Source organism: Nomascus leucogenys, chromosome 13, assembly GCF_006542625.1.
Source record: "Nomascus leucogenys isolate Asia chromosome 13, Asia_NLE_v1, whole genome shotgun sequence".
Classification (NCBI taxonomy): Eukaryota; Metazoa; Chordata; class Mammalia; order Primates; family Hylobatidae; genus Nomascus; species Nomascus leucogenys.
The window spans coordinates 73,032,927-73,105,015 of record NC_044393.1 but is presented as its reverse complement, the minus strand read 5'-3'; the positions used below and the strand labels follow the sequence as shown (position 1 = coordinate 73,105,015).

The window sequence follows — 72,089 nt, the reverse complement described above, 5'->3', positions numbered from 1 at the left end:
AAGAGGAAACCAGAAACCCCCAGGTAGTTCTGTTTAAGAGCCAGGTTTGGGGAATACCATGCTCATATCTATAATCTTTTCTTGGATATGATGGAACAAATTATTTTGACAAAGAAATAATTATTACTGTATTTCATAGATTCCAAGACACTTTTTATGCATTTTAATATTTTCTAAATGGGGAAATATTTTACAATTGGTAATGTTAACAGTTTAATTGACAGCATCTTCTTTTGCTGTGCTTAAAATGATGGTTCATCTTACAGTTGATGGCATATTTGATACAATGACATATGGTTGGTACAAGTTGTCAATTAATCTCACTATGTTTTATAGTCACAAACTTATCTTTAACCTTTAATCACGTGGCAGATAAATACATGCCTTCAGTCACAAGGTGGAATTAGTTGAGAATGCTTAGGAGAAACCACACATTTCCTTAGGACTGCTAGAAAAATCAGCAATCATCTTTATGTTGCAAGAAAAGCCAAGAATATCTAGGTCTTTTTGGTAACAAAAATTGAGGGGGAAAAAAAGAAGACTTATTAGGAGTTATAGGCAATTCTAAGCTCTCAGCTTAATGTGGCCAAGAGAAAGCTTTTAGGAGTAATAACTCACCTGTAATCTCAGCACTTTGGGAGGCTGAGGCAGGCAGATCACAAGGTCAGGAGTTCGAGACAAGCCTGGCCAACATGGTGAAACCCCGTCTCTACTAAAAATACAAAAATTAGCAGGGTGTGGTGGCAGGCACCTTTAATCCCAGCTACTTGGGAGGCTGAGGCAGGATAATCACTTGAAACCAGAAGGCAGAGGTTGCAGTGAGCCGAGATTGCATCACGGCACTCCAGCCTGGGCGACAGAGGGAGACACCATCTCAAAAAAATATTATTAATCAATTACAGAGAATGACACTGCATTGGTACATAGGAGCCTTTTATTTCCTTGCTTTCAGGAAAGCTTCCTTGAGGTGGAGGTAAAGCTGGAAATGAAACTAATAAATAGGGGTCAGACTGTGATCCATGCCAGCACATAGGGGTAGGCTGCATCATGAACCATGTGTGACATAGTCATAGCAGGAAAAGAATTCAGGACTACCGATCTGGCCCAATTAATTATAAAAAAGAAGAAAATGAAGAAGACTTGCAAAGCTGTTTTGTTTCCTGCTCAGGAAGAGGAACCCAGGAGCATGGCTCTGAGTCCAGTGTTCTTCACATTATGTTACATCTCTTGACATCTAAGCAGAGTGTACAATTTCCATGAACCTTAGAAGTCAACACTTTAAAAAATATGTTTAAATTATTTCAATAATCTATGAAACTTAAGTATCTTCCAGATACATGATGCTAACTACATTTTGGTGACTAGGCTGCTTCTTTTTTCTTTATAAAGAAGTCCAGAATTTTTCAACAAAAACATGCTTTATCTTGGGAAAAATATTTGACCTTAAGCATTTATCCATTTTATTTCTTGACAAGTATTCAAAAAGAAACAAAAGCAAAACAAAACTCAATAAAAGTCACTTTCTCAAGACCATAGTCAGACCTTGCTGTCACCTTGGTTTAAGAATCATTAAAATTTAAGACTGGTTAGTCTGTATTAGCAGAAAATAAAAACTTTAGAGAAATCTTTTACCATAGATTTCAGATACTTACATAAGCAAAAAGATACAGTATAAGTGATGAAAAAGAACATTTTTCTCAGCTTTTACTTCCTGTGGTTAGTGTTATTTAAAACCAGTTGATTAAGATGATACTGAAGAACAATGGTCTTATCAGTAAGTGGCACTGGTTAGATTGGATATCCATATAGGAAAATAAATTAATTTTGACCCCATCTTCCATGATAAAAAAAAATCTGGGTATATTCCAGATGTAAACATGAGAGGTAAAACAATAAAGCTTCTTGAGAATAGCATAGTGATATGGTTTGGCTGTGTCCCCACCCAAATCTCATCTTGAATTCCCATGTTTTGTGGAAAGGACCTAATTGAGTCCCTTCACAATTGAGTAAGGGGGCAGTAATTGAGTCATGAGGGCAGGTGGGAGGTAATTGAGTCATGGGGGCAGGTCTTTCCTGTGCTGTTCTTGTGGTAGTGAATAAGTCACAATGAGATCTGATGGTTTTATAAGGAGGAGTTTCCCTGCATAAGGTCTCTCTCTCTCTTTGCCTGCTACCATCCATGTAAGATGTGACTTGCTCCTCCTTGCCTTCCACCATGATTGTGAGGCCTCCTCAGCCATGTGGAACTGTAAATCCATTAAATCTCTTTCTTTTGTAAATTGCCCAGTCTCAGGTATGTCTTTATCAGAAACATGAAAATGGACTAATACACATAGTTATCTTCTAGATAGTATTAATGGCTTTGGTTTAAACAAAGATTTCTTAAGCAGGACATAAATATACTGTCCTTACAGAAAAACGCTGTTAAATCAGGCAACACTGACATTAAGAACTTCTCTCTTTCTTTTTAGGAAAAAAGAGGGGGATCTTCCTGTGTTGCCTAGGCTGATCTTAAACTCCTGGCCTTAAGTGATCCTCCTGCCTCAGACCCCAAGTAGCTGGAATACAAGCACGTAGCACTGCATGTGGCAGAACTTTTGTTCTTTAGCATAGACTGTTAAGAGATAAACAGGCAAGCTGCCAGAATGGGAGAAAATGTTGACTAGACATTTAAGTTGGACTACTGTTGCTATAGGCATTCTTGAACCTCTTCTTTGGTGCACATTCTATACATTTCTCTTAGGTATAACCTAGGAATGGCTTATTATATAAATCACATATATGTGTGTGTGTGTGTATTTGTATGCAATCAAATATTAAACAGCAGTGAAGATGAACAAATACCATCAAAACAGCATGAATGAACCTCACAAAAATAATGTCGAAGGGGGAACGGCAGGCACAAAAGGGTGTATACTATTATGATTTTATTTATATAAATTTATAAAACAAAAAATCTAAGGTAATAGAAGTCAGACAGTGATTACCTTTGATGGGGAGGGTGACAACTGGGAAAGAATACAAAAAGATTTCAATGTAAAACTGCTTGACACTACAGATGTGTAATCTGTATACTTTATGTATGCTATACTTCAATAAGACTATTGTTATAAAAAGAATAAAATAAAAACATTATAGTAATAATCATGAATTGTAGAACTGATTGTGAATTAATAGAGTTGTGAACTGGAAATGATGCAAAATAATCAATAAATTTTAGCTAAAACAATTACTGAAGGTGACTCTACACATTTCTGGTGACAGAGGATATTTATTAGTAATTAATCTTATACCAGATAAAATTTGTTTTATTTTGAAGTAATTAATGTTTATGAGGTGGTATTTTTAATTTTTTAAATTTATTATTATTATTTTTCTTTTTTGAGATAGGGTCTCATTCTATCACCCAGGCTGGAGTGCAGTGGTGCAATCATGGATCACTGCAACCTTGACCTCCCAGGCTCAAGTGATCCTCCCACCTCAGCCTCCTGAATAGCTGGGACCACAAGTGTGTGCCACCATACCTGGCCAATTTTTTTTTATTTTTTCTGAAGATTGAGTCTTGCCATGTTGCCCAGGCTAGTCTCAAACTTCTGGGCTTAAGTGATCCTCCCACCTTGGCCTCACAAAGTGCTGGTATTACAGGTATGAGCCACTGCACCTGGCCTATCATTCTTATTTTTATTTAGTTTGCTTCTATAACATAAATTAATCTGGAGCAATTTGATGAATTGCAAATTTTCTTCAGAGTTGCTTTTTTCCTGGTTAATTCTCTAATATTAGGCTTTCAATAGAAATTACATTCTGTAGTTTTCTCTGATCATAAAGATAAAAAATTCAGTAGTTCATATGTTTAACAGACTATGGAACCTTTTAATCTCATTTTTCTAGGGAATACATACTTGCTATGTCTGTGTATTTCTGTCCTTGCAAAATTTATATGTTGAAATCCTAATCCCTAAGGTGAAAGTGGGCTTTTGGGGCACTTCTCTCATGAACAGAATTAATGTTTTTATAAAAGAGCTCCCAGAGAGCTGCCTTGCCCCCTTCTTCCATGTCCTCCATGTGAGGACACAACTAGAAGGTGCTGTCTATGAACCAAAAGAGGACTCTCTCCAGGATAGCATAGTGATACGGTTCGGCTGTGTCCCCACCCAAATCTCAAAGCACCTTGATCTTGGACTTCCCAGCCTCCAAAACTGAGACATAAATTTCTGTTGTTTAAAAGCTATGCCAATTTATGGTATGTTGTTACAGCAGCCTGAATAGACCAAAACAGCACTACTATATCTACTTGATTTTGACAGACAGAGAAAGAAAACAAAAATCTTCAAAATAGAAGTACTAGAGGCATGGAGACCAGGTAGGAGGCTGTGGCAGTCAGCCAGGCCAGATAGCATGGTGACTCACACTAGGTTAGCAGCAGCGGAGGTGGTGAGAAGTGGTCAGATTCTGGACATATTTTGAAGGCAGAGCCAACAGTGCTTCTGATAAATTGAACATGTGGTGTCAGAGAGATGTCAGGAGTGACTACAAGGACTCAGGCCTGAGCAATCAGAGGAGTTGCCATCAACTATGTGGGGAGAACAAGTATGGGAATAGAAGGAGGATCAGGACATCAGGGCTCCAGAAAGCCTACAAGGAACCTAGCTTTGTGGAATGCTCTATTGATCTCAGACCAAAGAAGGGATCGATGAATAAATTATCAAATTAGAAATGATCACTGAGAAAGACACACATCTGTCATCAAGACTGTTCCTCCTGTGGAGTAATTTTCTCAGGGGTTAGAATGTGGTTAGCAGCTTCCTAAATATGGATGACATCCTCATCAAAATTTAGAAGGTGGGTTGCACCTTTTTCTACCCTCTGGAGACTGAGGCCTAAGGAGAATGAGTATCTTATCTAATTATAGTCAATAGTAATTTCCAGGTATCCTACTAATCCTAGAATAAACACATCTTTGATCTTTAAACACTTATTGTTTATCAAATGGGAATAGCAAGCTAGACACAGGAAATTTGATTTGAAAAAATTCTTAGCAATGATAAAGCAGAAGTTATACATAAACTAAGTTGGAAATTATCAGTTGCGATATTCCCAGTAATAATAATAAATTCAGCAATTAGTAATTCAGCAATAATCATTAGTATTATGAAATACTTCTTCTATGCAAGGCATCACACTAAGTTCTTTTATGCTTTATCTCATGTAAACTTCATCACAATTTCCTGATTTTACAGATGAAAAAACCTTAGAAATGGGTTCACAGCTCAGAAGTGTGCATCCAGATCTTAAATATACATCTGTCTGATTCCGCAAATCCATGCTAGCTAGTTACACTGCAAGAATAAGTTTAACAATTCAGAATTAGGTATGTATCTATCTCTTCTTCTCATATTGCTTCATTTTGATATATATCTTCATTGGACGGACTTAGGAGTTTCCATAAACACATCTTAAAATAGAAAGCGTTAATTTGAGTTGGCATGGTCACTTTTCCAGTATCATGTGACAGCTACTAAAGGGCTGCTTTATCTTGAGCAGAGCCTCCTCATGACAGAATAGGGTAGAGGAGGGGGACTTTCTGGGAGACCTTGAGGTCCTATTCCAGCAAGTGACATTCTTTCATTCTTAACTTATTTTCTCATCTATTATTCATTATCTTAACTTGTCCTTACAATAATTACATGTGTTAGACTTTTATTAGCAATCTCATGTTAGTGAAGAAAATTGTTGCCATAAATATTGAGGTGATTTGCCTAGAGTCTGAGAGCATGTTGGTTCCATCTCCGGAACTAGAACAGTTAGATTTATTTTTTAAGTGAGCTGTGCATTATTTTTCTCCTTAAAAGCAAATTTATTAAGTTTTATTTTATATGTAATAAAATTCATCCATTCTAAATGTATAATTCAATAAGTTTTGTTACATGTGTATGGCTGTGTGACCATCACTACAATTAAGAAACAAAACAGCTCCTTCTTACCCTCTATAGTCAATTTCCCCTCCTGACTCCCAGCACCTGGAAACCACTCATCCACTTTCTGTCACTAGAGTTATGTCTTTTCTAGAATTTCATATAAATACAATCCCATATTCTATAATTTTTTGTGTCTGCCTTCCTTTGATTGCCATAATGCTTTGGATATTTACCCATATTATTACATGTATCAGAAGTTTGTTCTTTCTTATTGCTGAAGAGTATTCCCTTGTGTGGATGTACCACAACTTGCTTATACATTCATCAGTTAATGGACATCTGGGTTGTTTAGAGTTGTTTGCTGTTATGCATAAAGCATAACATAACATAAATTAATATGAACATTCACAACAAGTCTTTGTGGGGACATGTTTTTTGACTTTTTCCTTAGTAAATGCCTAGGAGTGGAAAGGCTGGATTGTATGGTAGATATAATGTTTAACTTCATAAGAAACTGCCAGGTTTCTAAAGTGGTGGTAGCATTTTAAATTCCCACCAACAGTGTGTGAGAGTTCTGGTTGTTCTATACTTTCACCATCATTTTGTATTTTGGCCATTATGGACAAGTAACTTAATGCCCTCTAGGCCTGGTTTCCTCATCTTTAAATTGCAGCTGATAATAGTACCAACCTCATAGGATGGTTGTGAGGATTAAATAAGTTAAATATATTCATATGTCACACCACTGCATTTCAGTCAACGAAAGACTGCAAATATGAGAAGGTTCCATAAAATTATAATGGAGCATATATAGAAACCTGATATATGGCACTTGATATTGGCATTGCAGACCAAGGTGTGGAAAAGACTGATATTCAGAAGTGGTGTTGGAACATTTGGTTTTTTATATTAAAAAAATGTAAATACTAATATGAGCCGGGTGCAAAGGCTCATACCTGTAATCTTAGAGCTTTGGAAGGTGGAGGCAAAAAGATCCCTTGAGGCCAGGGGTTTAAGACCCATCTGGTCGAAAGAGCAAGTCCCTGTCTCTACAAAAAAGTAAAGAACAATCAGCCAGGCGTGGTGGCACACACCTGTATTCCTAGCTACTTGGGAGGCTAAGGCAGGAGGATCACTTGAGCCCAGGAGTTCGAGACTTCAGTGAGCTATGACTGTGCCACTGCACACCAACCTGGGTGACATAGCAAGACCTTGTCTCTAAATAAGTAAAAGCAAATATACATACCATCTAGGTTTGTGTAAGTACACCCTATGAAGTTCACACAATGACAAAATCTCCTAATGATGCATTTCTCAAAATGTATTCCTGTTGTTGAGTGACTCATGACTGTATGTGCTACATTTAGAACAATGTCTGGGGCTTGGTAAATGTTTAATAAAGATTAGCTTTTTTTTGTTGTTGTTGTTGTTACTGTTATTATTATCTTAATTCAAAAAGGAGTTGAAAACTTTTGCTATGTGGTCACACTGTAAATAATCTTCCTAGAGATGTGAGACTTGTTGCAACTGTTTTATAACACTAGTGGGGAGAGTGTAATAAAGAACGGTTTGGGAGCATGTCCACTTCTTCCATCCCCACATACCACAGATACCAAATCCATTGGCAACAAGCAAGATGGTGGTTTACATGTTTTCCATATGAAGAAGGGGGAAACTCATTTAACGATTCACACACAAAGGCAATACAATATTGGGATTGGAGTTTAAGATAAAAGACAGAGAAGGAGGAGAAAACCACTTCAAGACAGATGCTCCAAGGACAAGAGAGGAAGGAAGACTTAGGGAGTAGAAGCAAGTCAGTCAGTCATGGACAGCTCTGGGAATGGTGGTTAGAATGAGGGGAAGACAGATAGGATGGTAAGGATTTCACAAGCAAGATCTAGGATCCAGACCCAACTAAAGAGAAGATCAAATTGGCGCTAGAGAATTAAATCAGATTTGAGAAGGGGTAACCTGGTAGTTTTCGTAGGCTGAAGATAGAATCTTTCTATAGTTTCTCCACACTGAGAATTATAAACTCCATTATACCCCCAAGAAAGCCAGTAAATATTTCTACAGACAAAATGGTAAAACCCTCATGACGGATACATCACATCTACATCAGGGAAAGAATGTGAGTCCAAGTCTTTGGCAAATAACTTCCCACTCTTACCCTTGGCATGGTAGTCTCTAAGCATCATAGTCTGTATGATCTTAAGCCACGTACCTACCCACTTCGACCTTCCTACCTTGACTCCTAGGCCAATCAAATCTCTTCCTCCATCTTTCTAGATCTATTTCTGATGGATTTTTCTATCCCACTCTCCCCATCCTCATCACTTCTACATTCAGCCTCAGTCTCTCTCTCTACCTGCTGCTTATCCTGACACACGGCTTTTGATCTCTGCTTTTTCCTCTTCACCTACACTGGCCCATATTCATCCCACCCTATTATCTGAGCCTCTTCAGTCTAAGGAAAGGCACAAGGCATACATTTAGCATCCTTGTCTGCTGAATTGTATTATCATCACTGTGAAAAACACCGACTGCACTGCCAAGTCCCCCTGTGCTCATCTCCTTGACTTTGTTGAGCTAACAGGGCTTGGCTTCACATCAAGCTCAGTTCTTGTTTTGGTCTTCTCTGGCACTCCCCCTCTCTCTCTGTGACCTTAAGTCGAATAGATGTTTTACCGATTGCTTGGAGGCAGATAAAAAATGTCCTACTTCATGGGAGAGTTGTGAGGACTAATTAAAAGCTCCTGAGGTCTTTTGAGAACTTGCTTGGTTCTTAGGAAACCTAAGTTCTTGACAGCCTGGCTGCACAGGTTCCTTGTAAACATGTCTGGGTTTTAGGTGCAACTTCCTCAAGGTAGGAATGGACTAAAATGAAACTGCAGTGTGACCAGCCATCACTTCAAATGCAACCCTAATGCAAGTATCCGTTTGTATAGCACCACTTTTTGTGTTCAAAGTGATTCAGATATAAATACTTTCTTTATTCTGATTTCCTCATTTAGAGGCTTTCATGTGGGAGACCCAGTGGTTACTACATGCAAGAGTATGTAGTAATACTTTTTTATGGTAAAGAAAGTAATCTTGGAGAGAGGTTTCAGGCCAAAATGTCTCTTATGTTACTTGGCTGAATGAAATCCCTTGCTAATTTATATCTACAAATATGCCTTTGAAGTGACAACAATCTAGCTCAAAATATATGGTATAAACAAAATGTGGGTGAAGGATACTAAAAGAAGCAGATGATGCCACCCAGAAAGTCCATCTGTGTGACTTTCAACGTAACTATCTTAAGCAGGAAAATAGTTCTGCCACCACTGTGGCAGGAAGCCTCAGACACTGTTTTAGGATCAGAATCAGAAAGGAGTCCAGGGGATTTACAGGGCTGTGGACAACAGCACCCTTAGCCCTAATCTTCCTGAGAGTAGTAGAGTGGTGAGCAAGCCCCATTTTCTGCCCTGTCCCAGTTTACTCTACCATGCTACTTTACAGAATCAACCTAAATAAATAAAAATGGCAGAAATCAACACTCCCTTTCTATAACCTTAAGCCAGATGGATAATTTTACAGGAAAAGATATGATGGAGGAAATTCAAAAATATAAACAACAGATAAATCAAGCTGGATCCAGCTGGAGTCATTTCCCCCAGGCGGAACAGGCTCCTCCATTGATTGTAGCCTGACAGAATTCCTCAGAAAAGGAACAGCACGTGTTTGTATGGACCCCAGAAAAGAACTATGCCCCGATGCTATGAGCCTCTTTTAAAAGAATTTGTTTTATTATTTGGTGTTCTCTTTCTTTCTCTCCTCTCTGTGTTTCATTTCCTGATGATAAAGTGAAACCCAAGGCAGTTACAATACACTTTCATGCTACACAGAGGTATGGGGGTACTACTGGGTTGGTGCAAAAGTTACTGTGATTTTGGCCATTACTTTCAATGGCCAAAAGTATTTTACTCAGGCCTGACAATAGCCCACTAGTCCCTCAAATTCCTTCTCCCAGACAAGCAGGGTCCTATACCCCTGGGCTCTAGCTGAAGCTGCTTCCTCAATCCCAGGTCGAGTGGAGGCATGTGTTACTTGCACTCAGATTGAGGTATGTGCAGCCAGCAGGGCAGGATGATCTGAGAAGCAGCTTCATGGAAAGAAGCCAATCGGATGTGAGCAGATCATCCACAGGAGGCATCAACCTGAGGGGCAGAGCATGAAGTTCACTGAATACAATTGAAAATCAGTCACCAGGGGAAATTTAAAACACAGCAGAGAGGAAAAAATCTGATTTCAGTCCCAGCTCTCTTACTGCTATCTGTGTAATTGTGGCTATGTCACTTAGCATATCTAAGCCTCAATTTCCTCATCATGGACATAATGACAGCTTTTATCTCAAGTATTATGAGGAACAGATGTGAGGATACATGCAAAGCACTTATTAGAATACTTGGCATAAAGTAGAGGTTCCTTATATTTCATCTACTAGAATTACTACTATTATTGTTATTGTTACTCACCCTTAACAAAGAGGAGAGGGCATTCATGTATTTAGTGTGGCAAGGAGGGATTAAAGAAATCCTACATGGGCAAACACAAGATGCCTAGCACATGTTGACCCCAACTGCTCTCCCATATTAAAAATGAGAAAACAGAGGCAAAAAGAGATTAAATGAAATTATCGGCCAATCACGGTGGCTCACTCCTGTAATCCCGACACTTTGGGAGGCCGAGGCACAAGGGTCACTTGAGGTTAGGAGTTCGAGACCAGCCTGGGCAACATATCGCTACCAAACATACAAAGAGTTACCTGGGTATGGTGGCACGTGCCTGCGGTCTCAGCTCCTCCACATAGGCTGAGGTGGGAAGATCCTTTGAGCTCAGGAGGCAGAGGTTGCAGTGAGCCGAGATCATGCTACTACACTCCAGCCTGGGTAAAGATTGAGACCCCATCTCAAAAAATAAATAAAATAAAATAATTCCATGATGATTGACTTTTTAAAATTAGTATTTTGAGACATGTGATGAAGGAATTAGAAGATTCTTTATGTAACCGGCTGATGCCTTCAAAGATGATTTCCTATTTAGCAAGTCCTTTTTGAAATTTAGAATCCATCAACATCTTTGGAATGTTGATAAGTTTCTGTTACATATAAACCTCACTGGACACTTTGTGAACAAACAGAGCACCTGTGGTCAGAGTGGCACATCTTGGAGTTTCACAGTTTTAGAGGAGGAAGTATCTTTATGCAGTGTGATCTGACTCCTGCTTTCTATGGTCCTGCTTGCCTATAGCAAAGTGTCAACTAATGCTAGGACTTTGAATCATTGCCTTTTGAATATGTTTTCACAGAAAATGAAAGCAGAATATGAACTTTTTTTTTGCAAATCCGTGATATAGAAATATGCAGACAACCCTCAGCATAACTCTTTTTAAAGTACTTCTGCTCAGACAACCCTTAAATTGAAACATGGGCTCTTAATCCTTCCTTTGCTGACATCAACAACCTCCCCTTGCTGAAGATGAAACTCAGTGATGTGAAGCCAATGGAAATTAAAGGACACCAATCTAATTCAGATAGTCTTGAAATATTTTGTTGTTCTGTTGTCACAAGCCCATTGTGTCATCTGTGAGCTTGAACTGATTCTATTTGCTACAACATGCTGTTGTGAGCCCAGCTTTTTAGAATGTGTTACCATCAAAACAGAAAGTCTACAGGAAAGTGAACATACTGCCATGTCAAAAACCATTCTCCAATTTCAGATCTAATTCAAAATAAGGAAGAGGCCGGGGGTGGTGGCTCATACCTGTAATCCCAGCACTTTTGGAGGCCGAGGCATGTGGATCACTTGTCAGGAGTTCAGGACCAGCCGGACCAACATGGTGAAGCCCCATATCTACTAAAAATACAAAAATTAGCTGGGCGTGGTGGTGCACGCCTCTAATCCCAGCTACTTGGGATGCTAAGGCAGGAGAATCACTTGAATCTGGGAGACAGAGGTTGCAGTGAGCCAAGATCATGCCATGGCACTCCAGCCTGGTCAACAAGAGTGAAACTCCAACTCCAAAAAAAAAAAAAGAAGAAGAAAAAGATAAGGAAGAGATGCTTTCTCATTGAAATTTATTTTTTAGCTAAACCAAAATTTATTTTTATTTACAGCTATGGATTTCTTTTTTTCTTCCCCCAATTTTTTTTTTTTTTTTTTTTTGAGACGGAGTCTCGCTCTGTCACCCAGGCTGGAGTGCAGTGGCGCGATCTCGGCTCACTGCAAGCTCCACCTCCTGGGTTCACGCCATTCTCCTGCCTCAGCCTCTCCAAGTAGCTGGGACTACAGGCGCCCACCACCACACCTGGCTAATTTTTTTTTTGTATTTTTAGCAGAGACGGGGTTTCACCGTGGTCTCGATCTCCTGACTTCGTGATCCGCCCGCCTCAGCCTCCCAAAGTGCTGGGATTACAAGCATGAGCCACCGTGCCTTGCCTCTCTTCCCCCAATTTTTAAGCATATTGCCTGAAATTATTTTTCCATGCTAAAATTGATGGAAAAGGCATAATTCTTTATAAATGGCATTTTGATCCAATGCAATAAAATAAGCTGTGTACATAATTTTTCTTATAATCTTATATAAATATCTACTGGAAGAAAATCGATAGGCTTCCAGATTCCCAAAGCCTCCATGATGTCAAAAAGGTTAAGGATAATACCATGAAAATCTGATTATCTTGAGGGAAGGTCTATCTTTGTAACTTGCCCTCTCCCCACAGCATCTAGGAGAGTGACTGCACTTAATACCCAAGGATGTTGATGATGATAGTCATGTTTTTTTCATTTCCTAAAGGATATTGATCATGAGACAGAGTTAGCTGAGTAAACAGAAACATATATGGATTTTAATTTTAAAACTGAGTTCAAAACTGTATTCCTTATAAAGTGAAGGGAGAAAACCTCTTTATTTAGTATCTTACAAATTGGAAAAGGAAGACCAGACTGGGAGGATGTAGAACAAAAATGTATTTCCTTTGTTTGCTACCACAAAATTACGAAATAGAATATGTTTCTTTACTTGTAGTGCATGCATTTGTATACTGTATTCATCAAAGTTAAAGTCTTTATTAATTAAAATAAACATTCTAAGGGTACTGATTTTGTTATGGACTGAACTGTGTCCTTTCAAAATTCATATGTTGAAGTTCTTAAACCCTAGTGCCTTACTATAATTATAATTATTATTATTATTATTTGTAGAGATAGGATCTCACTGTGTTGTCCAGGCTGGGCTTGAACTACTGGCCTTATGCAATCCTTGATAGGAGGCCTTGAGCAATCCTCCTATCTTGTCCTCCCAAACTCTGGGATAACAAGCATTAGCCACTGCACCCACACTTAAACTCTAGTATCTTAGAATGTGACCTTATTTGAAGACAGGATCTTTAAGAGGTAATTAAGTGAAAATGAGGTCTTTGGAGTGTTCTCTAATCCAACATGACTGGTGTCCTTATGAGGGGAAGAAACATGGTCACAGACAGAAACATATGGAAGACACAAGGAGAAGATAGTCACCTATAAGCCAAGGGAAGAGGCCTGAAACACATTTTTCCCTCATGACTCTCAGAAGAAATCAATTCTGCTAATACCTTGATCCCAGACTTCCAGCCTCCACTGTAAGAAAACCGTAAGAAAATTAATTTCTGTTGTTTAAGCCACCTAGTCTGTGGCATTTTGTTATAGCATCACTAGCAAACTAATGGAGATATATAGAATAAATCCCAGGAGACTCCAGGTAAAGAAAGTGAACCCAGACTAAAGGACTTGAGGAAACACTGAGCTGGGGCATAGAAGAAGATATGACTTATTAATTCCTATGACCACCACTCTAGAAAAAAGAGAAATCTCTCTTAAAATACAGAGCTAGCTCTGAGGTTCCAAGTTTTCAGTGCCTTCACCATTCATCAAAGCTATTAGATATACTATCCAAAACAATCTATAGATTCGAAGCAATCCCTATCAAAATACCGATGTCATTTTTCACATAAATAGAAGAAACAATCTTAAAATGTGGGTGAATCAAAAAAAAAAAAAAAAAGAGCCCAAATAGCCAAAATAATCCTGAGCAAAAGGAAGAAAGCTGGAGTCATCACACTACCTGACTTCAAAATATACTACGAGGTTATAGTAACCAAAAGAGAGAGCATGGTATTGGTATAAAAACAGACACATAGACCAACAAAACAGGACAGAGAACCCAGAAATAAATCCATGTTTCTATGGCCAACTGATTTTTGACAAAGGTGCCAAGAACATATATTGGGGAAAAGACACCCTTTTCAATAAATGGTGCGGGGAGAACTGGATATCCATATGCAGAAGAACGAGAATGTACCCCTATCTCTCAACATATACAAAAATCTACTCAAGATCTATTAAAGACTCAAACATAAGACCCCAAACCATAAAAATACTAGCATAAAACATAGGGGAAATGCTTCACTACATCGGCCTGGGTAGAGAATTTATGGCTAAGACCTCAAAAGCACAAGCAACAAAGTCAGAAATAGACAAATGGGACTATGTTAAATGAAAGGCTTCTGTGCAGCAAAGTCAACAACCAACAGAGTGAAGAGATAACCTGCTGAGTGAGAGAAAATATTTGTAAACTGTTCATCTGACTAGGGACTAATATCCAGAATATATAAGGAACTCAAACAACTCAACAGTAAAAAACCAAATAATCCAATTTTAAAAATGGGCACTCGAACCTTGGTTTGCATCTTGACCCTAGCCCTTGTTTTCTAGTGGGTTATTTTGGGAAAGTTGGTCAGAGTAAGGTCTCAATTTCTTCAGATAATAACAGTGTCACCATCACAGGGTATTATGAAGATCAAATGAGAAAATGCCTATAATTTCTTAACACAGGCCTGCCCAGAGCAAGTAATCAAAAAATATTAGCTAAAATAAAAATAACAATACAAGCATATGGTGCTTACTATGTGCCAAGTACTGATCAAAGAGCTTCCACATATCAATTCATTTCATTCTCACACAGATGAAGAAACAAAGGCACGGACAAGTTATGTAACCTGCTCAAGCTTACAGAGCCAATGAACGATGGGCCTAGAACTCAAACTCAGGTAGTCTGGCTCTAGAAACCATGTTTTCAAACTATTAGACATACTATCTCTCTCTACTATTATCCATTGTTAAAGACACAGCACTTACCTTTTTCTTGAGCTTTGAAATCACATGGCTTTGAAACAAAAATTGTCAAGATACCCTCCAGGCACCTCAAATACAACATGCTCAAAACCTAATCCCCCAAACCTGCTTTTCCACCTGTGCTCCTTTCTCAAGACTCGATGACATTGTCCTAGCAAGGAACTTGGTGTCAGATTGAGGTTAGGAGGCAAGACTTTACTCCAGACCAGATTGAAGATTGGCTGAAACATGAAAGAGACGTGAAAAGCAATTCTCCATAAGACACCCTTGCCAGCATCATGAAAGTTTTTCATTGCCATGGCAACACCTGGAAGTTCCCTTCTCTTTCCATGGCAATAGCTCAGAAGTTACCACCCCTTTTCTAGAAATTTCTGAATAACCTGCTCTCAGTTTGCATATAATTATAAGTGGGTGTATATATGACTGCAGAACTGCCCCTCGGCAGCTACTCTCAAGCCCTGTTCTGCAGCAGCAGTCATGAAGCTCTAACACTGCCACCTCAGTAAAGCTGTTTTCTTCTGCCTCTGGGTCACTCTTGAATTCTTTCCTGAGCAAAGCCAAGAACCTTCCCAGGCTAAGCACCAATTTTGGGGCTTATCTGCCCTGCAAAAAATTAGGTTCCTTGCTTTCCCTTGACCCTCCCACATCCAATCATCCAAGTATTGATTTCTAATTCTATCCTTTTCTCTCTATCCCTAATACTTTCCTAATTCAAGACTTTATCCTCCCTGGCCTAGATAATGGCAATAGCCTTCTAACTAGTTTTCCTGCCTCCAGACTCAAAGACCCAATTTCTCTACAATGTACTTTCTCTGCAAATTTAAAATACAAATCTGACCATTTCAACCCAGACTAAAGGATTAATTACTGCTTCACTAACATCACCCAGAAGACACTTCATATCTGACACCTACCTTTCCAGCCCCAACTCCCATCTTCCACCACATCCCCCTTCCTTCTTGCATTTCAGCAATCCCCAGAGGCTCTCACACTCTCTCCATCTCTCTCACACACACATACATGCACCCACACATGTGCACACATGCACACACACATGCACATACACCATGCTGTTTCACAAATACTATATTGGAGTCTACGTTTTAAAATTATCAGCATACCTACTAAGAATATATAAAACAATCACAGGGAATATATAATCACTTAATTTCCTACCCTACTATTTCCCTCACTGACAAAATAACCACAAAATTAATTTACTTGTAGAAAAAAAGTTTAAATCAGTTTTATAAGTACATTTTTAAAATTATCTTTCAAGGACACAGAAGAACTTGCAGACAATCACGAAACAGCAACATTATGCATATAGTGTTTTTAGCATTGTAATACCAGATTTATCTGAAATATAAGCTGACTGATTTCCTTCAGGATATGTACTGTGACTAGCTATTACTTCTGTTTGCTGAAACAAAAAGGCTTCAAGGACACAGAAATGTTACTGTTGAAGAAGCACAGGGAACTTGATGCCATTATCTTACTGCCCCCTGCTGCCGTTATTGTATGTTATAAATGAGGCCCAGGAAATTTTAAAGTGATGCAAACTTCTAATAACCTAAGCTTCCTCTTTTCTCAATTGCCAGTGTCTCCTTTAATCCATAAAAGCCATGTTGAAAGTATATAAATAATTAACAGATGGCCCTTGATAACCTATTCCCTATAATACAGCACTGAGAAAAAAAAATTATTTTTTTTTTGCTTCAACCTTTAAGTTCCAGGGTATATGTGCAGGATGTGCAGGTTTGTTACATAGGTAAATGTGTGCCATGGTCGTTTGCTGCACAGATCAATCCATCACCTGGGTATTAAGCCCAGCATCCATTAGCTATTCTTCCTAATGCTCTCCCCCTACACAGGCCCCAGTATGTGTTGTTTTTCCCAGCATGCCCATGTGTTCTCATTGTTCAGTTCCCATTTGTAAGTAAGAACATGTGGTGTTTGGTTTTCTGTTACTGTGTTAGTTTGCTGAGGATAACAGCTTCCAGCTCCATCCATGTCCCTGCAAAGGACATAATCTCATTCCTTTTTATAGCTGCATAGTATTCCATGATGTATATGTACCACATTTTCTTTATCTAGTCTATCATTGATAGGCATTTAGGTTGATTACGTCTTTGCTATTGTGAATAAGGCTGCAATGAACATACATGTTCATGTGTCTTTATAATAGAATGATTTATATTCCTTTGGATATATACCCAGTAATGGGATTGCTGGGTCAAATATTATTTCTGTTTCTAGATCTTTGAGGAATAGCCACATTGTCTTTCACAGTGGTTGAACTAATTTGCACACTCCCCAACAGTGTAAACGTGTTCCTTTTTCTCCGCAACCTCACCAGCATCTGTTGTTTCTTGACTTTTTAATAATTGCCATTCTGACTGGTGTGAGATGGTATCTCATCGTGGTTTTGATTTTCATTTCTGTAATGATCAGTGATGTTGAGCTTTTTTTCATTTGTTTGTTGGCCACATGAATGTCTTCTTTCGAGAAATACCTGTTCACATCCTTTGCCCACTTCTTAATGGGGTTGTTTGTTTTTTTCTTGTGTATTTGTGTAAGTTCCTTGTAGACTATGGCTATTAGACCTTTGTCAGATGGTCAGATTACAAAAATTTTCTCCCATTCTACTAGGTTGTTCCTTTGATGATAGTTTCTTTTGCTGTTCAGAAGCTCTTTGGTTTAATTAGATCCCATTTGTCAATATTGTTAAAATGGCCATATCGCCCAAAGTAATTTATAGATGCAATGCTATTCCATTAAACTATCATTGATATTTGTCACAGAATTAGAAAAAGCTATTTTAAAATTCACAAGGAATGGAAAAAGACCCCAAACAGGCAAGACAATCCTAAGCAAAAAGAGCAAAGCTGGAGGCAATACCCTATCTGATTTCAAACTATACAACAAGGCTACAGTAACCAAAGTAGCATTGTACTGGTACAAAATAAACACATAGATCAATGGAACAGAATAGAGAACTCAGAAATAAGACCACACATCTGCAACCATCTGATCTTCAACAAACCTGACAAAAATAAGCAATGGGGAAAGGATTCCCTATTTCATAAATGGTGCTGGGAGAACTGGGTAGCCATATGCAGAAAATTGAAACTGGACCCCCTTCCTTATACTTTATACAAAAATTAACTTAAGATGAATTAAAGACTTACATGTAAAACCCAAAACTATAAAAACCCTAGAAGAAAATCTAGACAATACCATTCAGGGCATAGGCAAGGGCAAAGATTTCATGACAAAAACGCCAAAAGCAATTGCAACAAAAGAAAAATTATTCATGACGGACAGATACCCATGGTCAGAAGCTATTCTGAAGCCTGGGGTGAAAAGGAATAGGAACTAGTTCCCTTGTGTTATAATGTTACTTGACTTCACATCCTTGCAGGAGCAGTATTTTATAATGGTGGAATGCACAGGCTTGGGAGTCAAAGCCACCCACTCCGATCTTCTTTCAGCCTCTAGGACTTATTAGCTGTCTGACCCAGGGCAAGTCACTTATCTAACGTGTAGTTATTTCAACTGGAAAAAAAATAATTAAATGAGGAATTGTATGTAAAGCATATGATTGTTGTGTAATAAACAGAAGTTCTTCTTATTTATGAAGAATTGTGAAGTGGTGATTAACAATTTCAGTCAGACTAATTGTCAGCATCACATGGAAACAGAACATCACTAAAAGTATTTGTCACTAAAGTCAACTCTAACTATTCAGGGATTAAGGTTTCCTACAGGATACAAAAATTATATATTTATTGTTGGCTGCTCAGCCCTCAAAAACATTTGTATAATACATATTACAGTTTTAATGGTTTTTCCTACTTTTACAAAGTGATAAGCACAGTATATTAAACCCAGAAATGTCTTTACCTCCAGTCTTTAATTAAAACCTAGTAGTGCCGCATGTGGTGGGTCACACCTGTGGTCACACCTGCACTTTCAGCCACTAAGGAGGCTGAGGTGGGAGGATCAGTTGAACTCAGGAGTTCAAGGTTACAATGAGCTGTCACCATGCTAGTGCATCCCAGCCTAAGCAACAGAGTCAAATGGCAAGATAACTTGTCTCTTAAAAACTAAAAATTTTTAAAAAGTCAAAAATTTAAAACCTAGCAGAGAAAAATAAAATCATTTGTAATGATATAGCCTAAAAATTACATAATTGTATATTTATCCTTGTCCTTATATCTGTTATCTAGGATTAGCAAATTAGAATAAAAGAAGTGATATGTGATACATAATAAAAATTATGTATTCCACCTACTACTTTGAGGTTTATTATTAAATGTATCCTGTATTGAAAAGATTAGAAACCAAATAAATGAGCAAAGTTATATTAGCATAATGTTTTAAACATTTATAGAGTCTAATTACAGATGTAATGCATCAGTGATAATATAAAGATCTTCATGGAGGTCCCAATATTTTTCTGATAATTGACATGTACATCTAATATAGTATTTTTAAAAATTGGCACATAGTGCTTAAATTAGATAATTTGTAGTTTTCAGTCAAATTAAAGATGTTATAAATACATTTTACTTAATATACTGTCTTATAAAATAAAAATATTAAGTCAATTTTATATTTCAGATATAAACCTTAAATCATCTAATAGAGGAAAAATTTTGGAAAATAGATACATTCTCCAAATAAATAATCATTGCTATGTATTGAGCACCTATCATTCTTATAACAAGCACTGTACTAGCTAACTTTTGTTTACTTTCTCTAGTCTTCTAAACAATTGACCTTCTATTTGAGGAAATAAACTCAGAGAGGTTAAGTAAGTTTCCCAAAGTCAGCAGCTTACAAACTGCTAAACTGGGATTAGCTTGCTCTCCCCCCTATATCCTGCTACCAAGAATTGGGCTTCCCATGAAAAACTAACAGCTCATGAACTTTTGAATTTTATTTAAATGATATTTCTTATAAAAAAGTAATTTGCCAAAACTTTGTATAGCCTTATGCCCTTATAAAAGCAATGAGAGTCAGCAGATAGATGAATTTGTAATTCCTTGTAACTGATGTACTTTAAAAATATAATGATAATTATCATAGACAAATGCCACATATAAAATATAAAGGGAGAAAAAAATTCTTTTTAATGCTAATCTTTGGTTCTTCTTTTCATACTATAATCTATTGGTATCTAAAAAGCCATATCTTAAATTTTAGAAATGGCAGCAGTCTACTAAAATCGAATTTAAGTATAAATGAGAAAACAAAGTTTACTCTGAAAAAAAATAAAAGATACCCATAATAAACTATAAAAAAAGTCAACATTACTGATTAGAAACCAAGTTAAAACAATATGTCATTTTCACCTATCAGGTGAACAATGACTGCAGAATTGTATAAAGACCAGTGTTGTTCATCTCTATTAGTGAGATCATTAATTGGAACAAAATTTTTTGAAAGATAATTTTGCAATATCTATCTAAATTAAAACGTATGTACCCTTCACATCAGCAATTCCATTTCATCCTGGCAAAAGTATGCCAAGGTATATATGTACATGATATTAACTATAAAATTTTTGGTAGAGAAAAAAGTTTCCATAAAATAAATATTCACTAACAAGAACTTTCTTTTAAAATTGTCATATAGTGGTATCATGGCATGAGGTGATCAGTACAAAAATGTACTGATATGGACAAACACCCAACATATATTGCTATATGGAAAGCAAGTTATCAAAAATTATGGCACCAGAGCCCAATGTGTTATTTGTGTATATATACATACACATTTGCTTCCATATTATTAGCAAATTTCCAGAATTATATACAAAAAAAGTGAAACCAGGAGTTGCTACTCGTAGTAGGAAGAGAGAAGTAAACTTATAGTTTTCCACTTAGTATTATTTCATAATGAGCAGCAATGACTTATAAGAATAAAAAAAATTTTTACAACTCAAAATTGATTAAAGACTTAAACGTTAAGACCTGAAACTATAAAACTACTGGAAGAAAATATTGAGAAAACACTTCAGGACATTGGTCAAGGCAAAGATTTTATGGGTAAAACTATAAGAGTACAGGTAACAGACACTTTCGGAGGCCGAGGAGGGCAGATCACGAGGTCAGGAGATCGAGACCATGATGAAACCCCGTCTCTACTAAAAATACAAAAAATTAGCGGGGCATGGTGGCAGGCGCCTGTAGTCCCAGCTACTCGGAGAGGCTGAGGCAGGAGAATGGCGTGAACCAGGGAGGCGGAGCTTGCAGTGAGCCGAGATTGCGCCACTGCACTCCAGCCCGGGCGACAGAGCGAGACTCCGTCTCAAAAAAATAAAATAAAATAAAAAAGTACAGGTAACAGAAACAAAAATATGCAAATGGGACTATAACAAACTAAAAAGCTTTCGCATGGCAAAGGAAAAGCAATGAACAGCGTAAAGCAAACATCTGTAGAATGGGAGAAAATATTTGCAAACTATGCATCTGACAATTGACTAATATATAAAATATACAAGGAACTCAAACAATTCAACAGCAAAAAACAACCTAATCAAAAAATTGCTGAAGGATCTAAGTAGACATCTCTCAAAACATACAAGTGACCAAGAGGTCTATGAAAAAAATACTCATCTTTACTAATCACCAGGGAAACGCAAATCAAAACCACAATAAGATATCCTTCACCCCAGTTAGAATTGCTATTATCAAAAGACAAAAAACAGCAAACACTGGCCAGGATGTGGGAAAAGGGAACTCTTGGTGAGATGGAAATTAGCTCAGCCATTATGAAAAACAGTATGGAGGTTTCTTAGAAAACTAAAAATAGAACTACCCTAGTGATATGGTTTGGCTGTGGGCCCACTCAAATCTCATCTGGATTTGTAGCTCCCATAATTCCCACATGTTGTGGGAGGGATCGAGTGGGAGATAATTGAATCACGGTGATAGATTTCCCCCGTACTGTTCTCATAGTAGTGAATAAGTCTCTCAAGATCTGATGATTTTATAAGGGATTTCCCCTTTCCTTTGTCTCTCATTGTCTCTTGCTGCTGCCATGTAAGAAGTGGCTTTTGCCTTTCACCATGATTGTGAGGCCTCCCCAGCCATGTGGAACTAAGAGTCCATTAAACTTCTTTTCCTTTATAAATTACCTAGTCTTGGACATGTCTTAATCAGCAGCATGAAAATGGACTAATACACATAGGATACAGCAGTCCCACTATTTATCCAAAGGAAAAAAATCAGTATATCAAAGAGATATCTGCATCCCGTGTTTACTGCAGCACTATTCACAATGGCCAAGGTATGGAGTCAGTCTAAATGGCCATCAACAGATGAATGGATTAAAAAAATGTGGTATATATACATAATGGAATACTACTCAGTGATAAGGAAAATGGAGTCATGTTGTTTGTTGCAGCAACATGGATGGAACTACAGGCCATTATCTTATGTGAAATAAAGCAAGCACAGAAAGACAAGTATCTCATGTTCTCACTCATATGCGGAGCTAAAAAAAAATTGAAATCATAGAGAGTGGAATTATTGTTATGATTATTAGAGGGTAGGAAGGATGGGAGGAGAGAGGGATAGGGAAAGGCCAGATAATGGGTACAAAACAGCTAGAGGGGAGGAATAAATTCTAGTGTTCTATAGCACTGGGGGTTACTATAACTAGCAATAACATTGTATATGTTCAAAAAGCTAGAAGAGAGAATCTTACATGTTCCCAACACAAAGAAATGTTTGAGGTGCTGGTTATCCTTATTACCATGATCATTACACACTGTATGCATGTATCAAAATATCACTCTCTACCCCATAAATATGTACAATTAGTACATGTCAACTGAAGTTAAAAGAGAAAAAAATAAAAAAGATTTTAAGCTAACATAATGTAAAAGACTATACAAGTGGTTCAATTTTAAAAACTTCAACCTTAAAAATGCATAATAATTATTTTTAATTTTTAAAAAATGCATAATAATAATTTGAATTATTTTTATTGCTTTTTAGAGCTCAGTCTCATTTCAGATACTAAACAAAGCTTAAACATAAAGAAATGAGATCTGTAACAAGTAAAATATTTTCCTTTTTTTTCACGGAAAATGTAATGCCTTAAAAAAATTAAGATCCTAATGACTTGTGCCATAATTGGAAAGTACCTAGCTGAATGGATTTGGAATATGTGGTTTCATCTCTTTTTGTTTCTAGGGAGGCATGGGGAAAGGAAGGAGGCGGTAGTAATATTTGTACAGGTCAGACTAGGTAAGGAATTTAGGTACAACTGCTTGTGCTTTAAAAGAGAGTCGAAGGTTAATTGTATACACTGAAGATATTCCTTTCAATCCTGTGCAAATTAGAGTCTTCAATGGCACCAGAGAAAGCAAAAAATACTAATTCTTTTCCCTTATCTCTTCCCTCCTTTTGTTTTCTTCTTTTCCACCCAAACTTTTTCCTTCTTCCTCTTTCTCTTGATTCTGAGCAGAGGAGAAATAGAAATATCCAAGCACTCTAAATGTTATCGATGGCTTGTATTGAAAGAGTTTTCACTTTCGAGTTCTTAAACACTCTATATCAAGTTTTATTATATCAAGTGTTCTTAAACACTCTATATCAAGTTTTATTTATATCAAAATATCAGTATCTTGTGCAGGATGATAGTGTTGAAACAATCCTGGCAGTTTTGCAAGTGAAACAGATAATATGAGTTTCTGTACTCTAAACTGGAGAATTTACGTAAGCTATTGATTCCTGAAATACAAATCCCTGAACTCATGATTGAGAATTCATACAATATAGCAGTGTTTGTCAAGTTCAAAGGAAATCGTCATTTCCTAGGTATAGTTATTCAGAAAGAACTTTCCAAAAATGATCTTTCAACAAGAGCTGTTCTTTTCAAAGATTTAATTAGTTGAAAAAGCACACTTTAAGATGGACATATTGTTCATTTCAGCTAACCTGTGCAATTATAAGCTCACTACAGAAGAAATGATAAGAAACAAAATACTAACAATGAACATTGTGGCAGATAGTGTGGAGGGTGAGGCATTGTAGAAAATTTGAGATTCTTCTGTCTCCTTGGGAGGTTTTAGAAAGGCATCTATACAGACACCATCAGCAATACACACATCAACGGCATCAGTGTCTTTTACATCAGCTCTCTCCTTACAACTCAAGGTGCTATAACAGCTGCAATAAAATTTTTCAGAAAATTGCTCCAGGTCTTCAGGTGTCGGTTTCCCACGTACTGTGAACTTTCCACCTTTCTCAAGTTGAATAGCAAAATTATCTGGGTTGAGGTGAAGATAGTCACTTGAATTCCAGTCTTTCCTTATACACACTCCTTGCTCCTGGCAAAGCACTTGGCTACACATTTTGGCTGCTAGTGTGACATTGATTATGTAAGGATTCAGTATAGTCTCCATGTAATTGTCTAGGAGCAAGCAAGATTTCTGTAAAATTATAAGACAGTCAGAATACCAAAGGACAAGTTAGTTCAAATGTGAATTAATTTAGTGTATTAAGCAATTTTTTTACAGAAGAATGCAAACCAGAGGTAGCAAGAAATAGAAGATAATTTCTTTTTTACCTTAACCAACAAGATTATTCCAACTGCTTTTTGTAAGACTTACAAGTTTCACATGCCACTTCATTCCACTGAATAATTGACTAATTGAGGCTTAGTATTCCTTGCCCGTGCTATTCCTTTGTAATTCATAACATAATCAGGGGATAGAATGCTACAGCTGTTACAGTGTGTTAGAGTATGTTCTCTAGGATATTTGCCCTGATTGGAGTCCCAGTTCCATTGGTGACTAGCTGTAGGAACTTGGGAATTTCTTAAGCTTTCTAAGTCTTAGTTTCCTATCTGGGTGACTTGGGGCAAATTGATTAACTTGATTATGCTTCAGCTTTATCATCTGGAAAATAAGGATAATTATGATGCCTACCTCATAAAGTTGTTATAAAAATAGATAAAAAAGAAAAATACATATAAATATGCTTAAAACAGGGGCCTACCATATCTTCAGTTGACCCTCAATAAATTATAAATAAATGTAAGAAGCACTACATTTGTCAGACAATTTTTTTTTTTCCTGAGACAGTCTCACTCTGTTGCCCAGGCTGGAATACAGTGCTGCAGTCTTGGCTCGCTGCACCTTTGATCTCCTGGGTTCAAGCAATCCTCCTGCCTCAGCCCCCTGAGTAGCTGGAACTGTAGGCACATGCCACTAGATCTGTCTAATTTTGGTTTTCTTTTGTGGTAGAAGTGAGGCCTTACTATGTTGCCCAGGCTGGTCTTGAACTCTTGGGCTCAAGCAATCCTCCCACCCCCTCCTTCCACAGTGTCGGGATTACAGGCATGATCCACCACGAATCGCCTGCCAGACAAGTCTAAATAGCATGGAAAAGGATGGCTTATAAATTGCTGGCTCGAATACATTAAACGGGTTCAACTGACTATACTTTCTATTAAATGTTATATATAGTCAAGTTATGGGTAAATAATGACAACTCTTTTACAAATTTGGCAGAGTATGAGTGATGACTAACTAAAATGATTCATCTTCATCTTGAGACTGGTATGTCCTAAACCCTGGACACTGTCCTTTGAGAAATATTGAAGTTGATCACTTTTTTTCATAATCAACAGCTCCATTGAGTGAGGTAGTTGTGCTAATCCTTTATCAGGCCAAAGGAAGTGGTAGTGGTAGATATGCAGGCATGTGAAGGAATCTTGGCAGCTTCCATCTGAATATATTTCTTTTCATCTTCCTTGAGATGATGTCATCTATTGTTGGCAGAATAACTGATTCCCAAAAATGTCTGCATCCTAATTCCCCGGAACCTGTCACAATGTGAACTTACATGGCAAAAGAGACTTTGCAGATGTGATTAAGGAATGGATCTTGAGAAGGGGAGATTATCCTGAATTATCAAGATGGACTCAATGTAATTACATGAGTCCTTGAAAGTATAGAAACTTTTCAACCTGGGTTAGAAAGATGAAGTGAAGGAAGGAGAGATTCAAAGTGTAAGAGAGATTCAACCCACCTTGGCTGACTTTCAAGATAGAAGAGGGCCATGAGCTAAGGAATGTACTGGCCTCTAAAAGCTGGAAATAGCCATTTGCCAGTAGCTAGCCAGATAATGGGGATCTCATTGCTACAAGCACAAGAAAGTGAATTTGCCAACAACCCAAATGAGCAAGTATCTTCTCCTAGAAAGGAATTCAGCCCTGCTGTCACTTTGATTTTATTCCATTGAAACCCATATTGGACTTCTGATCTAAGAACTACAAGATAACAAATTTCTTCTGTTTTTTTAACCCACTAAGTCTGTTGTAATTTTTATGAAAGCAATAGAAAACTAATACACCATCCATCTTCTTAACAATCCAATATTTTTGAATGGTGTTTAGAATGAAATTCAACTTCTTCTCTTGACTTGTGCACAGTGTGACATTGTATAACCCTTTCTTCCTCTTGTACAACCTTCCCACATCCATTCTACCTTAGATATAGTAGCTATTTCACTAGCACGGCAGGTTCATTTCAAACTGCATTTACTGTTCCCACTGCTTGGAATGGTCTTTCCTCTAATTTTTAACACAATTAACTTCATCTTTTCATTCAGATGGCAGCTTTAAATTAGACAATGCCCTTCTCTGATACCTTCCTTGTTAAACTCTCCATATCTCTGTTTTAATTCTCTGTATAGCACTTACCATATCAAATATGTCTCTTACTTGTGTACTTTTTAAGTACTCATAAGTTCCAAGAGTACATAGACTTTGTCAATATTCTTCAACACTATGTCCCCAATATAAGGGACATGAGAATTTATACCAAGTTCAAATAACATTGCAGTTGCTTTCTCAACTCCACAGAGACAAGGGTTACACAAAGAGTAGTAGAAGGATGAGAATGGCTTCAGAATCATTAACCTGCATACTTTGTAGTCTATGGAAATACATTAAAATTGGCTCTGTAATAGGTAAGACCTGGTTCTTATCATTTGTATATATATCCATAGTGTAAATACTCCTGCCATGGCCAGTTTCAAGCTACCTCCCAAACATTACTGAATGCAGATCTGGGAATCAAGTACACCACCATTACACATTATGGTACCATGGTATGAAGTAGCACATTATTACATAGTATTTCCATTTATAAAGATGCAAAAGATGTAAATAATCTCAAGAGCATGGATCATGGTAAAATGAGGTAAAATAATTGGTATATTGAAATGTGTCACCTGTTTTTAACATAATTTTTTATTGTAAGTGTTTATCATTTAATTTTTAATAATGGCAGTGATTAACAACTGGTTCACAAAATCCCTGAATATTTAACAGTTAGGTCTCAGCTGGGAGCAGTAGGGCTGGCTCTGTCACACCACCAGATCTAGTAAAATGGAATGAAAAGAAATGGCTCATTTGCATTTGTTTTATGTCAATTCCAGTAACTGTGAGTAAACTTGCAATTATCGGTTTCTTAGGTTGTCAATGAATCAGAGAAAACATGACAAGTAATCCATGACTATCGATTACAAATGGCATAGAAAAAAGGGGAAGTAATGATAGATCTATTATTTAAAATGATCAGAAGTTGAGAAAGCTAGCAGAAATATATACAACAGACTCTATAGGGAACAATTTTGGGACAATGCCATTAAGGAGACAATAATCATATAAAAGTTGAAGAACTGTCTCTGGTATGGATAATATTGAAGATGATTTGAGAGACATAGTAGTAGAATTTGAATCTAAGCTTAAAGTGCCATTAAAAAACAAGCGTGACACTTAAATAGTATGTCACGTCATCCTGTTCATTGAGGAGTGCCTAATTCACTCCTCCTCAGAGTAAGAGTGGAGCTTTCAGTTTTTTAAAAAAGAAAAGAAAATAGTATGGAGCATTTATAAATATTTATAAGTTTTAAGTAATAGGACATTTGAGAAGGGAGTTTATGGATTTGGGGAAACAACTAATAAAAATTAAGAATTTACTAAAGAAAATTATCATTTTACAATGATTTTCTGATACATAAAATACTTTACCAAGGGCCATATACCTTCTTCTGAACTTATATTTTCTGTTATTTCTTTATATTAGAGATCAAATTAAAGACAAAAGAGTTATGCAAAATAGGCAGATTACCTTTAAAAATTCTCATAAATGTAACTGCTGTTGAGTATTTTTAAATAAAGACTGTCATGTCTATTCTATCCAAAGAACAAGAGATTAATATAATGCTTCTCAAAGGCTTTCTTAGACTAAGGTAGGACGCCTGGGCCATGAGTTTCATCTGGCATTCTTCATGGCATGTTCATCACTGGTATTTCCACAACCACCAGAGAAGAAAAAATTCAGCTTCAACTCAGCAATGTCCATACAACAGCTTTCCTATTGAGTCAAGAAGGTTGATGAGGTGGGGGATAAAGATCTGATATAGAGAATTAAACAAGAATAAAGGAACAAGGACCTATCTTCTGACACAAAACACCATGCCATAAAATTGAGATTGTAGTCCTGTTTTTGCTACTTAATAGTCATGTAGCCTAGAGAAATTCAATTATTCACTAAATTTCTATTTCCCCACTGGAAAATGGGTGTGCTATGTTCTGCCTTACAACCACCACACAAATGTATTTTGATTCAGCCAGTATTAATTGAGCACCTATTACTACATTCCAAGCAGAGTACTACTTATTTTCTTATTTAATACAAAAACAATCCCCAAAAACATTAAACATAGAAATATTTTCATCTATTTTCTACCAATTCAACTTACCATACTTCGCACTATACTGAGGCTTCCCCATATTACAATTCCAGAAGCACCCAGAGCAACAGTTTCACCAAGTGTATACACAAGTTCATCCTGGAAAATGTGAGAGAAAGAGCAGATAAAAATGAAATGAAAGTGCTATACATAGGACAGTAACACCAAAGCTAAGCATGCTGACCCAATAATAATAATTTTAATACTTCCCCACTATTTCTATCTCTTACACAGCCATTGCCTTACTATAAAACAAATAAGATACTATTATTGTTTCAATCACTTCTATTGAAAAGAGAGCAGGCCTAAGAAAGAAAAAAAAAAGAAACTGAGTTCATACACTGTCTATACTACCTAATTCTCCCTGCTTACTAAGAGATAAAGAGATTACATTAAAGATTAAGCGTATTCTTGTTTTGCATTCATATAATAATGTAGAACTACTTGTGTACACATTCCTGACTAATATTAAAAGCTAGATTTCACTCCCTTCAAAAATAATATTAAATTTCAATCAACATCTTTTGTGAATTTCATTTCCTAGCCCTCATACCCTGATTTACTTACTCGAGAAAGGAATTTCAAAACTTGATCAGTAAAAACTATGCGGGCATATACAAAAACCGGAAGTGGACTTTTTGCATCAGGTATTTTGGAAACTCTGATGGCTTCCCGAACTCGATTGCGCACATAGAGTGTAGCAGCTACAGGAGACTGCTGAGTGTTCAAATAAATGGATGGGTAAAGGGCAGTGCTTTCATTCCACAGCCAGCTGAGATCATCATTTCTTTTTATTTCTACATTGAAGCAACTTCCATTGTAACCGGGTTTCTTATAGTGATGGTTGTAACAATCCGGAAAAAGATAATAACCCCACAAGTGATTTGGCCGAAGTAATTTTCCCAATTTTATAGTCTCTACCATGAAATCCTTCCCTGCCTTTTCAAATTCTTGTTTTGCTTTCTCAGTGGCCTCTGCGAGACTAAGTTGTACATTTTGTTGCTGAACCAATTCAATAGACCTATTCTTGTAAACATCTTTAGGTTTCCAGTTTCTTGCCCAAGTGGGTCTCCATTCTTCCCAGTCAATAACAGCCATTCCCAAATTGTCTACTGGCATATAAAATGTAATGTCTTGCTTAGCTTTGTCCAGATGGTCTTGTAAGGAAATCTTCTGGGGGATTCCTCCATTCACAGTTACTCCTGTGATTGAATCTATATAAGGATAGTAGCCAAGTCTATCAACATAAAATATTGTAACACCTTGCCCAGTGACGTTTATTCGGGGGCTTCCTGTTAAAGAGAAGAGGCTCATATCTAGTGGCTCATCAAATTTTCCAAGACAAAATTCACTTGGGGCATTCCAGGCCCAGAGGAAAGGCACATTTGGAATAACAGGAGGTGCTCTGAAATTCAGAGTCAAGCAACGTGGAATCAGAAGGAAGGTGAAAACTATCTGGGATATGCCATTTGATTTAACAAAGCTTCTGAAAAAGATGTGCTTGAATTTTAGCACTCCCATTGTAAAGAGTAATGACTATGAAAACATTTATTTCTTCCTACACACTTTGGTTTACCCAATATTTGATGCAAAGTATGAGCACAGATGAAAGGGAATGGAATGAATTCACTTTGATGGATAAAGAGGTATAATGATTAAGTTACATTTAAATATTATTATTCTTGTTTCATGTTTCAGGATTGTTTTGCAAGTTGCATCACCTATAACTGAAAAATAAATACAGAATACATTGTTATGATGCATTTCATAATAAAGAATTAAGCGTATTCTTGTTTTGCATTCATATAATAATGTAGCTTTACCAAGTTCTCAACTTTAAGTGCAGGGGGTTTAATTTCATTTTAGAAGATGGAGGACCTACTCCTGTGTTTGAATCTATGAAATTATTTCCTCTCATGTATGATACAAATTCTATACTGTTAACATTTTTCTCATCTTCCCAAATCACTACTGGGCCTACAGAGAGGAGAATGTAGCTATTTTCCTTTTGCCTTTCTGGTTGTACAGGATGCTGTACCAAGCAATGCCTCAGCAAAAAACCATTGAAGGAAAATAAATTCCAAATTGACCCTCTCATTCTGTTTCTTGCTTCTTGAAAGACCACTTTCTAGCATTCTGTCATATACTGAAAACAACCTTTCATAGAATTGTGAAATTTCATCTTTCTCTTTCTTTTTTTTTTTCTTTTTTCACTTTTTTTTTTTAAAAGGGGAGCAAACTCACTTCTGCCAGAAGTAGTAAATCAACAGTTTGGTTGAATTTATTGAATCAACCAAAAACTTCTACCAAGCAAGTTGAAAGGCTCCTTGGTATGCTGCTCAATCACATCTTACAATAATGTACTCCCATGTCTAAAGTTAATAAAACATTTTACCACTTTGTATTTTCTACTAAAAGGATCAGTTCTAGCCTAACTTAAGAAAAGCAATATATAGATTTTCCCCTTTTTATAGCGTCTGATAAGTAAGATTGTGTTGTCATTCTGATTGTGACAAAACGAAGTGTTATAGCACATACTTTAGCTGTATTAAACCACAAAAGTGATACAATAAAATAGTCTGGGCAAAGGTCAAGAAATTAAACTATGTATATACTCAGCATTTAGTATTTGCAAAAATTACCTGCAAGAAGATATATTTAAATGTTCTGTGATTCTAGAAGGGAATTGGAAACGTTCTTTCTAATTAGATTAGTAGTATACTGCTATATGAAATTATAACAGGAATTATACTGTTCTTCCCAGGAAAATGTGTCCTTACCATAGCAAATTATCCAGTCATTCCCATTGCTGAAAAATAAATGACTCTAAAGAGATCACCATAGTCAGGATAAAATAAAATCATAAGGACTATTATAGTCTCAAGTTTTGAAGATAATGAATTTCCCTCATGTTTAGAACATATAAAGTAGCTAAATATTTAAATATTTATAAACTTCTTTATTCAGGACCTAGATAATCTTCACCTAAAATAATACTAGGGGGAAAAACTAATTGCTTTTAAATATCAACCATCAATACTAACGCCTGAACTGCAGTGACAGGGAAAAGGAAATGGAATAAAGGATTAGCTTTCCCTGTATCTCAGGGAAGGAGTAAGCTAACCTTATTGAAATTAACATTTAAATCTATTTCCACATGTTCATTTTATGTAAGAAAAAGATGGGGGCTGGGCGTGATGGCTCATGCCTTTAATCCCAGCACTTTGGAAGGCCAAGGCAGGTGGATCACCTGAGGTCAGGAGTTTGAGACCAGCCTGACCAACGTGGTGAAACCTCATTTCCACTAAAAATACAAAAATTAGCCAAGCATGGTGGTAGGTTTCTGTAATCCCAGCTACTCAGGAGGCTGAGGCAGGAGAATCACTTGAACCTGGGAGGCGGAGGTTGCAGTGAGCCGAGATAGTACCACTGTACTTCAGCCTTGGTGACAGAATGAGACTCTGTCTCAAAAAAGAAAGAAAAAGAAAAAGAAAAACATGGGGCAGAATGAGCCTATTGAGAACTTCTCTACCATAGAAGTCTTCAAAAAAGAATGGACACTTCTGTGCTTGAAATTTTACTCAATGAAATATCTTTTCCTCAGCATAAATCTAAGGCAAAGCCTTGGAACAGAGAATTGGCACAAAATTGAGGATAGACCTAGAAGTTAGCATCAAGAATAACATCTTCTTTTTGTTTGAAGTATCTAATAGAGAACTTTACCTGTTTATAGAGAAAAGCTGACATTGGCCTAGACAAAGAATTTATGACTAAGACCACAAAAGCAAATGCAACAAAAACAAAAATGGAACAAACTGGACTTTATTAAACTAAAAAGCATCTGCACAGCAAAAGAGATCATCAACGGAGTAAACAGACAACCTATAGAATGGGACAAAATGTTAGCAAATTGTGCCTCTGACAAAAGATTAATACCCAGAATCTATGAGGAACTCAAACAAAATTGAAGAAGAAAACAAACAACCCAATTAAAAAGTGGGCAAAGGACACTAACAGACATTTTTCAAAAGAAGACATACAAGAGGCCAATAAATGTGTGAGAAAATGCTCAACGTCACTAACTACAAGAGAAATGCATGTCAAAACCGCAATGAGATATCATCTTACACCAGTCAGAATGGCTATTAATAAAAAGTCAAAAAAATGTTGTCATGGATGCAGAAAAAAAGGACACACTTATACACTTCTGGTGGAAATGTAAATTAGTACAACCTCTATGGAAAACAGCACGGAGATTTCCCAAAAGACTAAAAATAGAACTACCAATCATCCTCGCAATGCCACTACTGGCTATCTACTCAAAGGAAAAGAAATCGTTATATAAAAAAGACGCTTCACTCAAATCTTCACTGTAGCACCATTCACAAGAGCAAAGTCATAGAATCAACCTAAGTGTTCCTCATTGGTGGATCGGAAAAAGAAAATTTGGTATATATACACTACGGAATACTATGCAGCCATAAAAAATAATAAAATCATGCCATTTGAAGCAACATGGATAGAGCTGGAGGTCATTATCCTAAATGAAATAACTCAGACACAGAAAAATACTGCACGTTCTCACTTTTAAGTGAGAACTAAACAATGAGTACTCATGGACATAAACATGGAAACAGTAGACACTGGGGTCTCTGAAAGGGAGCAGGTTGGGAGGGGGATGAGGATTGAAAAATTACCTATTGGGTACATTGGTCACAATCTGGGTGATGGGTACACTAGAAGCCCAAACCCTACCATTATGCAATATATTCATGTTACACACTTGAACATGTAACCCTTAATCTAAAATAAAATTAAATTTAAATGTCTTTTAATGAAACAGATACTATTACAAAATAAAAAATAAATACATAGGTACCCTAATAGAGAACCTCATCTTCCTAGAAAATCTTAACTAATTTAACCCCAGGTAATAATGTCTGACCTTATCTCGCCACTAGTATTGCTAAGCTCTATATTCAATTTATACCTATTAAATTTGAATTTTTAAGTGTCTTCCTTGCTCATTGTGTAGATAATTGCTTCTTAAAGCACTTCTGCTAAGTCTTTGCTATCCCCCAAACCGAAACAATGGCACTTACCCAGAAGTCTGCTTTCAAAATCCAGCCACCCAATGTCTCTTCAGTAGTATCAAGGCAAGAAGTTGGCTGGTCTCAATGTCTTCCTAGAGCATTGGCTAGTCATTAGCATCCCTTTAAAAAAAAAAAGATTATTTTCTCTCAAAATAGATTTAGAAACTTAAAATTCTGAATATATCTAAAATTCTACTTAAACTCTTATTCCTGTTGTAAAGGCATTTTATCACTGGAACACATGCTAGCTAAATCCTTTGAACTAGCAATCCCTTGTCTAAGGATAAGTTCAAAATGGTTTTGTAATAAAAATTATGTAGCTACGTGTAGATATTCACACATCTAGTATTCACCACTATGTATTGTAGCATCTATGAAATGAGAAAAAATAAAAAGCAAGTTCAATACCCAATTGATAAGAAATACCAATGATAAGAAATTCTTAAATACGGTATTTCATCCTGAAAGAATGTATGCAGATATCAGAACTAGTTACAAAGATAATGATGCAACATGTAAATATGTTTGCCTAAAATACAAAGTGAAATAAAATACAAAAATACACACAGTTGAAGTATACAAAAACATGTAAGTGCATGCTTAAGGAATTAAAAATATTCAAAAATATGAAAGAATATTTGTATTTTCTGAGTGTCCATTATATATTTCTGATCTTCTAATTTTCTTTCATCCAAGTATCATACCGTTTCTCAAATAAAAAATGGAAACGAATACAATTTTAATGTTAGAAAATAGTTTGCCAGAACAAACTTGAATCTCAGCTTCCCTTCAGTGAGGAAAGACAAATAACCATAAACCTCTCCACACATTACCTACCAGGATGCTTGTACAGGGGATTCTTGTTCTTGTACGAGGAAGAAGAGTTGATGATTGGGAAATTTTTTTTCAAATAAATTTTACTGAGTATATTTAAGGTATACAACATGATGTTATGGGACGATTAGGATTTTTGAGGTAAGGAGAGGAGAGTATCAGACAGGAAAAAAAAAAAAAGAGCCAAATTTCTTGGCTTAGTCCTCAGCTCTTCTTTTCCACAACAAATGCTTTATTTCCATGACAAATGCTTTCTCTCTAGAGAATCATAACAGGTACAGAAGTCAGTCAAGACACTGCCTTCAGAATCTACCTTTTGGAGTTCCCATTTCCTGTGAGTTTATGTATATATTATCTCAATGGAATTAAAAACTGAATTTAGATACAATCCCTTACCATTAAAATTGTTATAGATTTTGAATATAAATGATTATCATAAATATTTTTTAAAATTCAGAGATATGGACAAATATTGAAAAAGGCAAGACTATAACTTTGTTGAAAGCAAACCATAACATTACCAAAGGGGGAAGAGCAAAGACAGTCCCAAATCTAAGTCATTCACAAGGCACCTCCTCAGTCTCCATTTCTCTACGGACCTCACTCAAAGCTACTAAACTTTGTTACAATACTGAAAATGGCCTCCATCCTCAGGAAGCCTCAGGATACTGAGATAATTTTAGTGTTCTAAATTACTTCTTTACATACTGTGGGAATCATTCTTTAACATGAAAAATGAAAAGCAAATTTCCACATGAGCGGTAGGCCCCAAGTTGATTGCCCTCGTATCCTCATCACATTTGGTAGGGTGTGTGGCATTTCCAAGGTACATAGTTCATAAGTCCAACCCAAAGGCTGACTAATACCTCCAGTTACGAGTAACAGTGACTCCAAGCTAAGAATTTTAAAGAAACTTTTAAGAGACCAGCGTAATATCCCCGAAAGCACATTTTTTCTCCTAAAGCAAAAATATTTACAAGTATTTTCACGAATGAAAGGAGCTTTTGTGTAAGATTTTTTTCTAGGAAACTTCTTAAACTATTGTATTTTATAAATAAATTGACCAGAAATAGATAACTTGATTCAACAAGATAAGTTAATCCCATTTTAGGTGGCATTTCATCAACTCTTTTTTCCTTCCCCTTTATTATTATTGTCATAATTATTCCTCTCCTTTGGTTCTTTCCAGCCTCATCTTAACTTTCTCAGTGTCACCCAGATATGTTTTGAACAAGCCAGAGATTCTTGAAGCTAAAGAAACTGCTTAAAATGTGGCACATCACAGAACTTTTTATCTTTTTTTACAAAACAGTACCTGCTTTTTCCTACTAAGCTATGCAGTAGAAAGAACAAAAGGCAACTTACTTTTAAAGTAAAAACTGAAAAGTTTTCCTTTAAGATGTGACTAGGTCAGAAGTCACTCCAATCTATTAGCTCTGCAATATTTAACCTGTTGGGTGAGAAAAGACAGCCCTTTGCCCAGTCAATTAAAGGAAGATTTAATATTTTGAAATATTACTGTGTGAACCTGTGTGTGTGTGTATGTGTGTGTGTGTATGTGTGTGTGTGTATGTGTGTGTGTGTGTGTGTGGTGTTTTAATCTCAGCAAATTCAATCTTTGAGACACAATCTCAGTCTGTTGCCAAGGCTGGAGTGCAGTGGCACAATCTTAGCTCACTACAACCTCCAACTCCCAAGCTCAAGTGATCCTCCCACTTCAGCCTCCCAAGTAGTTGGGACTACAGGCGCGCACCACCAAACCTGGCTAATTTTAAAAATTTTTTATAGAGATGGGGTTTTGTCATGACATCCAGGCTGGTCTGGAACTCCTGGGCTCAAGTGATCTCGCCACATCGGCCTCCCAAAGTGCTGGGATTACAGGTTTGAGCCATGCACCTGGACTTATTGCTCAGCATTTGGTTAAATTAATAACATATTTCTGTAGTGTAATACAAATGAAGCATATACTTTATGGAACTGTTTTCAAGAAAGTACAGCATTTATTATAAAAGAAAAATAATTTCTTTAAAAATTAATAAAATAAATTAAAATTAACATTTTCAAAACGATAAAGCAGGTTTGACATTTTTTATGATAGAAAAATACTACTTTTATGAGTTTTGAAAGGAAAATAAATCTTGGGACCGCAAAATCACTAAGCCAAGGGAAACATCAACCTAGAAACTATGTCAGGCAAACCTGCTTCCCATTTTATTCCTAAATAAGCTAGCTACAAAGTTAAAAAAGCTACACACCTACCTAACAATTTGCCCATAAGGAAATGACTCCTGGACAAAGGATAGACAGAACTCAAAGTCATCCCACTGAGGCTCACCTGAGACATGCATATCTGATTGCTTCCTCTACCTTATTATTTATATAAAAATGCAGATTCACTGAATCAGACTAAATTTTGTATTCAGTGGAAGGCTGGTCAAGGACTCAAAAGAATGCAACCTTTTGTCTCTTATCTACTTACAATTTGGAAGCCCCCCACCTCAAGTTGTCCTGCCCTGCTGGACCAAACCAATGTGTACATCTTACACATATTGATTGATGTCTCATGTCTCTCTAAAATGCATAAAAGCAAGCTGTACCCTAACCAACTTGGGGACATTTGTCAGGACCTCATGAAGCTGTGTGACAGGCACATCCTTAACCTTGCAAAATAAGCTTTCTAAATGTATTAAGACATATCTCAGATACCTTTTGGTTTACAATTTGGTGACCAATGGAAGGGACTCTGCATGGAGGTGGCCCCTGACCTTTGAAAAATCTCCAACTGGGCTTGGTACCAGCTTGAGATTTTATGGCCCAAACCAACAGGACAATTTGCTGAGGCCTGGAAGCTTCCCTCCCTCCAGAGAATACCCAATCACCCAAAATTTGGTTGAGATCTAACATTTATTTTGCTGTACAACTCTTTTTCTGAGTTTTACTTGCTTACAACAAGGAAGGCAAGTTTTTCTGCTTTCATGACAATGGAAGGCAGGTAACTCCTCTCTGGAATTTGAGCTTGCTTCCAACAGGGAAGGCCAGTTTGAATTTTTTCCTGCTTCTAGGCTGGTAGAGAGCTGTCTTCAGCCTGAGACCCACTCCTAGGTAAGTAGCTGAATTGGGATTTTGTCTTGGATAAAGTTATGATTAACAGTCAGCTGGTCTTAATTCTCCTTACCATTAGAGTGTTCAGTAATCATACTGTTGGGGTTTTTTGTTGTTTGTTCTGGTCTTTCTCTTTGGTCCCAGAGTTGACCAACTCTACCTGACTTGGTCAAATCTGAATGAGAATTCCAAATTATGGGGAAAAAAGGCCTGTATGAATTAGCTAAAATTCCTGATAGCTGCAAAAGAAAGGGGGAAAAAAAACAGGTGCTTGGTTTCTGTGTTTGCTTCCTGTCTTAAAAAAACAACTGTTCTTTCATTTACTTTTCTTCACCCTATTGCTTCCTCTCCTTTCACCATCTTCAATACCAGGAAAAATCTTAAGAGGCTTCTAATGACTCAAACCCCCTAAAGAACTCAGAACACAGGCACCTCTTGCCCCTTTTTGGGGTGTTCTGTTTTCTTTGCAGAGTTTCAAGAATCATGGGCAGATTCTTCTTAGGTCTAAAGGTCTGCTCTCCTGTATTTGCATTACCTGAACTCTTTGGCTTTGGAGGGTCCCAAAGATTACCTTATACTGTGAGAGGATTTGACCTTGGCATGTGTAATGGTGGACAAAAGCTAACAAAGTTAAAGCTGGCTGAGGACAGTTACAGGAAGTGTTCTTCACTGTTTTTTTTTTCCTCCTAGGAAGCTGTTGTTTAGGATCCTAATTCTAATTCAGAGGTGCATCCTGAAGAATCTTCTTCATTGGCTTTCCTCCCAAAATGTTAAAAGAGGAATACTTTTTGTCTAATTCAAACTTTTGTTTTTGTTTGTGTTTTTTTGAGACAGAGTCTTATGTTTAAAACAAGGTAAAAGTAACCTGGAAATAAGAGAGATGTAAAGAAAGTTATAGAAATAAAGAGGTATTTTTGGTAGGAAAGCTTAAAGAAAAATAATTTTATATGCAAAAGAATCTTGTATGGTAAATTTTTGTCCTAAAATAAAATGACTGGTTGTTAAAGAAAGAAGGATGTTCAGGACGACCATGCCCAAGCATGTCATAAGTGGTCTGTGTAAGTCATAATAAGAGGGTTTATGAAAAGAAAAAAAAACTTTTATATGATCCAGTTGTCTATATTTAATATTTTTAAAACACCACTTATACGCTAAATAATTGGTTAGAATAATGAGATTTTCTTAAGGTATTTCTTTACTCTTAATAAAATTACAAGACTTTATAATTTTTTGTACACAAAGTTCAACTTTTACTGCATCTCGTTGTTTTCAGGTTTCTCTCCCCTTTTAAAAGGACTGAAATTATGGCTCTGTCCTTCAATTTGTTTTCAGCTACTGTAAGTTTTTTCTTTAGGTCATAATTGTTTTGGCCTGATGCTAATAATGTTTTATCTTGAAGGTCTAAAGGAAATGTTTTCTTCCAACATAATATTCTGTGTTCTTGGCTTTAAATTGCTCAGGAAGCACTTCCTATGTCTAATTAATTCAAGTGCCATTCTCATTAGGTCTGACGTGAGGATTATCTAAATGAACTCCCCACAGGGAACAGCAGTCACATTGCAGAAGTTCTTTTCTTTTGCCTTTTGGTAACTGGGCCTAAGAAACAGATTTTACATTTTATCAAAATAATTTCTATGTCATTATTATTAAGTTTAGATTTGCTTAGGAAAAAAACTGAGATTAAATTTTTATTTAATTAAGGTTATTACATCCGTGTAACTTTCTGCATGTGCTTTTACAGTCCTTGTGTCATTGAGTAGGGCTTTGACTTCTGAGTCTAAAAAGGACCCCAAATCTTGCTAAATCTTAAACACCGACAGCAGTTAAAGCCTCATCTTCAGACCCAGTAGAAGATGCCAATCAAAATAAACTGTGTTCATGAGATACAGGAACAGAAACTAAAACTATTCAATTCAAGGACCAGGGACTATAGCAGAAGAGCTAGGCATGTGAGATCATAAGGGCTGATTTTGAGAAAAAATAAGTTCAGTTTCTCTATAAATTAACCATAAATGTTGAAGGCATGCTGAGGCAAGACCAGAATATGGACTCCTGTGTTAGATTAACAAGGTTTTCTTGGAGCATTAACCCACTTCTTAATAAAAGGTTATAAAAGTTATAAAAAGGCTTATGGAAATATATCTTATGGTCAAGATAATTAAAGTTTTATAGGCAGTTTATAAGATTTGAGAGATATATTTAATTGACTTCATTCTGTCTTTATTAAGGCTTATTGTTTGGTCTCCTCTCTCAAAGTCTCCTCTCTCAAAGATAAAGCTTTCTGCTTTCATTTTTTTAATCTTTGAGTTATCACTTTGGCCTTACTTTACAATGACTGTGATCCTACTTTGTGATATCAAGTATTCTAAACATTTTATATTTGAGACACTTTCCAAAATCAAATTCTAATTTTGGTCCTCATGAATTTATTGATATTAGTTCCCTAAAGTTTATAAGAGATATTTGGTTTATTTGATATAATAAAATCATACAGGAAGTATTGTCAAATATGAAAAAATGTTTAACCTTCTTTGAATTATGTTTACATAAATGTGTTATTAGTGTGTTCCAAAATTGTATGAAATTCCTGTGCTTCTAATACATCTTAGCATATGTTATCAGTAATAATTATGATTATTATGTGAAATTGTTGTATGCCACAGAAGTAACCAATTTTCTTGTAAATTGTGTATTTAACTATGACTGTTCTAAGACTTTTGTCATCTGCAGTTTTATTTTTATCCTTTTCAAAAGGTGGCATTATAACCAGTGAAGGATTCTGACAGGTGCACTTGAAGGCAGGTTTCTGATAACTTTGGAGATTGTGACACTAGAATAGAGGAAAAACTTCCAAGATTCTTAAGGAGAGCTGAAATGTTCATGAATATCAAGCAGAATAGGAGTTAACTGCATAGACTAAACCTCATGGAAGACTGAAATAAATCCTTGTATTACTTTTTGCTTAAAATGTTGCTGATCCTTTATCAGAGGTAAGAAAAACTTTTCTTTTGAAATATTTACAGCTTTTAATAATTGAGTAAAGTATACTCCTATAAACAAAATTTGGAGCATATTTCTCTCTACCTGATTTCTCCAAAATTTGCAAACTAGTTGCAAGTATGCTTAAGTTATAGCAATATAGTTATTTGCATAAGTGTAATAAGAATCTGTTTTCTTTTGTAACAGGACATAATTGTAGACACTAGTTATTTTACCAAGGTTTTTTACCAGAATGGAATTCTTTTAGATACAGACTCCTTTAAGGAATCAAAGTTGAATTAAAGAGGCAATAAAAGCCCCTTCAGAAAGCTGATCTTATATCTTGTCTACACAGTCCCTGCACAGGTTCCTGACCTGTGGTAAGTAAAGAATGTCACTTTCTGACAGTCCCAGGATCCCCAAGATTCCTTGGGACCTTGAAGTGAGGAATTCACTCCATTAATACAGGTATTTGCAGGCACAGGCTGAGCTTAAGGCATTAAAGTCAAACCTGAGATTCCTTATGGAATAAAGTTTCAGAAAAGCCAATTGTTTAAAAAAGAAACAATTATTCTTGCTGATTTTATGCATATACTATGGCCAAGTATAATAAGACTAAAACTTATTTTGCAGCTGAATTTGTCCTTTGACTTGTCTTTAGTGAAAATAGGACTGGAGAAAGAGAAAATATGTTTCAAACTATCTCAGAGACCTTTGTTTTAAGCTACAGTTTAGAAAAAAGGTCTCTGAGGCAGTAAATAACTATAGTACACCTGTTGTTAGATTCTAGTCTTGCCAAATATTTTTCAATTTTTATTATTTGGACTGAACTTACAGTTTGGACTGAATTCTAAAATTTTTCCTGACTACCAGTCTACAAAATAATCTGTTCAATTTTTTCTTCTATTCCTCTTTTTCCCGATTTTTCCTAATTTGAAATCACTAAAAATTAAGCTGTGCTTTTTTAAAGTCCTGCAAACTGAACTAGACAACTTAAACTTTAGAAGAAAATAACAGCAACCTATTTACATACGTAAACCACTTTCATACCAGCCTACTGATTCACAGACTTCAGAGTAACAGTGCCTATATCAATTTTCCAGTATTGCTCACTTCTTTGTTTGTTGTTGTTTTTCTCCCTTCCTCTCCCTATTTTCTTTCTGTAGAATGTGAGATTTCACAACCTGGTAAAAATGAGCTTTACTAATAATGTGGGACCTACCTGTCTAGGAATAAACTGCCCCAGCCACAAGGGATGAGACAAAACCTGACGCCAGGGACCCGCCAGGGACCCATTTTCTTCTAAAATGCTTTTTCTGAAAGACTTTTAAAAGAAAAGGGGAGAATGTGAAAGAAAAATAAACCTTAGGACGCCCAAATCACTAAGCCAAGGAAAAAGTCAACCTGGAAACTGTCAGGCAAACCTGCTTCCCATTTTATTCCTAAATGAGCTAGCTACAAAAATAAAAAGCTACATACTTCCCTCACAATTTGCCCACAAGAGAATTCCTCGTGAACAAAGGACAGACAGAACTCAAAGTCATCCCACTGAGGCTCACCTGAGACATGCATATCTGATTGCTTCCTCTGCCCTATTGTTTATGTAAAAATGCAGATTCACTGAGCCAGACTAAATTGTATATTCAATGGAAAGCTGATCAAGCACTCAAAAGAATGCCACCTTTTGTCTCTTATCTGCTTATGACCTGGTAGCTTCCACCTCAAGTTGTCCTGCCCTGCCAGACCAAACCAATATACATCTTACACATATTGATTAATGTCTCACATCTCCTTAAAATGTATAAAAGCAAGCTGTACCCCGACCAACTTGGGAACACATTGTCAGGACCTCCTGAGGCTGTGTCACAGGAGTGTCCGTAGCCTTAGCAAAATAAACTTTCTAAATGTTTTGAGACCTGTCTCAGATACCGTTTGCTTTACAGAATCCTGCTTTCTAAGATGGGAAGAGAGAGGGGAGGGAGAAAAAGAAGAGCCAAATAAATAATGAAATCCTTCAACAGCAGTTCCCAAAATAAAATTTTATTTAATTACTCTTTTGAAACATAGAGATATAATTCACACATGTCCAATTTGTACAGTAAACTTGTCCTATTGTAATGGTGTAATTAGGAATTAATAAATGTAAGAGACTAGAAAATCACAATCATTAAACATGAATTGGAAATATTGAATCCTTCAGCATTGACTCAATATTTAACATGAATTGGAAATATTGTATTCTTCAGCATTGACTCAATATTTACATTGATGTGTTATTAGAAATATTAGTACTTTCACATTTTAAAAATGCATTATAGGTCCAAGCACCACCATGGCTCATGACTGTAATTCCAGAGATTTGAGATGCCAAGGTGGAAGGATCACTTGAGGCCAAGAGTTTGAGGCCAGTCTGGGGAACATAGGAAGACCCCTATCTTTAAAAAAATAGAAAATAAAAAAGCTAGCTGGGCGTGGTGGTATGAACCTGTAGTACCAGCTACTGGGGTGGTTATGGTTGGAGAATCATTCTAAGCCAGGAATTTAAAGCTGCAGTGAGCTGTGACTGCACCACCACACCCCAGCCCAGATGACAGTGAGGCCCCATCTCTTAAAATTAAAAAAAAAAAAGCATGATAAGTCAATACTAATTATGTTGTATTAAAAATAAAATAATTCATCTTATTCTTGGAAGATAATTCCTTTGGGGAAAAATGTGAATAACATTTTATGTGCAAAATATCTTTGTAGGTCTCAGAGCTTATTAAAGAATGCATATAATACACCTTTAATTTTAGGATTAGTTTATTGTTCAACTTTCAGAGCCACTCTCATCAACTGGTACTCAATTGATGCATGCTAAGTGAGTTAATTAGTAAATTATATAAATGAACTTGATATGCTTTAAATTTCACTAAGCTCAAAATTACGACCAATGGTGACACTTTAAAATGAAGATGTTCAAACACAAACTAAATCCACCAATCAGAACCCACAGTGCAGTCAAAAAGAAAAAAAACAAAAACAGAAGTAAGCAGTAATTGCAGCAGTAAAAACAGATTCAATGCAGAAAAAAACAATTACAATAGGGGAAACAAAACCTCAGTATAATACTGGGCTCAATTCCAAAAACAACAAGGAAAAGTGATAATTTGTAGCCAAAAGGCAGGGTGGGGATCAGCAGGATAGAAAATTACTAGGAGGAAAGATCTCAGGTAAGGCAGGTTCTGGTGAAAACAACCTAACAGTATTCCTACTGAAGGCTGGCCGGGGTGATCAGACATCTCCTGGGGGATGACGGAGGATGAGGAACCCCCAAGAGTAATCTGAAATAGAAGATGGGGAATTCTTGCTAAACTGACTTGCAGGTTCTTGCTAGAACTGGACTCTGAAAGGAAGGACACCCAAGCCCAGAGTTTGAAACTTAGACAAAAATAATGCACAAATGAGCCTAATTAGAGTTTGATTAGCAGAAAATCTTTGTCTCTCCTCTTGTGCATGCTAAATTAGTTAGTTAATTAACTAAACGAATTTGATGTCCTTTGAGTTTAAGTAAACTCAAAATTATGGCTGATGATGAAACTTAAAGTCAAAATAGTCAAAGAAAAATCAAGCATGTCATCCAGAAGCCACAGAACACAAGCATTATTCAGAAGACTAGCATGTCTTTTGTAGGCAAGCGTAAGGCTGACACACCCAGATATGACTGAAATGAAGTAATTGAATAAAGACTTGAGGCCGGGCACAGTGGCTCACATCTGTAATCCCAGCACTTTTGGAAGGCCGAGGCAGGCAGATCACGAGGTCAGGAGATGGAGACCATCCTGGCTAACATGGTGAAACCCCGTCTCTACTAAAAATACAAAAAATTAGCCGGGCGTGGTGGCAGGCGCCTGTAGTCCCAGCTACTCAGGAGGCTGAGGCAAGAGGATGGCGTGAACTCGGGAGGCGGAGCTTGCAGTGAGCCGAGATTGTGCCACTGCACTCCAGCCTGGGCGAAAGAGCAAGACCCTGTCTCAAAAAAAAAAAAAAAAAAAAAAAGGCTTGAAGATAATCTAAATGCAAGATGCTAATTAAAAACATAATAGCTTTGCTGAGGATGCTCTCTGTCAAATGTCTCTTGTTAAACCCCAGGCTGAGATCAGTGATAACTGACTTTCAGTCAATCCAACATCCCACTATAAAAAAAAACCTGGGGCCAATCCCGGTTCTGTGATTACAGTGGCTCAGCTGCCTAGCACTAAGGCAAAGGGCTCAGTACCAAGTTAGGCTAAAGTTTAAGAAGAATGACAAACACCTTTGTTACTACTGGTGCATTGCATAATGAAGTTCACAAAAGTATAATAACCATAATGAGGGCTATGGGCTTGCAATTAACCGTCTATTAGCAATAGCCAGTGTTTCTCTTCTCTCGACCAGTCAGATGACTTTTGGGTTTTATTTTTATGATTTGCCAAAGTCATAGTTGCTAAATCTTCTACATATGGGATTGTATTAAAGATCCAAATAGCCTCTATAGTCAAACACAAACAGAAAACACCTTTGTCCAAAGGCAATAGGGACCCAATCTCATCAATTGTAACTAAGCACATTAACCAATGCTGAAGATAAATGCCAATAAATATATATTAGCTCACCTTCAAAAGATAATGCAACAAGTATTTCTCCTCTTATCTATTTAAGGTATCTGATGCCTACAGAGATAATAAGCCTCTAAATGGAGCACTTAGGATGCAGACTGAATTTTTCCTTAGGACAGGTGACTTGTTTAAAAGTCTTATCAGAGTGTTAAGTGGCTTATTATTTATCTTCCTAAAAAGCTATGTCCTGAAGTCTACCTTAAGAATACACATTTTGTACAGCCAGGCATGGTGGTATGTGTCTGGAGTCCCAGCTGCTTGGAAAGCTGAAGCCAGAGAATCACTTGAGGCCAGGAGTTTGAGACTGCACTGTGCCAATATCATGCCTGTGAACAGCCACTGTACTCTAGCCTGGGCAACACAGTGAGACTCCATCTCTTTAAGGAAAAAAAAAAGCACATTTTGTGATAGCAAAACTATAACTGAAGTCTTAGGTAATCAAATATCTTCCCAGCACCAACTGCCATCATTCTAACTAATGTGATATAGTACAAGATTAGAATATACTTGTGCCACAAAACAACACTAGAAACATTTATTAATGTCTTTCTTGACAATGACTTTTTTTCTGTCTTCTCACATTCACTTTTTACCTTTTACTTTCTATCTTTACTGTCTTCCATCTGCCCACGGGAGGTGGAAGCTGATGAAAAACATGTCTAAAAAGACTAAGGAACTCAGATCCAGAAAAGAATTGAGGCTTTATTTCCATTTGTAGTTCCATTATACAACAGCTGGAATATACAAATTATTCAATCCTTAAGCATCACTTAGCTCTTTAAAAATACATCAGTAATTCCTAAATCTATCTAAATTCCAGGAATGCTGGGATAACGAGTAAAATGATACCTATGAAGTGTCTTTTTTTTTTTTTTTTTTTTGAGATGGAGTCTCACTCTGTTGACTGGAGTGCAGTGGTGCCATCTCGGCTCACTGCAAGCTCCACCTCTCTGGTTCACGCCATTGTCCTGCCTCAGCCTCCTGAGTAGCTGGGACCACAGGCGCCTGCCACCACGCCCGGCTAATTTTTTGTATTTTTAGTAGAGACGGGATTTCGCCATGTTAGCCAGGATGGTCTTGGTCCCCTGACTTTGTGATCTGCCGGCCTCGGCCTCCCAAAGTGATGGAATTGCAGGCGTGAGCCACCGCACCTGGCCTGAAGTGTTTTTTTAAGAAGCTATGTAAATCTAAAGTGTAGTGTTATTTCCCCTGGACTACCAATATTATTAAATCTTGCTTATTATGGCTCATTTGCATTTATTCCAAACTATGAGAAAGATAACTGTAATAGGTGTGGAGAGGATTCCTTTTGACATTTTGGGAGCCATAAAAGCCAATGTATGCAATTAGATTAGGGATATCTCTATAAAAATATAGAGATTGTAAACCCCTAGCCTAAGAACATCAAAGAAATATTTGCCATGGATACTGATTTAGACAATACAGAGATGTCTGGGGATAATAACAATAATCTAAGTCTTCTGTAAAGAATATGGTTAATAAGAAAGGCAAGGTGGAAGGAGGAAGAGTTATACATAGCAAAATTCATTTCAAATTGTAGAAACTCAGAGCAAGTTGTATTTACAATTGTCCCTTTATCTCCACCAATAAACTGAGACACTGCTGGTGTTTTGCCTCCATAGAGATCACATGCTTCTCATTAAAAGGGAAATTGGAGAGCTAAAACAACACTTCTGCAGCAGAATTCAGTCAGCCCCTCCACTCTGAGACCATCTCTAGCTAAAATCTATTTAGAAAGAGCATTACAGAGTGAAACCATTCCCATAAACTTTATAGAATTTATCGGGGAAGAAGGGAGGGGGAGAACTAAGATAAACCAAGCCTGCAGCACACTCAGCATTAAACATTAGGTTAGCTTGCTCTCTGACCCACTTCCTCACAGTGTTTCCCTGTTGCTCCAGAATCACATAGACTGTTATAAGACTGTAGTTCCCCCTAACTGCTCTACGTGACAACTTGAACATTACTAAATGTAAGTTTTCCCTTTGAGATGTTTTTTAAGTCCTGCATACCAGTGAAACTACTGATGCCAGCTGGTCTGAGGGACCTCATGAGGAGCTAACTTGTCTCCTTTTACCAAAGAATACAATTTCCACATCCTAATGGCTTCATCCCTCTTACCCTGACCAATCAATAACCCCAATCTTCCAGCCCATTGTCCTCCACAATCCCCTTAAAAAACCTCATCCCAGAAATCCTTGAAGAGATGGATTTGAGAGTCTCCTTCCATCTCCTAACCTGGCTGCCCTGCAATCAATAAACTCTTTCTCTGCTGCAAACACTGCTATCTCAGTGTATTGCATGGTTACTGTGCAGCAGGTATCTGAACCTGTTAGTCTTACAACAAAGCCACAGCTAAATTTCACTTAAGTAGTCCAATTCATTTTAAGCACAATAGAGAGTAATTGAGAACACAGTAATACAAGAAAATAATATTAAGTAAGCCTATACCTAGCATTTTTTTCCAGACTGAAGGTCACAACCTATTAGTGAGTCATAAAGTAAATTTAATTGCTTGTAATAAGCCTTTAAGAAAACCCATAAAATAGACTATAATCATGTAGAATAGGATAGGATAAAATAGGCTAGGATAGAATAAGAAGTACCAGAGTGTCATTGCATGAATAAGGGTGAGTATTGTTTTATGAACCTTTTCTATCAGTTATATATTTGTATGTGTATGTCTACTGAGTAACAGTATAAAATGTATTTTTTAACTGTGGAATGGATTAAATCACTTGAATACACAAAAACTTTGGAGGCTGACACACTTGGGTTTTAAATCCTAAGGGCAGCCACTTTCTAATTAACTAGCCTTAGCAAGTTACTTAATCTCTTTAATCTCTTCAGCAACAAGAAGAGAATTCTTATCTGTCTGAGAATTCCTTAAGCAATGTCTGTAAATACCTAAACGACTGGACTAAGTAATTTAGTTTTCTAGATTAGGATCAACAGGCCTAGAATCTGGTTTCTCAATGTAGTAGCAATGTGATCTTGCCCAAACTATTTCACTTCACTGTGCTTTAGTTTTGTGTGTAATTTTAACTGTAAAATATAGGCAATAAAGCAACTATCTCATAGGTCCCTTGTGAAATTTTGATGAAATAATGTATATAAAACACTTAGCACAATGCTTATGAAAGGATTCAGGACATGCTACCTCAAAATATGCCACTTTGGCATATTAGTTATTTTGAGTTGAGAGTGATTGAAGATGCAAGAAGGGCACTCTGCTTTCTTCCTTTCTGCCCAAAACAAGACATCAAATTCCCCATGTACAGGCACCCTCCCTGTATTAGGAAGAAGAGAACATTCTCTTTTTAAATCTTTAATTGACAAATAATAATTATACCTATTTATAGGGTACAGTGTGTATTTCAATACACATATACAATGCATAATAAGCAAATAAGGATAATTCGCATATCTATCATCTAATTCATCATTTATATTATGAACAATCAAAATCTTCTATCTATTTGAAAGCACACAATAAATTCTTGTTAACTATAGTCACAGTAAATTATTAACTATAGTGCTATAAAACACTAGAACTTATTCCTCCCGTCATGCTGTAATTTTGTATCCATTTACCTACCTCTGCCTATTCCCCCTCCCTCCTCTTCCCAGCTTCTAGTAATCACTATTCTACTCCCTGCTTCTGTAAGGTCAATGTTTCCAGCTTCCACATATAAGTGAGAACGTGCAATATTTATCTTTCTGTGCTTAGCTTATTTCAATTAATGTCCTCCAGGCTCATCCATGTTGCAGCAAATGACAGGATTTCGTTCTTTTTATGGCTGAATTGTATTCCATTAGGTTTATATACCATATTTTTCTTTGTCCATTCATCCACTGATGGATGCTTAGCTTGATTCCATATCTTAGCTGTTGTGAGTAGTGTCACAATAAACATGAGAGTGCAGATATCTCTTTAACACACTGATTTCCTTTCCTTTGGATATATAGCCAGTAGTGGGAGTTCTGGGTAATATGATAGTTCCATTTTTTAGTTTTTCGAGGAAACTTCTACTGTTTTCCATAATGGCTATACTAATTTACATTCCCACCAACAAGACGTGAGTTCTCTTTTTTTCATATCCTCACCAGCATTTGTTATTTTGTGTCTTTTTGATAATGTCCATTGTAACTGGAGTGAGATGATATCTAATTGTGATTTTGATTTGGACTTCCCTGATGATTAGTAATGTTGAGCATTTTTAATATACAGTTATGCATCCCTTAATAACAAGGATATGTTCTTTAAAATGCATTTGTAGGTAATTTCCTCATTGTGGGAACATCATGGAGTATACTTATACAAACCTAGATGATATAACCTATTACACACCTAAACCATGTGGTATAACCTATTGTTCATAGAGTATAAATCTGTACAACATGTTACTGTACTGAATACTGTAGGGAATTGTAACACAATTATAGATATTCATGTGTCTAAACATACCTAAACATAGAAAAAAAGTAATGTGCTGCACTATGACAGTACAATGACTATAACATCATTAGATCATAGGAATTTTGCAGCTCCACTATAATCTTATGGGACCACCATGGTATATATATATATATATATATATATATATATATATATTCTATCATTGACCAAAACATTATTATACAGAGTATGACTGTACTTCTTGGCCATTTGTATGTCTTCTTTTGAGAAATGTCTATTCAGATTATTTGCCCACTTTTTAATCAAATGATGTATATATTTATTATTCATTGATGAGTTGTTTGAGTTCCTTGTGTATTTCAGATGTTAATCCCATGTTGGGTGAATAGTTTGCAAACCCTTTCTCATAAGAAGAGAACATTCTTATGAAGACTGGGAGTCAGTGCTCAAATGGATCTGTACAAACAATTCTATTAAAATAATTCTTATCTTCCATTAGTTCCCCAATACATTTCCTAGTCATTTTCCACAAATTACTACTCCTAGAAGGTTAAACCCCTTTCCCATTTTGTCACTTCTCCACAATTTATCATTTTTGTTTTAAAAGTATGTAAGCTCTCTATCCTAATTGTTTCTTTGGGTTTTCATTTTTTTCTATGAAGGCTTCAATGTGCATGTAAAAATAATAAATAAAAATTGTTTGCTATTCTCAATAACACAGGAACAGAAAACAAAACACCCCATGTTCTCGCTCATAAGTGGGAGTTGAACAATGAGAACACATGGTCACAGGGAGGGGAACATCATACACCAGGGCCTGTCGGGGGTCGGGGGCAAGATGCGGGGAGAGCATTAGGAGAAATACCTAATGCATGCGAGGCTTAAAACCTAGATAACAGGTTGATAGGTGCAGCAAATGACCATGGCACATGTATACCTATGTAACAAACGTACACTTTCTGCACATGTATCGTGGAACTTAAAGTAAAATTAAAAAAAAAAAGAAAAAATAAATAATATTTTAAAAATTGTTTGCTATTCTCTTGTTAATCTGTGTTTTTGTCAGCCACAGAACTTCAGGAAGTAGAGGAAGTTTACTTTTCTTTCCCTACAGTTCTGGCAATGAGAATGGGATATCATTGGCTGGGACACCCTGCACACTTCAGAGGTTACCATTGAGATCTTGGGAGCACCCAGCAAAGTTAGCAAAAGATAAACATTTTTACCACATCAACCTCCTAATCTCTGCCTATAGAGTCTGGTCAAATGAAAATGGCAAGAGACTATCCCTGTCTTTCCCTTTTCAAATTCAGACTAGCAGGAGAAACAATTTGTGTGAACGAGTTCTTTGGGTATAGATACTCATTATTTTTTTGCGTGTGACCAATCAAAGTTTAATTCCTTTAAGCTACATTTTGCCACAAGCAAAGAGATGGCAAATCAGTTTACTGGTCATCATTTTATACAAGTAAAGAAGGTGAGATTATGGTTCTGTATACTTTTTCTGGTCCATGTGCAGAGTAATGGTTCAAACCAGTTCTGTGGTTCCCAGTAGATTTGTAATGGTTCGGGTTCTCTTTATTCATCTTCATAGGGAGTTAGAAACAGATTCACACGAAGGTTACGAAATAGAGTATGGTTACTATCGCCTCAAGGAAAAGGCTTGGATCTAATGCAGATATGGGGGTAAGGAACCAACTCAGATCTCCTGTGCTCTCCATGATGTAACTTCAAGAAAACAATTGTCCTGCTCACTCCCACCTAAGGTAGCACAATGAAGTAGGTGAGGGTCTTCCACATACTAGCTGAGTCCTCCTAGCCATAGATACCACTGGACGTGGCTGCCCCAATTTGGGATCGGACTGACCCCACAGCCGAGGAACCCAGAATGCAGCTGCCACTGCCATTTTCTACCTGGACTCCTTGTTATTTTTATCTGAAGTACTCTTGGTTTTAATTCATCCTTTCCCTCCCAGACATGGTCATTGTTTTCCTATGTCTCTGTCCTTTGTGTTATTTTTCACATGGAAGGGAATCACAGGGTAGCACACAGGCATATGTTCTATAGGCATGTTGTTAAAACTGGCTTTATAGACTGATGGGTTTACTGTCCTCATTGGGCTGGTGTTTGGACAAACTTTGCTGTGGGTCATCAATTTTTTTAAAAAGATGAGTTTCTCCTTTCATCGCTTTTTATGTTCTGAGATCTTGGCTTGTAACCAGTGAGGATACGCTCTTTGGTTTCTGCCAGCAGCGGGGTACAGGTTATGAGGGATGCATCGGGTGGCTACCATAAGGCTAGGAACCCTAGACATTGGAGGGTATGCTGAAAAATCAATTGGAAAAAAGCAGACTAGTTGGAAAAAAGGCATGCAAATCTATTTAATGTGTATATACAGGAGACTTCAGAATGAAGTCCCAAAGATAGAGGGGAGATTGTCTATTTTTATGCTTCAGTTCAGCAAAGTATGAACAGCCATATGGAAATATGACTGGACAAAAAGGGTAGGATCTAATACTAATAGACTGAGGGAAAGAAATCCAGTCAGGCCTACCTGTCTAGATTCTTCTTGGCCTCTCTGTGCATGCATTCCTTCCTTCTAGGTATGGGACAGGAACCTCTCTGGAATGGGGGTCTTACGACTTACAGTCAAACAAGGTAGGTCACATAATTTCTTTATGGCCAGTTTTTATATAGAAAGGCAGAGGGAAAGTTAGAGTAATATTTTAGGTTTTATGGCTGACTTTTGGAAAAAGGGGTTCTGGTATCTATGACCTGCCCAGGGGAAAAGAAATTCTAGTTTTTTATGGCTAGCCTTGGAGGCAAATGGGACTGAGAGACAGGAGGCCAGAAGAAGGTCAGATAAAAACTTTTGCTTCTGAGGCCTTCATTATGGGGTATTACTTTCTAAGCCCCAACAACATGAAGTGTGAAAGCAGCATTTTCATTGTCCAACCTTGCCAGCTTTCAGGGGAGTTTGTTTTATTGAGGGGTCAGTATGGCAGATGCATTTGAGAGTAAGAGTAGTGACTTAAGAACACCCTGACAATGACCCTGTGATGTAAGAATCCAGGAGTGGCCAACCCAGAGTTTCACTCCTTAGCTACAAAGGATATCTGAACCCCTGACCCATCCCTTGGAATATAGGCCATACAGGGGATCAAGGCCCTTTGTTTTGGGTTAGATGGAGCTTGCTAGGTGGCGGGTGCTAAGTAAAAATGTTATATAATCTGCATGCTTTTTACAAATGCGAGTGGTTCTCGTGTCCAGTTCTCCATGACCAGACCATCCTTGTATGTAAGTTCCCCCAGTAAATCCTATGTCTCATTTGCTCTCAAGGTCCCAGTCTATAAGGAGTCTTTGTTGTCTCTACCCTTGTTGCTTTGCCAGTGCTGGGAAGTCCCATCCAGTATCACCTGTCCAATATCACGGATTAGAGAGTCTGTAATTGGGTGCAACTCACTTGTGTAGGACACCAGAGACACTAATTTTCACAGACATTATTCTTACAATGTTTGTGAAATGAGAGTCTTTTCATGTGTGACAATGAGAGTCTTTGCTTCCTTAGGATATTTTTGGGAGTGGCTTTTTGGATCATGGGAGCTGCATCTTCTGCACCTCTTTGGGGATACCTCTTGAATTCATGATAAAAATGTATTCTAAGCCTGGAAAGTTACCTCCAGGTTTTTTCATGAAAAGATTTATTGGATCAAGTTGCAGTTAGAATGGATATATGCTTGGAGATCCTACTTGCAATGGCCAGATGATGAATCCATGGATTTGGAAAAACTTTTATATTTGAAAAGATTTTTAGAGAACTCTCATCCTAAACAAATGGTTTTTTGGTACCTATGGGGAGATAAAATTGGAAGTAGGACAAAAAAAAGAGCATTATGGCTAGGCTTAGGGATTCCCTCAAGATTAAGAATAGAAATCAGACTTAGAACAAAAGTTAAAAATCCACATCTACTGTACGTGTCCCTTTCCCCTTTACTCTCAATTCCAAACTATCCCTGACCTTCCAGAAGATATTTTGAATCTCCAGACCCTGACTTATGTTTCTCTCCTTCAAATCCAGCCCAGCCTCCTAAGCAAATTCCTTTAATCCCTGAAGCTCCTCTGACTTCTAAAACAAACAAACAAACAAAAATCCCTAAACACCTAGCTTCCTTCTTTAAATTCTTTTTCCCTGCAAGAACAGCAGAAAGCACTCTGGCCTAATCTCCAGGCCAGGGAATACAAGTTACTTATGTAAATGCTGATAGTCAGAAAATAACTTTGTCAGAGGCCCCAGGGATACACAGCAGGGCTCATTTCCATGTCCCTTATAATTCCATCTACTTTCTGGGTCGATATAATCAGACCCCATCAGCTGCAAGTCTTCCCATGAAATTCCTTTTGTGGATGTATCCTTAATACCACAACAAAGAATTCATGTCCTCTGGACAGCAGCAGATCTTTTAAAATAAAAAGCCCTTTTATATCACACCCCACCCCACCCCCAAAACACACACCTTTCAGAAGATCCTATCAAACTTAGAAGTTAGAAAAGTTAGTGACAATATACAACTCCCCTCATAGGGATTTTGATTGGCTCTTCCTACCCAGGGTGATACTGTAGTTACCAGACAAGCCAGACAACCCTCTAGGAATAACTACCTCTCCCAAGTAACAAACACACATAAAGAAAACAGGTAGCCAGAACTTCTCCCAGGCCTTCCTGCAAATGACCAGGAAATGATTCAGCTGGCAGCTGATATTTAGGGCCTCATAAAAGTGATAGTAGAGACCTTTCCCACCAAGGTGCATTGGTCTAAGGTTGAAAAGTACACTCAGAAAGAAAGGGATGCCAAGGTTTTTGTGGAATGCTGTATACAGACTTTCCAAAGGCATGCTGCATTTAACCTCAAAGCCCCAGAATATAAAAATCTTATTATTTCCACCTTTATTGGAAATCCTCTGTCTAGAATAAGGAAGCAAATCCAAAGTAGCTTTTTTGTCTGGGCAGGACAGTCTCTTCAACATTGTGATTGAAGCTTCTACCCAATTCTTTGAAAAAAGGCTTGCAGAAAAACAGGAGGGGGAAAAAAATTAACATTAACTGTCCTTGCCTTGCAAATTTAGTCTTTATAAAAACACACCTGCGCAGGGTTTGAAACATGGCAGACGACGTAGACCAGCAACAAAGTACCAACACTGTAGAGGAGCCCCTGGATCTTATCAGGCTCAGCCTAGATGAGCGAATTTATGGGAAAATGAGGAATGACCGAGAGCTTCGAGGCAGATTACCTGCTTATGATCAACATTTAAATATGATCTTGGGAGATGTGGAAGAAACTGTGACTACTGTAGAAATTGATGAAGAAACATATGAAGAGATATATAAATCAACGAAACGGAATATTCCAATGCTCTTTGTCCGGGGAGATGGCGTTGTCCTGGTTGCCCCTCCACTGAGAGTTGGCTGAAACAAAGAATTTGTCCTGTATGGAAAACGAGAGACTTTGTACAGTGACCTCTCTAAAAGTACAGAACATTCACAAGAGAAACCTGCATACATTTTGATATTAAGAAATAATTCCGAGGATTCTTCCACTCCTGAAATGAGTTGATTTGCAGATAACTCACAAGTTCTTAAGCTAAATGGTATTTTCATTTTTCTCAAGCTCTTCCAATAAATACGACCATGAAGATGCAAACAAATAAAAAAAAAATTAAAAAAACACACCTAGGAGCCTAGGGGTAATTCAAATCCCACCCATTTTTCTTACCAACCACAGAGCTTCCCCTATTCATTTCAAGATGTTTGCAGGCACTATATACAAACCCAGACATTGAAAAAAACAATTGTCCTGCACTTAAAAGAAAGGAAAGCTTAAACAATCTCTCCAGACCCCAACTTCCTCAGGGGACCCATTTTCCTCTTTGTGAGAGAGGAAGTATATCCTCCATCCTTAAAATAGAAGATCAAGAACTGGATTTTTCAATTGATACTGATGTGACTTTCTCTACTACTGGCTTAAAGTACTCATCTCTAGCTATCATCTCTAATTCTATTCAGCTGTTGGAATTCCAGGGAAGCCTGTTTCATTGCCTACATCTTAGGCCACCTCAATATTTGTAGGGCCTCTTAACATCCATCACGCCTTTCTAGTTTCTGACTTCTTACTGGCAAACCTTTTAGGCAGAGGTTTGTTATGTAAATTTAATGCCACCATAGAGTATAATTATAAAGATGTTTTTTATTTTCTTACCTTCAGACCAAACCTCAAGCTTCCTACCTTCCCTAATGGAAACCCATATCAATTTAAAATCTTCTGAAGAGGATGCAGTCTTAAAAGATATCCCAATTAGTATCTGGGCCTCACATATAAATGAGACTGTATAGCTTGGATAGCTACTGAGTGCACAGTCAATGGGCATTACCTGGAAAAGTAATTAACCTTTCCTGTAAGTAGCGCAATACTCTCTTTCAAGATGAAAAATAAGGAATTGAACCTATAATAGACTATTTTATAGCAGGGTTTTCTTACCTTCTTACCCTGCAGTACCCTAATCTTGCCAATAATAAAAGTAAAATTTGATTTAGATGGGAACCAAATCCATAGATTTGTACAAGATCTAAGAGCCATAAACTCTTATAATGCGCCATCACCCCATAATTCCTAATCCAGCCACCATTCTGACCTCAATTCCTGCTGATGCAGTCTGGTTTATAGTAATTAACCTCTGTTCAGCTTTCTTTTTAATTCCATTACTCTGGGACTCAAAATTTGTCTTTGCATTTATGTTTAGAGGAAGACAATCAACATAGATGCATATCTCATAGATATAATTATGAGTTCCCTTCAATATTTTTCTAAGTCTGTAAAACCAATTTTGACCCTGTAGCTTTTACTCAGGCTTCACTCTTGTTCAATACATTAATAACCTTTTTCTTTATAGCCAAACTAAACAGGGTGCTCTTATAGACTCCCTCATTCTCCTGAAAGAACTAGTTGAATGAGGCCTTAAATCCTTCATATCTAAACGTCAGTGGATGCAAACAACTGTTACCTGCTTAGGACATGAGATATCTCAGGGCACTAAAAACAGCACAAAATGCTTTGAATCAGCCTTGCCCATCTCTCTCCCAAAAACAAAAAGCAGCTGCATAAATTCCTAGGGACAGCTAGCTATTGTCATCAATGAGTTCTTACTTTTGCTGCCCATGCTAAATCCCTATAGACGCCCTCCACCCGATGCTACTTCAGAGTTCATTTCCTAGCTCTTGGAGCCATTGAACTCCTGCAAAACCTTAAAATGAGCACTTCTCACATAGCCAGCTCTTGGCTTACCCAACTTTGGCAAACCTTTTCACCTATATTGCCATGAAAAGAATAGGATTGTTTTGGGTATTCAAAACAACCTCTTGCCTCTTGGATATGAGGACTAAGCTCTGATTTTTTATCTTACCCAAATTCCTACCTAAGAGATCTAGGGAGTCATGCCCTACAAACTATAAATTCTCATCAGATGGGTTTTATTGGACCCTATGTATTGTGGCTTACTTTTCAATCTGACTGGCATAATATTATGAGACAAGGAAAAAAATATTTAACCCCAAGATCTATTTCCTTGCCATACCTTAAAAATGCCCTGCAGTGTCTCATGGGAAGAAACCACATCTTATAGAGAATCCCCTTCCCCTTTGTTTTCTTTCCTTCCTTCCCAGATCCAGGAGATAATCAACTAAGAGCCAGGCACACTTTTAAGTCCTATTAAAAAACTATTTACAACCTGGTCTCTCTAAAATCTCCTATCTAAGAGCTTCCTCTGCACAATAAAACTTGGTCTCCATAATCCTTTATCTTTAACCTGAACATTCCTTTCTATCGATCCCAGGTCTTCAGACAACCTCAACCAATTGTCAGCCAGAAAACCTTTAAATTTACCTATAAGCTAGAAACCCCCACTTTGAGTTGTCCCGCCTTTCTAAACCAAACCAATGTATTTCTTAAACGTATTTGACTAATGTCTCATGCCTTGCTAAAACACATAAAACCAAACTGTACCCCGACCACCTTGGATATATGTTCTCAGGACCTCCTAAGGGCTGTGTCACGGGCCATAATCACTCATATTTGGCTCAGAATAATTCTCTTCAAATATTTTACAGAGTTTGACTCTTTTCATCAACAGGTATGTCCTATACTATATTTCTGGTAAACCAAAAAGTATCAGAGACAGGTCTCAATCAATTTAGAAGTTTATTTTGCCAAAGTTAAGGATATGCCCAGAAGAAATAAACATGGAGTCACAGAAAGAGTCTGTGGTCCATGCCTTTTTCTAAAAATGAATTTGAGGGCCTCAGTATTTAAAGGGGAAAAGCAGGCTGGCGGGGAAAGAAGGAGGGTATGATAATCCACATGTTGCAAGGGAAAAGAAGTAGGTACGGGAATAGTCAATTATGTATTCATCCAGTGCTCAGTAAATTTGCACTTTACATAAGATAAGGTGAACACAGAGTAACTACCTGTGGAGTTAACATTTTATCTCTAGCTATCTGCTTAGGAACAGGAGAAAAGGCAGTCTCTTGCACAACTCACATTTCAGCTTAATTTTTTTTTCCTTTTGGCATGATGAATTGGGGTTCTGAGTTTTTATTTTCCTTTCACATTCTCAAGTCAATTAGACCCTGTGGCATCAGGCATTTCCCCATTCCTGCATGAAGTAGCCACAGCTGGTGCCTTAATTGGCAAATTCAGTATTCTTACATTAGGTTCCCCCCTTTACCTCCATGTTCCCCATTCCCCCATTCTGTGTCCATTCTTTTATGACTTAATAAGACACAGCACCTCTCAACACGGTAGCAGACCACCTATACACAGGTCTTATTAACCAATCCCTCCATTGTAATGCCTTTTTTTTTTTTGAGACAGAGTCTCATTCTGTCACCCAAGCTGGAGTGCAGTGGCGCGATCTCGGCTCACTGCAACCTCTCTCTCCCAGGTTCAAGAGACACCATGATAGTGGTGAAGAAATTAACAACTGAGGTTATTCCTCATTTTGGCATTTCTTTATAGACTGAATCAGACCAAGAAAGTCATTTTTTTAGTAGAAATAAAACACTCACTCACAAAATCTCTGGATTACTCATTAAAATTTCTTACTTCATACCATCCTCAATCATCAGGTCAAGTGGAACACAAAAATCTAGACATAAAAAGAACTTATAGGAAAAAATCCATCAAGCCAACTCTTTCAACCAGGAGATCAGGTATACATCAAGATTTTTAGAAAAAGCTTGTACTGTTACCTTGCTAGGAAGGACCTTATGAAGTACTGCTAACCACCTACACTGCTATCACACTTTCTGAATTCATGTGAGCCACATCAAGGTAGAGCCAGTCATCATTCTCAGGACAACTGGAAGACCATCCCTACAGGTGACCTCATAGTAAGGATTTCAGAGCCAAGGCTCTAGAAGCAAGATGACACCACAAAGCAAACAGCTTTCCTCAAGATCACAGACCAAAAAACTTTGCTTTCATCTATTTTCCCCCTTTAAGTTTCTCTCCTCCCTGGTGTGTGTGGTGGGGGAGTAGAGGGGAGATCTTTTTCAACAAAACCTCCCATTTATTGAGAAGCTGACTGGAGATTACTTGTCTCAATCTATCCTATTCTCTCTCTGATCCTCCACTATGGGCTTTCTTTCAAATGCTGCCTCTTTCATCTTAACCTCACTCTTTTCTTCATAGGTTAAACACAAACCTGACACCACCCTTGCACCAGTTTCTCAAACCTTGGTCATGTCAACTAAACCATATAATTATTGCTTATGTCAACATCTGATAGCATGAACAAACCTGAATTAGTTTTTATTCCAGCCCATGGGGTACCAGGTGGACCAACTATGGAAGATAAATGAATGAAAGAGTATGGTATCCATGGTCAGAAAAACAATGTCACTCTACTTTTCCTTCTGGTGAGTTCATTGGGCAAGGAAAAACCTCGATGTAAGCTCAAGAATTGTCCCTTGCTCAAATAAAGACGTTGGAAGAAAAAAACTTTTCCAATTAAAAACAAATATGGTACTGATCTCTTCCCAAGTAACAAGCCAAGACAATATTGCAATCAAACCCTGTAGTTTGACTCCATACACCACATCCTCAAACCCTTCATGGAGGTCATAATGAGGCAGGAGAATAGGGTCGGGAGACAGGGAGCCTGAGGACAAACTGTGGCTAACTTCTTGGAATTGGACCAAAAGGAAAACCCCACCTCTCCATGCCCAGGTGAAAAGGGGCCAAAGTTCCTGACCTCTACAAAACCCTCCTCCCCTACCTCACAAATGAGAAATGCCTCTGATTGGTTGTGGCCCAAGCCTTCACTTCAGCCTTTGATTGGTTGCAGGCCAACGTCCACTTCAGCTTCTGATTGGTCACAGGCTGAGCCTCCACTTCAGCCTCTGATTGGTCTCAAACCAAGCCTCCACTTCAGTCTCTGATTGGTCACAGGCCAATCCTTCATATGCGTAGGGTGTAAACAATTGGAGGCCTCCGAAGGGTACCTAGGGGTGTTACCAAATTCTTTTAGTTTAATTTAAAACCCTGAAGAACATTGCAGTTAGGCTCTTGAGCCATTTGCTCAAACTTGCTTCTACTCTGTGGAGGCTACCTTCACTTCAATAAATCTGTGCTTTTGTTGCTTTGTTCTTTTGTTGCTTTGTGTGTTTTGTTCAATTCTTTGTTCAACACTCCAAGAACCTGGAAAACTCACAGTCAAGACTTTCTATCCGGTAACAATAAGTGATTCTAGAACTACCTTTTATAAGACAAACTTTTGCCAAATTACCAAATGTGTTGGCTGGTTCATAGGCCACTCTTGCAGAATCTGGGTGGGGTAGCTCAGCTGCTCTCCTGATTAGGCTCCTTAGCACAGAAATTATATATAAATAGATCAAAAATCTGGATTAACTTGGTCAGGTGACAAAATCAAGCCTTTTAGCTGCCAAAGCCAGATTGCAGGTCTCCTATGTCAAATGTTTCATGACATTTTCTGCTTTTACAAACTGACAGAGGCACGTGAAAATGAAGGTGTGGAGACATCAATATGACCAATAACGAAAGTTGTGGAACACACTACATCTGGGGAATTACAGTTTCCACTTTTTGTTCATGAACAACACTGATCATTTTATCTTGTATGGTTGATGAAAATGCTGCCTCTTTGTGAATCAGTTGGGACAAATATTGTCTGATTTATACCTCTGAACAAAAAAGATTAACATTCTCCATAAGATAATGAGGCTCAACCATTTGATTAGACTGACCTATTCCCAGAGTTGGGAGATTGGTTTAATGGGATATGGAGAAATGTGCTTAGAGTTGCACTTTTCTGCTTATTTATTCTCATTCTGATCTATATATTCTTCTTTTGAAGATCTATCACTCAGCTGCTAAACTGATTCTTCTCTCCACAGCCACTAATTCAGATTTCATTGTGAGAAACTTATGGTAAAGTTTCAGATGGGGGAAATGAAGGAATTTAGAACATGCTACCCCAAAATATGCTACTTTGGCATGTTGATTATTTTTATTATTTTACTTTATTTTTTGAGACGGAGTCTTACTTTGTTGCCCAGACTGGAGTGCAGTGGTGCAATCTCGGCTCACCGCAACCTCCGCATCCCGGATTCAAGCGATTCTCCTGCCTCAACCTCCCAGGTAGCTGGGATTACAGGCAGGCACCACTAGACCCAGCTAATTTTTGTATTCTTAGTAGAGTTGGGGTTTCGCCATGTTGGCCAGGCTTGTCTTGAACTCCTGACCTCAGGTGATCCACCCGCCTCGGCCTCCCAAAGTGCTGGGATTACAGGCGTGAGCCACTGTGCCCAGCCCAGCATGTTGATTATTTTGGGCTGAAGGTGATTGAGCAACAGCAGAGGCAGGAAGCGCTCTCTGACTTTCCTCTTTCTGCCTCAGGTATGACATAAAATTTTCCTGTGAAAGAGGCCCTCCCTGTTTTAGGAAGAGAACATTCTTATCACTGGAGACTGGTGGTCAATACTGAAATGGATCGGTTACAACCAAAACTACTAAAATATTCCTTATCTTCCATTAGATTTTCCTGTGTATTTTCTAGTCACTTTCCCACAAATCACTGCCTCTAGAAGCTTAAGCTCTTTTCCTTTGTTTTGTCATTTCCCCACAATTTAGCATTCTTTGTTTAAAACATATATAAGCTCTTGGCCTGAGTTGTTTTTTTGGCTCTTCATTTTTCTTATAAAGGCTTCTGTGTGCAGTAAAAATATTAAATAAAATGTATATGCTTTTATTTTCTTAATCTGTCTTTTGTCAGCTCAATTCATGGGCCCCAGCCCCAGAAGTTAGAGAGTGACTTTTGTCTTTATACCTGGCAAAAAGAAGGTATTCCATAAATGTAAGTTGTTCCTGTTATTATTATTAATAATATTGTCCCTTGTGACCATCCACTCCCATAGGAAAGGCAGTAAAAATTATCAAAAAAGAAGGGCCACGCCCAGGACCATTTAATGATTCACAGAACTGCTAACACTAAAACTTTCCCAAGAAGTTAAAAGACAAAAAGTAATCAAAATGTGTGAGCTATGCAGGAATTGTTCTGGTGGAAATGAAGCACTCAGCAAATTTGTACTGCAGTGGAGCCAGATCTGATGATAGTGCTGTGCCTCAGTGATGGTGAGTATCACTACCTATGTGCTTCTGAGAAGGAATCTACTCAAGAAAGTCTTCATGGATCTTGATTCTATCAGCATGTCAGACTGACTCAAGCCTTAGTGTACACTGCATTATTTTGACTGCCTCTTTGCAACTTTGTGAAGGAGTCAACTAAAAATATACTCCATTCAAACTCAGACTTCAAGCTTTCTTCCCTCAACCCAGTTGAAATATTTTTCTGACTTATGACGTGTGACGTATCTGGAAAGTTTTCAGTCTTTTAAATTGAATTAATGGAATAAGTACATAACATTTAAGTAAGTGACATTTAAAACAAGTAGTGGCAAAACACATTATTAATATAGAATCCAGATATTTTTGCAGTTTTTGGTAGTTATACATTAGTCTGACCAAACAGGCTGATTGTACTTTCATTGCACAAAAGGGGAGGAAGAACAGTTACCGAAAATCAAACAAGCAATAGTTAACAAGATTATTTCTCAGTACCAAACTCAAATCAACTTACTTTAGCTATTAACATGTTTGTTACATCTACAAGTTACGAGCAACATTAATAACCAATATTGCTTTTATTGCTATTATTAAATAATATATCTAGCATGTAACACATATCATAAATGTATGGCACATGTCCTCCAAAAAGAAAATTAACTGCAACTTCAGCTTTTTAATGATATTATAAAGATGTATTAATATTTGCAGTTCTCTCTGCCCCCCCTACACCATCCCATAATAACCTAAGCATATTAACACTTATGAATGAGAAGACCAGGTAATTGTGTTTGCCTCCTCACCAAGAACAGAGGAAAATAGGAGTGCTCTATGATTCTCACCTGAGACAAGAGAAACAGGAACTCAGTGCTAAAGCAACAGGCGACTGAGCATCTGGGTAGTTGGTGACAAGGTAGGAGTGTCCCTGAGACTCATCAACTAGGAAAAGGCACAGGAAAAGAAGGAACTTTGAGGGAAATCAGCTATAAACAATACCCAATAAGGACAGGCATGGTGGTGGCTCACACCTGTAATCCCAGCACTTTGGGAGGCTGAGGCAGGAGGATCACTTGAGGTCAGTAGTTCGAGACCAGCCTGGCCAACATTGTGAAACCCCATGTAAGAACTTAGAAGTTCTTACAAATACAGAAATTAGACAGGCATGGCGGCACATGCCTGTAATCTCAGCTACTCAGGAAGCTGAGGCAGGAGAATCTCTTGAACCTGGAAGGTGGAGGTTGCAGTGAGGCAAGATCTCACCACTGCGCTCCAGCCTGGGCAACAGTGCAAGACTCTGTCTTAAAAAACAAATGAACAAACAAAAAGAACCCAAGAATATTTATTAGGATTGGGGGCTGTTCCACTTCAGAATTTTTGAAGAGTTTGGACCAAACATGAGGTTGGGAGATGAAGACAAGTTCTTTATAAAATCTCTTTTGCTTAAAAACAAAACAAAAGAACCAGAGCAAATAGCAAAATAACTTTAGAGGGTTAAACAGAAACTTCAAAAGGCACATACTCAGTTGTAAAGATAATTATAGAGCGGTGAGTCTCCCAAGGTTGCATGTAATTAGTACTTTAGCTACTTAATGAATGTTTATGGTTGACAAAAAATATTGTTGTTATTCACTTGTGTGTGGCTTATTTGCTCTTAACATGCAATAGCTACAATTTCAAAAACTTAAGCTGCAAGTAATATTTATTGATGGCCTAAACTGTTTTAACCAAACATGTTATGTTTGTTATAATTTTAAATGTTAAAATAAAAACAGCAAGTCTTTCATTAAAACTTCATTGAGACAGGTTAACATTAAAGCAATTTCTACCAAATCTCTAAAATCAGCCAATCAACAACTGATTTTGAAGTCATCTACCAATTTTCCATAGAATTAAGCAATTAATTATTGCATTTAAACATTGCAGCAACACTCTGGGGTAAGAATTATCATCCTCATTTGTGAAATGAGAAAATAAGCATTAGAAAAAATTTGATAACTTGCCCACCAGTCCAAAGCTACAAAACCCAGTTCTAGCTAATTCTAAGGTTGCTCTTTACCCTGTCCTCTAGTGGACAAATTACCATCTTATAAAGATAAAAATATTAAGCAAACACAGACATTTTCTAGAGAAGAGAGAAAATATTTTAATTGTCTGATATGGTATGCAGATAATGGAAATCTTTCTGCTTGTATAATTAACCATCATATTTTGCTGATGGAATCAACCTCACTTTTTCAAAAAAGGAATTAAAGCTCACAGTCTAAATATCTTCAAAGTTAAATATTTAGTTAGATCCCAGTATAGTAATGTTTTCTCGAAACCAGTGATTGAGATAACTTTAACAAAATAGTTGCCTCATTTCTTAATTTTTTTCACTCAAGCATTGTTTTTTCTTCATTTACTCCAAATAATTAGAGGTGTCAGTCTGGCAATTATGTTTCATGTTCCGACTTAATTTACTCAATTTTGATCAGGAAAATGTAAGTGCTGTATTCATATTTACTAACTTCTCACATCATGGGATGGAAGAACTTAGAAGTCCTTTAAACTAAGAAACAAACGTTTTACCTAAGTTAAAGCTGAATTTGAATTACTTATGAGATCTTTTATCATCTGGTTATAGTACCTTCTAACCTGGCCAAGTGATTAACTGAAGGTCAGACTTGTTATAAAACTTCCTCAGAAAAACACAGTGAAGAGTGGGTGACATCTGCCTCCACTCATAATGGCCTACAAATTGTTGTGATATAAAGCACAAATGAGGGGGCCGGGCTAGGTGGCTCACACCTGTAATCCCAGCACTTTGGGAGGCCAAGGCGGGTGGATCACAAGGTCAGGAGTTTGAGACCAGCCTGACCAACATGGTGAAACCCTGTCTTTACCGAAAATATAAAAAATTAGCCGGGCGTGGTGGTGCATGCCTGTAATCCCAGCTACTCAGGAGGCTGAGGCAGGAGAATCGCTTGTAACCTGGAGGCAGAAGTTGGGGAGATTGCACCATTGTCCAGCCTGGGAGACAGAGCAAGACTCCATCTCAAAAAGCAAGACTCCGTCTCAAAAAAAAAAAAAAAAAAAGCACAAATGAGGAACCAGGGCAAAGGGCACTAGCTTTGATCTAGTTGGAGTCCTAAATCTAAAGAGAGAGTTGAGTAGTCACCACCATTTTTACTTTTCTTTCTTTCCTTCCCTCTCTTATTTTTCTCTCTCACTGTACATATATCAACACATTTAATTCTAATACTACTCCATCAGGTAGGCACACGTATTATCCCCATTTAACAGATACCACTCAACTTTATACCCCCAGACCAAGCAAGTTTCAGTCTCATCCCTTGGATTCAGATTTCAGAGCCATATGTACTCCATTGGCAAAGCCCTAGAGGGCCTTAGTTCCGCGCTTCAGATGAGGAAAATAAACCAGTGGGGGTGAGGCCACGTGAGTTCTTCAGTTCAAGAAATGTGTCCCATCAAAATGCTGGCTTGAGAGATGTTTCTGGCCATCTTCAAAGATATAAAGTTTCAGAATCTGAGGGAGAGAAAATTCTAGAAAGTGCCACAAGGGGTGTGACTGGAACCAAGGACTCAAACCATAGGTTTGGCTAAAACCAATCTGTGCCCAGGACCCTCAGTCTCCTGTGGCGTCACCGTCCACAGTCAAGGGCAGCCCTGGCTGCCCCTGAGCAGTGGAAAATGGTGTTACCAGAAGGAGCGGAGGTTGGTTGTTACCTACCTCAACTCTGCCCCCTTCTATATTCCTAATGGCAACACTGGGGAATATCCATTATTTTTATCATATGTCCGTTTAAATCTGCTGGTACCTCCATTGCCTCCCTTCCTCATCCAGCAATAATGCCGTGGACTTTCCATCATCCCTCGTGCGCCTGCGCCGCAGGGTTTGCTGGTATCCAGCCTCCTGCTGCAACCTGCTGCTTCTCAGTGCTCGGACTGTTCTGATGCCTTCAGTTCTCCTCTGTGTTTTCACTTCTCTGCTTTTTTGCTTCTCTATAGTACACTTGCAAGTACTCAGCCTGCTTTGATTTTGATTCTGGTTTCGCCTCTGTACTTAAGAATCTTAATTTTAGGAATCCTCTTGACTATAATCTCTACAACTCACGTAAGGCTCCTCACTCTATAGCCAAGGTCTAGCATCCATCCATTAAATTAAGTTAATTAATTAAATTACTTGTTAGCAATTAATTAAATTCTACCAAATTATTCAATCTTTCCTGGCCCAAAACCGCAGTTAAAATGTACTTCTCTCTTGCTCCAGTTCCTTAGCTAATTTACTTCTATGCAGATTGTCATGCTGTAATAGCTTATATTACATATTTATACTTATATAAGCATATAAATATATTTAGATTATATATTACCATAATCATGTTAATGCATTTTAATAGACTGTCTCTATGTTTTCACTGATTGCCTAGGTGAGAATGTCAGACATTACAGAAGGATATTGAGGAAATGTTCTAGGATCATGGAGCATCTCAAATTATGCCATAGGTGCCAACTACTTAATTTATTGATGCAGCAATTTAACAAATGTTAATAGAGCATTAGTTCCATGCCAAACCCTGGGCGTAAAGGATACTGTAATAAGACACACGGAGCTAGTCCTGTTCTCATGGAGCCTGCATTCTAGTGGGAGGAAACAGACAAACAAGTAATAAACAATTTCAGGGTGACAGCTGATATTGCAGAATTTTTTTTAATGACAGAGAAAGCAATCAGTGTTGAAAAGGTATATAATGTCCATTTTATAGTGTAATAGATGATGCTGACTCTTAAAGAGATTGCATCCAGTTAGCACTTCCTTCAAAAATTGAGTACTTACTTTCTTACACTCAAGCAAACACTGTATTACAATACTTTGTAAAGTCTTTGTCAACCAGAGTAATGTAAAAATGGTATCTCATTGTCATTTTAATCATAATTTATTTTCAGAAAATTTGAGTCATTCATATTGTCTTTGCTGATTTTTGGTCATTTTGAATTAGTTGCTTAAGAGCTCTTTACGTAACAGAAGAAATTATACTTTGTTACAGGTTCCAAATGTGTTTTTCTAGTTTGTATTTTGATTTGCCCATGATACCATTTTCATGCAAAAGGCAACCTCCTTTATTTTTTATATACAATTTGTTTCTAAATATTTGGAGAGTAAATTGGACTTAGATCAGTTTCCCCAAGAGCAGATCCTTCGATGAGATTTCATGTGCAAATGATTTATTAAGAAAGTTTTCTCAGGAAAAAATTCAAGAGAATGAGAAAAGTAGGACAGAGAAGGAGATGAAGCCAAGAAAGTGTGTAATTTTATGTAAAGGCCTTCAGAGGGCAGCTTTAACTTCATCATTCAGGGGATCCAATTAAGGACTGCAGGAGGCAAAACCACACTGAATGGGAAGGAGGGAGAAAGGGAAGCACCCTGAACCTGGGGAAAGGAATTTACAAAAACAATAAAAAAGGACTTCGGGGATCTGCCTGGGCACTAAAGTGTCCCTTAATGAGGGGTGGGGCAAGGGTCAATATAAAGAAAGAATAGGGAAGTTCAAACTCAGCATTTGATTTTATTGTGGAAATCTCTTCTTATTTGTTTGTGCTTACTTATTAAACTATGTAATAGAAGGAATCCACCCAGTCAGGAAAATTTAGTCCACCCTAACCTAGTCACTCATGATTAGTCATGTATAATTGTTTCCTTCTCTCCCTCAGCTCTTTCTGGATATTCACAGTCAGGCCTGAGGGTACCAAAGTAATTGAGAAAGTCAGTTTTCAGTAAGTTGAAGGCCAAGTCAGTAAGCACAGACGTAGATCTTGGGGGCTGGTAACGGATTGAAAAGGGAACACTTGGTTTTGGTTAAGGAACACAGAATTCAGTCTTGCACTATTAATAATAAAGGATATCCTTGCCCTATTTCTGTTGTAACTAGAAAATAATCCCTGATACTGACTCTTTAGCATCTCAGAGTATTATCTTCTTGGAGAATGCATAGTTTCCACTAAACACATTTTTAATTTTATTTCTTTCTTAATCTTCTTGTGAAGTAAAATTTTTATCTTGTAAGGTAAATATCAAGCTGAAAAAATCAATTCAATACACGTTTTCTAACACTTGAAGAGACAAGTTTGCACAGGCTGTGGGTTTCTAGAATCTTCCATGAAGGGTACATGGAGCTTATTTGGTCTGGTACTAGGGCAACTAGAAACAATAATTGCTATGGTACTGTGGCTTCTATCAGCAGCATAAACACGTCAGGTTACCAATGTCCAATGACGAACGGTCATTTAGTATGAAAGGTAGCTTAGCTCAGTGACTTTCGGGTTGTTGCTTTTCTTAACTGAAGTTTATGTATGTTCATGTGACTTTCATTGGGACTTCTCATGGAGAAGTTTTAAGAAATGACTTGGTAAATGCCAGTATCTTTCTAAGATAGTGTAGTCACATTGAAATTGGTATCCCCTGGGTTTGAAAAACGTAAGTCAAACGTAAGGCATATGGCTGAACTATTTGTTCACATCAGTTGGAGATTACCACCAAGTGTTCCCTGACATCATATTTGTCAGACACTTTAAAAAGTCCATGCCAAGTCTATATTACTTTCTGATAAATCACAACTTAGTAAATAATATACTTGTGCCTGGCACCAAAAAGCAAAAAATATTTTGTGGTCACTAGTTCTAGTTCACCAGTGCTTATCACTTCATTTGAATTCAACAAATATTTAGAGGACACTAGATAGGAACATATAGGCAGAAGAATGCCATAATTGATTATATAATTATATGCAAAAATGTTATTATGAAACAGATATTGGTAGACTGATGTTCTAACATTTGAATTGTCAGAAGGTAATATTCTAAGACTATATATTTCTATGTGTAATTGTCATGGGACTGTTTTATCTTTTCTTTCAGGGATGTCAAATATATTAGAAAACCAAAATGAACTATCACATCATATCTGATTATTTAACTTTAATAATAAAAATACAATCATGTAAAACTTTACATAAAAACAACATGACCTACCATGGATTTTCCCTTCCATTTCTTTTTTTTTTTTTCTTGAGACAGAATCTTGCTCTGTCAGCTAGGCTGGAGTGCAGTGGCACGATCTCGGCTCACTGCAACCTCTGCCTCCCGGGTTCAAGCGATTCTCCTGCCTCAGCCTCCTGAGTAGCTGGGATTACAGGCATGCACCACCATGCTGGCTAATTTTTGTATTTTTAGTAGAGACGGAGTTTCACCATGTTGGTCAGGCTGGTCTTGAACTCCTGACCTCATGATCCGCCCGCCTCAGCCTCCCAAAATGCTGGGATTACAGGCATGAGCCACCGCGCCCAGCCCATTCCCTTCCATTTCCTATAAATCAGTTTCTAAACTTACATTAAAAAAAAATTAATCACCCTTTCACCTCTGCTCACATAGTATTTCACTCATACTTCTTTTATAGAACTTGTCATAATAAGCTACTTTTTTTTTTTTTTTTTTTTGAGACGGAGTCTCGCTCTGTCACCCAGGCTGGAGTGCAGTGGCGCGATCTCGGCTCACTGCAAGCTCCACCTCCCGGGTTCACGCCATTCTCCTGCCTCAGCCTCTCCGAGTAGCTGGGACTACAGGCGCCCGCCACCGCGCCCGGCTAATTTTTTGTATTTTTAGTACAGGCAGGGTTTCACCGTCTCGATCTCCTGACCTCATGATCCGCCCGCCTCGGCCTCCCAAAGTGCTGGGATTACAAGCGTGAGCTACCACGCCTGGCCCATAATAAGCTACTTTGAATTACCTATCTTTTTACATGATGATAGAATCCTTTAGAGAAGAGATGAACTCTTATTAATCTTTGTAACCTTCACAGTACCAAATATATTCCACATACACAGTCAATTCTTCACAATGTTTGTTGAATTAAACTGATTGGTCTTCTATTCATTAAACAAATATTTATTAAGCATTGGTTAAGTGCAACTCTTTGGGCAGTGGGAGACAAGATGAATGACATTCTTCTCACACTTTAGTATTGTTGGGTTATTAGAACACATACAAAAAATAACTATGGAACAAGACAAAATTTGATTTTTAAATAAAACTATAAATTAAAATTAAGCAATATGCTAAATAAATCCCCAGATTGGGGGCTGAGGCAAGAGGATCACTTGATACAGGGGTTCGAGACCAGCCTGGGCAACATAGTGAGACCTCATCTCTAGTAAAAAATTAGCTAGTCATGGTGGTGGTGCACACCAGTATTCCCAGCTACTTGGGAGGCTGAGGTGGGAGGCTCGCTTGTACCAGGGAGTTTGAGGCTGCAGTAAGCCGAGATTGCACCATTGCACTCCAGCCTGAACAACAGAGCTAGACCTTGTCTTAAAAAAAAAATAAAAAACAAGGTCGGGTGCGGTGGCTCACGCTTGTAATCCCAGCACTTTGGGAGGCCGAGGTGGGTGGATCACGAGGTCAGGAGATCGAGACCACAGTGAAACCCCGTCTCTACTAAAAATACAAAAAAATTAGCCGGGCGTAGTGGTGGGCGCCTGTAGTCCCAGCTACTCGGAGAGGCTGAGGCAGGAGAATGGCGTGAACCCGGGAGGCGGAGCTTGCAGTGAGCCGAGATTGCGCCACTGCACTCCAGCCTGGGCGACAGAGCGAGACTCTGTCTCAAAAAATAAAAAAAATAAAAAACAGTAATTTTAAAAGGCTAGACATCAAAAATCAAGGTGTCAACAGAACCACAATCCTTGCAGAGGCTGTAGGGGAGAATCTGTTCTTTGTTTCTTCCAGTTTCTGACGCCATCAGCACTCTGGCTTGTGGTGGCTGCAGCTTCCTCTGCTCCGTTTTCATATCTCCTCTTATCTATGTGTCCCCAAACTCCCTCTGCCTTTCTTTCCCAAGGATACATGTGATTTCGTTTAGGGTCCTCCCAGATAATCAGGAAAAACCCTTCGTCACAAGAAACTTAATCACATCTTTTGTCATACAATAATACTCATGGGCTACAGGGAATAGGGTGCAAGCATTTCCTTCTTGGGCCTACCATTCACTCCACTATACAAAACAACAATGACACCCATCTTATAGATTATTTACTATGTCACATGGCTAATTAATTGTGGAATTTAGCATTGAGCTCAAATCCTGGTTTCATCTTTCATCACTATAGGGTATATCATAACAAGAAACAAAGATGAGAAAAAAAACAGGTAAGGCATAAAAAGAGAATAGAGGAGAAATAGGGATGTGAAAAACAAAATTAAGTTGCAGACTTGAGACTTTGGACAGTAAGCAGAAAAAAATATTGCTGTAGAAAAGGTCAACAAGTGAGCCCAGGGACAATTGGCAATTAATTTTTCTTTGTCACCACACCTTCAAGTGGCTTAGTGCTCTAGACCTG

General features: G+C 37.5%; 1 protein-coding gene and 1 pseudogene across 4 annotated transcripts; one reads left to right on the top strand and one right to left on the bottom strand.

The window, feature by feature from the left end:
* Nucleotides 1–24,022: 24,022 nt before the first annotated feature.
* On the bottom strand, nucleotides 24,023–59,423 carry SPAM1 (sperm adhesion molecule 1). Of its 4 annotated transcripts, XM_003261270.3 has the most exons (6): nucleotides 58,597–58,806; nucleotides 36,214–36,298; nucleotides 34,024–34,134; nucleotides 29,489–30,648; nucleotides 28,931–29,020; nucleotides 24,023–24,585 (listed from the first exon to the last, which is right to left on the bottom strand). In XM_003261270.3, exons 4-6 carry the CDS (start codon nucleotides 30,440–30,442, stop codon nucleotides 24,100–24,102), a joined length of 1,530 nt encoding a protein of 509 aa, XP_003261318.2. In that variant the 5' UTR covers nucleotides 30,443–30,648; nucleotides 34,024–34,134; nucleotides 36,214–36,298; nucleotides 58,597–58,806; the 3' UTR covers nucleotides 24,023–24,099. The 4 variants fall into 4 exon arrangements, with proteins under 4 accessions (XP_003261318.2, XP_003261320.2, XP_030681614.1 ...); XM_003261272.3 differs by lacking the exons at nucleotides 36,214–36,298; nucleotides 58,597–58,806 and adding an exon at nucleotides 59,128–59,423; XM_030825754.1 differs by lacking the exons at nucleotides 36,214–36,298; nucleotides 58,597–58,806 and adding an exon at nucleotides 59,307–59,423.
* On the top strand, nucleotides 55,168–55,513 carry LOC100583582 (annotated as a pseudogene).
* Nucleotides 59,424–72,089: the final 12,666 nt, after the last annotated feature.

Excerpts from the sequence above, each read along its gene's own strand:
- SPAM1 (XM_003261272.3), bottom strand. The coding sequence starts at position 30,442 with ATGGGAGTGCTAAAATTCAAGCACATCTTTTTCAGAAGCTTTGTTAAA. Across the intron at positions 29,021-29,488 it reads TTTTGAAATTCCTTTCTCGA|GATGAACTTGTGTATACACT; the intron begins GTAAGTAAATCA and ends CACATTTTCCAG. Across the intron at positions 24,586-28,930 it reads TCAGTATAGTGCGAAGTATG|AAATCTTGCTTGCTCCTAGA; the intron begins GTAAGTTGAATT and ends ATAATTTTACAG.